Raw genomic sequence first — 71,884 nt, 5'->3', positions numbered from 1 at the left:
CCCACTCAAGTACGAATTTCAATAGAATCGCTGAAGAATTTCAAGCGTCCTTCATCTCAACGCCTACATCTGTCCAACTAACGTGACACGCGTTCAGTTGCACTCGAGTGCATTTCAAATTTAAAAGCTAAAAATACTGGGAATATTTTTCGCGTCCTGTAGTTTATTTAATCTCAATTGGGCCCAAAATCTTGAGTTCAGCCCAGGCCTAGCTTGTCCAATTAATCTCAGCTCTCCACTAGGACCGAGTCCAAGCTGACAACGTTCTTACCCCGGAAGAATCAGTCTTTACCCGACCTTCTCGTCTCCTCTAGCTCGAGTCTTCACGCATATAGCTACTTGACGGCCTCCAGCGCGACCATGTGTCTTTCAGATGGACGACCGGGATGAATTGACCTTTTAGCTATAAATATACCTAATTTAATTATAAAGAGGATCATTATCATTCATTATTATAGCTACTATTGTCAAGTTTGTACTCAACATCTCGCTTGAGCTCGTCCTTTTTCAGTGAGATGAGCTCGACCTCAATTGTACTCTGTCTGTTTCTTCTTTATTATTGTGCTATGAATTAGTTTTATTCAATTTTATACGACGAACTCTTGAGATCAACATAAATATAAATTAATCGGAACACCATAGTATATAGTTTTTCTCTCGTTAAGAAATCGAATCTGACATCAACAATCAATACCAACCCAAACACGAAATAAGAATTCGATAGATGATTAAATCATGTTTAGAACATAGAAATCACCATAATATGGTGAAAAAATGCATCAAAGATAAAAAAAAACTTAATGCAAAAGATAACTAGACTAATCAAAACCTCAAACATCAAGTGTAAAACACAATTTAAAGAAATTAAAATTATTATTTAATCATAAAACTAACATCATCACTAAAAAATCAACCAAGAAAACACACGGCGAATCACTGCGGAATGGGCCACAAAGCCCATTTTCCACTAATATAAGACGCATGACATGAAAATCATTTTTAGACGAAGAAGAATGCCGATTCTAAAGAATATATATATATATCTCTCGATAGTTCCCGTGAAAATTTGGGCCTTATCTTTAAATACTTTGTATTTATAGCGTCTTTGACGAAAAAACATAGATCAACACACGCCCTCCAACAATTTTGTGGATCTTTATTGGAAAACAACAATATAACAATTAACACCATACGTAAGATAATTGAAGCCAATTTTGTCATGTATGCTCTAAGCATCAATTCATAAATGAAATTAACACTCTAAAATTAAGAATAATAAATATTGATATTTCAATTTTTTTTAACATTTAAGAAACATTATTATCCAGTATTCCATGTGAATCAATATTATGTACCAAACTCATTAAATTATTATTTACATAGAAGTTTGTATACAAGTGTAACTTTCAATATGTACTAAAATTTATAGGCTGTTTTTACAAGTTAAATAAATAAATGTCTGTTCTCTATTCTCATAAAGTCTAAAAAAAATTGTATAATTCGTGGTGTAGATCTCTATTTTTTATAATTAATTTGGTAGCAGTATGAATATTTCGACGAGACTATTATATGTTTGACAAGATTATTTTCAATACGTGTAATATTTTATATTAGTTATGGTTAATAATAGATTCACTGACTTTTAAAAGCAAAATAAATTAGAATTTTGCCTACCTAACTCTATTTTTATTATTTATATTAGTATGGGCTCACTGCGTACATGTGTTACATAACATTTTCAAGGTCTGATTCATTAAATTATTCACATGTGTTATTATATTTTATGTGAGATATTATTTTGTAATATTGTAACTTCGTGGCAACAATTGTAGAGCTTTAAAACTTTAGTATGCCTGTTTTAGATAATTATAAACTTCAGGGATGGTTTTAGAAATATCAAACTCTCGTAACAAACTTCTCCCCGTCGATCCATTTCCCGCCCAATATAAAAGGCAAACTCCCTCTCTTTCTTCCTTCACAAACGCATATCTCAATTTGGCAGAGAATTTTGAAAAAGAAATTTTGAATTTGAATTTGTATTCGATTTGAGGAAAATGATCGCCTCTCTGAAGTAAGTCTATTATCTGATATCAGAGCTCATTCTCGATGTTCTGATTTTGATATCTCATATCTTTCGGAGCAAAAATCTAAATCTTCATTTGCGAATTTTTCTGTCATGGCGACCAGAGCCGAAGAGCACAGTCAATTGCAGCTCGTTGAGCGAGAAGACATTGAAGATGAAGAAGACCTCTTCGAAGCGATCGACAAATGTGCGTTAGTTTCTTACGAAGATTTCTAGCTTCTAGTATCAGCTTTCAACTTCGATTTCGTAGATCATGCAAATTCGTTCGTTTTTAACTTCTGATTTATATATTATTTGTTTCTATTTGTTTTGATCTTCTTCTAAAGTTCTAGAGCAATTGTTTGGTTTCTCGACCATCTAAATCTAGTTCAGTTTTCACTCTTACCTTCATCAGCGAGAAAAGTCTATTTCTAATCGCAAATCTTGTTCTGTGCAGTGATTGCTCAGGGAATCAATGCTGGAGATGTGAAGAAGCTTCAAGATGCTGGGATCTACACTTGCAATGGCTTGATGATGCACACTAAGAAGGTACGATGGTCTTTGGACAAAATCATTTTACTAATGCCTAATTTGATTTCGATTTTTTGCTTTTGCTAAGTTATTGCTTTAATCTTTCAGAATTTGACTGGAATCAAAGGTCTGTCTGAGGCTAAAGTCGATAAGATATGTGAAGCTGCAGAGAAAATAGTGGTCAGTAGTACAATCATAAGCTGACTTGAGAGAGTCTATGCAATTAGTTTCACCATTTACTATAATGTCAAAAATAATTTAAATTCCTATTTCTATGTTTCAGAATTTCGGTTATATTACAGGAAGTGACGCTCTACTCAGAGTAAGTTTGCTGTTCTTTATAAAGAAAAAAAGATATCTCATAAGTTGAATAACTTAATTTCGGTCTGTAGCTCTGCACTAATTTCTTAATAGTCCAAATCGTAGATACTGACTTCATTAACAGATTACTCAATTGACAGTTTGACAAATCTCATTTTGTGTATCCTTGTAGAGGAAATCAGTGGTTCGTATTACAACTGGAAGTCAAGCTCTGGATGAACTGTTAGGAGGTGATCTTGCTTTATTTTCACTTGAATAAACTTGTAACTCGTCTTAAAGCGAATCAAGACTTTCGGTTTGCAAAAATACAAATCAGTGAATTATTATTATTATTATTTTTTTTTTTATTATTTTTTTTTTTTCTGTTTGAAATGGTGAAAAGGTGGGATTGAAACGATGGCGATAACAGAAGCCTTCGGCGAATTCAGGTGAGAGGATGTCACATTGTTCGGTCATGAATAATTATTTTCTCTTGTTCACACAGAGATTCATTACCTTTTACTTGCATCTCTGCTATTGGTACAGGTCTGGGAAAACACAGCTTGCACATACTCTCTGCGTCTCTACACAGGTATCTTGCTCATCCTACTCTCATCTTCTATCAAACATCGATATGCATGGTTTTCCACTGCAAATCTAGATTTACAGTTCCAGCAATAACAAGTTATCTAAGATTTTTCTATTTCATTAATCTGATGTGAGATTCAGTTTCAAAATGATACTCAACACGCCTTTAGGTTCACATATTTCAAGCCTACATGCTCGTTTTAAGCCGTAATGCACGGCTGAACTCTTTCAATTTGATCTTTTGTAATTTGAATTTGAAACACACTGTCAAGGGACTCTGGAATTTAAACCTAACACTTACGTTAACAATTTATGATACCACAAGTGAAATTTCACGCCTGGCTGATTATTCTAGTGGATTATCTTTGCAGCTTCCTACAAATATGCATGGTGGAAATGGAAAAGTTGCATATATCGACACTGAAGGAACTTTGTATCCTATTTTAAGTTTCACGTACTGATTCAGTTAAAATGTTAGTTCACTACTAAAGCCAGGAGTTTTGTATGTTTTCTTCTCAACTAATTTCTATTTCAGCCGACCTGATCGGATTATTCCTATAGCTGAAAGATTTGGGATGGATCCAGGAGCTGTTCTTGACAATGTAAGCTTCAATCCAATATATTATCATCCTAGGAGAGTAATACGTACAACTGATCATCTAAAATTTCTCTCTTATAAAGATCATCTACGCTCGTGCATACACTTATGAGCATCAGTACAATCTGCTTCTGGGCCTCGCTGCTAAAATGTCTGAAGAACCATTCAGACTTCTGGTGAGCCCCATCACTGACTAAACCCTTTTACGTACTACACATTTCCACTTCTGACAATGACGAAATTTATGCTTTCAGATTGTCGATTCGGTCATTGCTCTTTTTCGAGTGGACTTTACCGGAAGAGGAGAGCTTGCAGATCGCCAGGTTAGACTTAACACCCATATATCGTTATGTAACATACCAATTGCTAGCATGTTGATTTATAATTTCTATTCCCATTGAATTGCAGCAAAAACTGGCCCAGATGCTGTCCCGTCTGATAAAGATAGCCGAGGAATTCAATGTTGCAGTGTACATGACCAACCAAGGTTTGGCTTCTTATTTTTCTTAATTCTGTTTTCTTCATGACCAAACAAGTTTATGCTAATTTGACATGTGTGATATGGGACGCTGATGAATTAACATTGATCATCATGTTTGCAGTTATAGCAGACCCAGGTGGAGGAGTGTTCATATCGGATCCAAAGAAACCCGCAGGAGGGCACGTTCTTGCCCATGCAGCGACTATCAGGCTAATGTTCAGGAAAGGAAAAGGCGAGCAACGTGTCTGCAAGGTTTTCGACGCTCCAAACCTGCCCGAGGCTGAAGCTATATCCTTTGCTGCTACTAGTGATTTATTTCATTATAGATCACCATAAAATACTCGGCTAACATCCACACACCAATATCAAACAATTTATAGTTCATTCAACCCGAGATTTTTCTTGACGAAAAGATACATATTTCAGATAACACCAGGAGGCATTGCAGATGCAAAGGATTGAAGCCACACAAGTACTGCTGTTTAATTAGTCTAATTCTGTTTAATTAGTCTCGAATGTTAAGCCATATGTACTGGTGTTTAAAAAATGACTCGCCTCGAGTCCAAATTCGTCTCTCCTTTGTTGAACTCCGTAGTTATTTCCCATACAAAAGAAAAAAAGGAAAAATTCAACCAAATTCAGATGAACATTTATCAGTATGGGAGGGTTTAAGCAAGGCGTTGTATTATTGAAGATATTACAAACCCAGAAACTCATTCTCTGGTTTTGGTAACTGAGGTTCTGACATACAAATGCAATCACGACTCTCGTGTCAAATACAGAGCCAATCAAAGAAGGCAAGAAAAACTACCTCTTTCAAAGCAGAGTAAAGAAAGTCATATCAAGAAAACGAAAAAAAAAGCCCAACTTAAAGAAATCGAAGGGATCAGCGCTCAGAAGTGATGAGCGGACCAATTGGCGGCGCTGCCGACTCTGGGCATCCCACTGGTCTCCTTGCGAGCCGCTTGGTCCACCTTGAAGTTGGCACCGCACATCTCTCCCGAGCTGTCAACCCTCGGCACCGCCTTAACCTCGTGAAGCGGGTGCTCGAAACTGCTCAAACCTTTCGGGCTCAAGAAGAAGCAACCTGATGGTAAAAAAAATTAAATTTTTTAAGGATTATGATTCTGTGTTTGATTATTTCGTAGTAGTATCATTGTTTTCCTTTAATCACCTTTGGGAAACGGCGCAAAAGATTTTCCACAGCCCGTCTTGACGATCTCCGGGTCGTCGGAGAGGACGAGATGGCCTTCGGAGTCCGTCCCCCAGAAGAACGGAACACCACCATCAGCATCCTGGAATCATATAATTAATCGGTAGATATTTAGCAAATTGGATATAAAATAGTTGAGAGTTTTTAGTCTATAAACAAGAGCGATTTACGGTAGAAAGAAAGGCTCGCTGATCGTGCTAGATTTGTGGGAAAGAAAGAAATTTCGGCAACTATCTTTGTACTGTTTAAGTGGAGTTCTTGACATACACACATGTATATTTTTTTAAATAGGACATACACACATGTATATAGATTAAAGAATACTTAGATTTGTGGTAGTCTGGTAGATGAAGAAATTTTGCAACTATCTTTGTTCTGTTTATCTTTTTTTTTTTTTTTTACTAATTAATTGAGTGAGGTTCTTGACATACACAGATATACAAATACATACATCACGGCATTGTATACGATTAGGAAGATCGATGAACTTACGGCAGCGAAGAAGACAGCTTTCTTGGCGCTGTCGTAAACGACGAAGGTGAACTTTCCATGGATGTCTCTGACGACCTGGTCGGGGGAGAAAGGGCCTCGGTCCCTTAGGGTTCTGTAAGCCTCGATGACGATGCTCGCCTCGTTCCCGGTTTTACCCAGTCCGTACTGTTGCTTAAGAGTCGGGATGTTCTCTATGTGCCCCTGGAACAAGCAGAAAATATCGTCCACCACTGCAAACAGCCTGGCAACGAACAAAATTCAATCGTTTTATTGCGTGACACAAGAAGGAAAATAAAAAAAATCAATCGTTTACGATAGTGGTTCAGAGTTCAACCAAGAAAGCATGGAACCAATTGCTCCTCGATGATCACATACCGTTTATCAATCGCAAATTCAAGATTTTAATTATATTAATATACTCAAAAGTTACTTTCATATAGCAATTTTTTTTAACATGGTAGTTCATTACATACGACAAGAGGCTAACATATCAATCGCAAGTTCAAGATTTTAGTCATAATAATACTCATAGTTACTTTCATATAGCAATTTTTTTTTCAACATGGTAAAAGAGGCTAACATATCAAATCGGTAGTATCGATTCAAAAAAAAAAAAAGAGTATAATAATTACTCAAAACAGGTAAAAGAAGAATAGGATATAGATCATACAAATTTGGAAAAGAAAAAGAAAAATCAAACTCTCACAACAATCACTATAAAAAGAAACCCTACTTTGTGAATCTATGACCTTTGTGGAGTACAAATACAAATGAACTAATTCGATTCCGATCTCTTTCTCTCTCAAGAAACGAAATCACCAAAAAAGAAAAAAAAAAGAAAAAAGAAGCAGAGAAACTAATTTCAAGATCGAATCGGATACCTTGGGAGAAGAGGATTCTGTCTTTCGAGAGAGTAAGCCATGAAACCCGATGATCCGAGATTGACTGTGACAGAGGAAGGGTTCACGGACGAGAAATGTTGCGCCAAAAGCCCGTCTTTCAGAGCCGAAACGGCGTCGGAGTGAGGGCTCTGGAGACCTTCAGGGCTCTGAGCCACCGTCTTCTCGAACACAGCCAACATTCTTGCTTTCGAGATCGACGGTGATCGGAATTCGGAAGTGGAAAGAAAACTAGGAGAGAGAAAGAGAGAGAACACAGAGATGAGAGAAAGCAGACAAAAGTTGAACGAGTGAGAGATTTTCTCTTTGGGACAGACAGTTGTTATTTCTATATTGGATAAATAGTTAGTTATTAAATACCGATTTTGCCCTTCATTCTTCCACGTACATTCGCGGCTTTTCAGCTTGGTTTGTAATTGTCTATCGGATATAAAGTTCAACTACTTTATATATCCACTTGTTTTTTTTTTTTTTTTTACTTTTTTGAGTTCCGATTTCGCCCCTGAGTTCTAGGAAAATTTTCGGGTATTACCTGTCATCTTATCCATAATGTCATTAAAACAGGGTTATCTAATGTCATTATTTTAGGGTTATCTTTAGATAACTTGGTCGTTATATATTATTTTCCTTTTTTCCAACTAGTTTTCAACTTGCGTGGTGAACAGAAAAACTGTTGTTTGATTATATAATAAATCCAGAACCCTTAATTTACTATAACGTATTAGTAGTTTTGTACTAATTGGTAACTAATGTGTAGATTGTGATAATGCAATGCCATCACGTCTTGAAAATTTCAAGAAGTACTAATTCTAAATAATATTTTGTAGTTGAGATTCACTAAACGAGGACTGAGTTGTTTCCACTAACTTATATTATAATAGGGGATGGTATATATTAGTATATACTATGCAGAATCATGAGACATACATATTTTATTTATCAACCAAAGAGTCAGTGCTAGAATCCAAGTCCCATATGATGTTTGTGCTTTGATGCTTAGGACGAAGTAGATTTAATTTATCAACGAAAGAGTCGGTGCTAGAATCCAAGTCCCATATGATGTTTGTGCTTTGATGCCTAGGACGAAGTAGATTTACAAACACTACTACTACGTACTGAAACTTCAGACACAAAATATTTCAGACGCGACAAGTCGCATCTGTTAACAATAAGACCCAAAAGGTCTATGCCCAAACTCTACTCAAACCCTTTCACGTCATCGATCCGCAACACCAACATAATATCCATTGTGAATGACAAATGAATGTCGACACTCTTGTACCTATCAATCCTACCGTTACCCGCCTGGTCCAATAACATCAGAGATGCTTTTCATTCCTCTACCTGATTGGTCATGTCTTCTTACAGATGTTGTCATTGTCTGCATTTTTCCTTGTTATTCTCACTGCCAATATTTATGTATATATACACGTTATTGCTTTGTAATCAATGAGCCATTTTAATATATCAGTAAAGAACTTTATATACTTTCCCATATTTGTTTATGGTATCAGAGCCATTGGCTCATTAATATAGTCCATTAAAATGGAAAACCCAGAAGTTGTTCAAAATGAAGAACCTATACCTATTCTGACCGAAATTCTTCCTCCCCTTCCCATTCCAGTCATTCAACCACAAAATCAAGCAATCTCTCTTAGACTCATAGAAGCCAACTACCTTATTTGGCGTCAACAAATCCTCGCTGCCGCTTTAGGATACGGCCTGGAAATTTTCTCTCCGGCACAGAAATCCCACAACCACAAACATTACCTGCTCCCAACCCATAAAACACCATCCATGCTCCTACCATTCCTAATCCAAATTTTCTCTCATGGCAGCGTCAAGACTAACTCCTAATGGCATGGCTTCTCACCGCCATCTCCGAACCTATCCTTGTGGCTGTGGTTGGAAATGAAACTTCTCACGCTGTTTGGGATACTCTTGAGCGTACCTATGCTACCCAATCCAAAGCCAAAATCATGCATTACAAACTACAAATCCAAACCCTAAAAATGGAAACATGACCATTCGAGAATACCTAACTAAAATGAAATCCTACACTGATATTCTTGCCTCTACTGGCTACCCTATCATTGAGGAAGACCAGATCCTTCATATCTTGTTCGGCCTCAGACACGAATATGATCATGTCATTGTAACTCTGACCTCTCAGCCTGATGCCTACTCACTCCAAGACCTAGGTGCGCTTTTGCAAAGCTTCGAGATGCGCCTCGAGCCCATCATCTCGACCGCTCCAGTCAACTCTGATGGCTCTGCCTCGATGGCCAACCTGGCCTTTCAACCAAAAAAATCGTTCTCTACCAGTAACAACTACAACTCCACCAACACCGGCTACGACCGAGGATCTCGAGGCTCGAACCGAGCGACCGCCGGCAGAGCCAGAGGCGGTCGCACACGAGGTCAAGCGTCCAGGGAACCAAAACCTACTCCGGAGGCTCAGCTAATGGCGGTTACCAAAACAACCAAGCATACAGAAGCGGTTCTCTTCAATCCAACCACATAGACTCCATTAACGGTCATATAACCGCCATGATGGCTACACCAGACAACACTCTTGACGGTAATTGGTTCCCGAACCCCGGTGTCACGAACCACGTTACTCATAACCTCAACAACCTCAATATGGGGTCAGAGTACACAGGTACAAGTCGCCTTCACATGGGCAATGGTGCAGGTTTAATCATCTTCCACCTTGGCTCTTCCTCTTTCAAAACTCAAAACCAAACCTTTTCTCTTTAAAACCTTTTAATGTTCCTTATATCACTCGTAACTTACTCAGTGTCTCTCAATTTGCCATTGACAACTCTATTTTCTTCGAGTTCCACTCACATGTCTGTTTAGTGAAGGATCAAGCAGCGGGGGCCTCCTGCTGCATGGGAGTCTTGAAGATGGACTGTACAAGTTCCACATCCACACATCTCCACAGATAAAATGATCAAAATCCACTTTATCACAACATTTTTTCAAAAGGCCACCTGTTTCGTCCATTTCTCAATATCCTATGTGTTTTCATTCAATAAAAAAATGTCACCAAAGTTTCTATCAACACATGGCACCAACGTTTGGGACATCCCTCTTTTGAAATCGTAGATCGTGTTCTTAAGACTTGTTTTAATTTGAAATCAATGAAAAACGAGTTTGATCTTTGCTCTCATTGTATTAAAGAAAAGTCTCACAAGCTGCCTTTTTCTCCTTCTCAAACGATTTACACGGAACCACTCTAACTTATACATTCTAATTTATGAGGGGCCTCACCAATAGTTTCCAGAAATGGTTTTTGTTATTTTGTGAGCTTTGTTGATGAATTTTCAAAATTTACATGGTTATTTCTCCTAAAGCTTAAATCAGATGTTCATGATGTTTTCATACACTTTCAAAAACTCGTAGAAAAACTAAATAGGCAAAAAAAAAAAAAACAAAAACCATACAGTCTGATTGGGGAGGCGAATTTCAAGCTTTACAACACCATCTTAAAATTTCAGGCATTCACCACATGACGTCATGCACTCACACACCAAAACAAAATGGTGTTGCTGAGTGCAAACATGGTCACATAGTCGAAACAGTCCTGAGATCCATACAAAGAACACGTATCGGCGCTTCTACTTTCAACCATCGCCCTCGATTCCACTGCTACCTCAACCACCGACAACCACTAAAAAAACTTGTGTCGCTGATCCACCACAAGAGCATGCCCCTGCCTCGATCCCAGAACATGCTCCTACCCTTATAGAAAGCGTCTTGGACTCTGATACGGCATCTCTCGATGCTGCTGACCCTTCCCAAGACACAAGCGAGGAGAACAGCCTCGCTCAACCATCTATGTCTCATCCACCAACATCTAGCAACACCCATCCCGTGATCACCCACTCCAAAGACGGTGTTTACAAGCCTAAAATTTTCTAGCAATCAGTGATGTCCACCAACGTGAACCACACAGTGACTTTGAGGCCCTTCAATCACCGCATTGGGTCGATTCATGAAGGAGTTACAAGCTCTCCAAAAAAATCACACGTGGTCTATCACCACTTTATCGGCTAAACGCACATTCGTCGGTTGCAAATGGATCTTCAAAATAAAACGGAGAGCCGATGGTTCCATCGCCTGCTATAAGGCCCGCTTCGTGGCCAAAGGTTTCCATCAAACTTCTAGCTTCGACTTCGACGAGACATTCAACCCGATTGTCAAACAAGCCACAATCCGAACTGTCCTCACCATTGCGTTAGCCCATCGGTGGACCATTCAACAACTTGTGTAGATAATGCATTTCTCCATGGAGTCTTAAATGAGGAGGTTTATCTCCAACAACCACCCGGGTTCTCGACTCTACATCAGCCTCCTCTTGTTTGTCGTCTCCACAAGACACTTTATGGGTTTTAAGGAAGCACCTCGGACTTGGTTTGCTCGCCTTAGCACGTCACTTCTCGGTCTTGGCTTCACACCCTCAAAGGCCAATACATCCTTGTTCTTCCGGTTCCGGGAAGCGTCAACCACCTCCATCCTTGTCTACGTCGATGACATCATCATTACCGGAAACATCAACGATGAGATTGAGGCTCTCAAAGACCTCAGTGAACTCAATTACTTTCGTAATATACAAGATGTCCGCCATGGCTCCGACTTGATCCTCTATCAAGAACAATACATCTCCATTCTTTTAGCTCATGCCGATATGAGCAAAGCCAATAGCGTCTCCACACCGATGGTCACCGGTTTTACTCTCTCCAAATCTCGCGGTGACCTCATCGACAACATCACTGCTCATCGCAGCTTGGTTGGAGGCCTCCAATACGTCACGATCACCCGGCCCGACATTGCTTTTAGCCTGAACAAGGTTAGCCAATTCATGCACAACCCATTGACCACTCATTGGAATGCCGTCAAACGAATTCTCTGCTACCTCGCCGGTACTCGCCATCTCGGCCTACATTTTTATCGGTCCTCTCATCTCAACCTCACTGCCTTCTCCGACTTTGAGTGGGTCACTTACCCGGATGATCGCCGCTCTACCTCCGACTTTTATGTTTACCTCAGGCAGACTCTCCTTACTTGGTGCTCTAAAAAGCAACCAACCGCTTCTCGATCAAGCACATAGGCAAAATATCGGAGCCTTGCTCACACGATAGATGAGATCCTTTGGTTATGGTCTCTTCTTCAACAATTACGAATCTGCCCATCACGACCCCCGATCGTTTGGGTGGATAACCTCAGTGCTGTCTCCTTATCTGCCAATCCCTTCCTTCATTCTCGAACCAAACACATGGTGTTAGACCTCCACTTTGTTCGAGAAAAAGTCCTCGCCAAGGAGCTGCTGGTTCAACACGTCATGTGACGGATCAAAACGCCGACATTCTCACTGAGCCCTTCGGTGGTCAATTCTTCTCTTACCTACGAAATAAAATCAATGTCGTTTCCTTGCAGCAACTTGAATTAAGGGGGGATGTTAACAATCAAGCCCAAAAGGCCCATGCCCAAACTCTACTCAAGCCTTTCCACGTCATCGATCCGCAACACCAACATAGGATCCCTTGTGAATGATAAATGAATGTCGACACTCATGTTTCTGCCAATCCTACTGTGACCCGCCTGGTCCAATAACATCAGAGATGCTTTTCATTCCTCTACCTGATTGGTCATGTCATCTTGCAGATGTTGTCATTGTCTGCATTTTTCCTTGTTATTCTCACTGCCAATATTTATGTTTACATACACATTATTGCTATGTAGCCATTTTAATATATCAGTAAAGGCCTTTATATAATTTCCCATATTTGTTTATGGTATCAGAGTCATTGGCTCATTAATATAGTCCATTAAAATGGAAAACCCCGAAGTTGTTCAAAATGAAGAACCTATACCTATTCTGGCCGAAATTCTTCCTCCCATTCCCATTCCAGTCATTCAACCACAAAATCAAGCAATCTCTCTTAGCCTCATAGAAGCCAACTACCTCCTTTGGCGTCAACAAATCCTCGCTGCCGCTCGAGGATACGGCCTGGAAAATTTTCTCTCCGGCACGAAAACCCCACCACCACAAACACTACTTGCTCCAAACCCAGAAAACACCATCCATGCTCCTACCATTCCCAATCCAAAATTTCTCTCATGGCAGCGTCGAGACAACCTCTTAATGGCCTTGCTTCTCACCTCCACATGACCATTCGAGAATACCTAACCAAAATGAAATCCTACATTGATATTCTTGCCTCTATTGGCTACCCTCTCACTGAGGAAGATCAGATCCTTCATATCTTGTTTGGCCTCGGACACGAATATGATCTTGTCATTGCAACTCTGACCTCTCAGCCTGACATGTACACGCTCCAAGACCTAGGTGCGCTTTTTCAAAGCTTCAAGATGCGCCTCGAGCCCATCATCTCGATCGCTCCAGTCAACTCTGATGGCTCTGCCCCGATGGCTAACCTGGCCTTTCAACCAAAAAAATCGTTCTCTACCAGGAACTATAACTCCACCAACACCGGCTACAACCGAGGATCTCGAGGCTCGAACCGAGCCACCGGCGACAGAACTAGAGGCGGTTGCACATGAGGTTGAAGCGTGACGTGTCAGCTCTGTGGACGTCAGGAGCATATCGTTCAACGATATTTCTACCGGTTCGAAGCTTCCAGGGAACCAACTCCGGAGGCTCAGCTAATGGCTATGTAATCAATGAGCCATTTTAATATATCAGTAAATGCCTTTATACACTTTCCCATATTTGTTCAGCGTCTTTGTAGTCGCAACTTTTAGTATTAGAGACGCGACAAGTCACGTTTGGTACAAAATTTCACCAAAATTTTGAGACATTTATCCCACTTTTTATTAATTTTGTTTGGTAACAGACGCGACATGTCGCGTCAAAAACAAAAAGTCGCGTCTATAAAAAATTAGGGGAAATAAAAGGGAAAAATTTGCCTCTATATTTTTTTACGCTAAAGATATAGACGCAACTAATTGCGTTTGTAGGGTATAGTCGTGTCTGTAGGTTGAAAAAAAAGACACAACTAATTACAACTAATTAATGAGTTTATGGTTCGAGAAAAAAGAAAATATTAATGAGTTTATGGCTTTATAAATAAAAACTCATAACCCAAATTTAAACCTTCCACGCACATTAACCATCTCTGCTCCGCCTTGGTTTGTGTTGAGTGTCTCTCTCGCTCGTTTTCTCTACCTCTGTCACTCTCTCACGCCCTCGTTTTTCAAACCCAGGTTTCACTCCCAACCCAGGTCCGACGATTCCCAAAAATCCAAAATTGTCTTCTTTGCGCGATTCCGGTCACTGCTCGTTGAGGTAAGTCGATCTCTCTCCTTCTATCTGTGTCGATCACTCCCTCACTCTCTCATTCTGTCTCAGAAGTTGACCGCGCGATTCCCAGAAGTCTCAAATTTTCCATCGGGTCCACCGGCATCCATTCCGCCGCTCGAGAAATCTGCCAATCGATCCCCTATCTGTCGTTCTCTCATAACCCGCCCAGAAATCAACCGCTATTCCGCCGCTCTGGTGTCTCTCTCTCATTCTCTCTGTCCAGATGAAGAGTGTTGTTTTTTTTGTATGATTGCATTATTTTTATTTGTTGAATTTGATGAGTATTGCCTGGTTGATCGCCCATAAATCCTCTTTATTGAATTTGATGAGTGTTGCTTGGTTTATTTTTTTGTATGATCGCCCAGAAACCCTCTTTCTTATTTGATTTAATTTAATTTTTTTTTGTGCGTTTTTGCTTCTTGTTTTTATTCTATGAGATTCTTCTTTGTATCAGGGTTTGGAGAAATATACAAAATTCTGGTATTTACAAAATCAAAACTTTGTATTTATTGACCTTGCACCTAATCTATCTGATCTTCATAGTGATTATTGACCTTGGAGTGTTAGTAGGTTGCGTGTTTTCTACGTCTAAAGATTGGGTTATCAATGTAACACGGTTCAGACTCCTTGATCTCTAGGGTTGTTGATATTGTTGTTTTTATTCACATTTTGTAGCTACCAAAGCTTTCAGATATGCAAACATGAAGAGCTAATCATTACCCATTTGTTTCAACCTTTGTGCCTACAGGTTACGATAAATACATAGTTTTTTTTTTTTTTTTTTTTTTTTTTTTTTTTTTTTTTTTGTGAGGTTCTTCTCTATTGCAGATTAGTGTTCGTCATTCATTGTTGTCGTATGTAGTTATTAATTTTCGTACGTAGTTGTCACGAGATACTCAATACTGCCTCAAGACACTCGATCCTCCTATTTTGGTAAGTAAGATTTTTTTTAGAAAGTTAAATTGTTGGTGATTTTTTTAGCTTTAATTTGATTTAATAATTAAATTATATATTAAATTGTGTTAGGTTTACGAAATAAGTAATTAGGAATTTAAATTGGATAATTGTTTAATAATTAAATTGTTGAAACTTGTTGAGCTGTTTTGACCGAGCCACAGAGACTCGATTTATCTAGTTAGTACTTAACGATTGTTATTTATGATTAAATAATGAAATTTGTAGGTTTTGGTTTATCAATAATATAGCAGAAACCATGTCAAATTTTCGGTAGAATTAATTACATTCTAATTTCTAGTTGAAAAAAAATAACTATCTTTGAATTTTTAATTAGCGATATGTCAAATCTAAATCGTGAATGAATTTATGAGAATAATCGTATAAGTTTTGAGTTTCGAAATGGTGTAGCAGGGTTTATTCGACTTGCACTCTAGAAAGTGATAAATGGAAAAGTCAAGTGTGCATGGAAAACTTGCGACATTGTGAAGTATTAGACCACCGACGATGTTGAAACCGACTTGCACATCCAGGGGTTTTCACCGAACTACAAATAGTGGTTTCATCACGAGGAACCAATAATTCTAGAGGTCATAGAAGACAACGAGAGCATTGATGAAAGTGACGATGAAGGGTTGAATGACTCTTTACATGACATCATAGATCATGATGAATACAACCTAGAGTATGATCTGACCCCTAGAGAAGAACGAGAACAAGAGCAATTGGAGGACCTGTTCGCCGAGCTTGAAGTAGAGTTATACCCTGGGTGCAAAGAGTTTTCGTCTTTTTCATTTTTGGTGTCGTTGATGCACATCAAAGTCACGAACAGTGGACAAACAAGTCGTTCACTCAGCTTCTTCAGCTATTGAGGAAGTCTCATCCGACCAGAAATCGAATTCCAAAAAGCACTACGAGACCAAGGCGAAACTGAAACATTTTGGCATGGGCTACGAGATGATCGATGTTTGCGTCAATGGTTGTGCCTTATTTTGGAAAGGCGAGGAAAAGGCCGACTATTTTCCCGTTTGCAAAGAAAGTAGGTGGAAGGTCAAAGTGACCGGAAAGAAGATTCTGCATAAGATATTACAGTATTTTCCTTTAAAGGATTGACTGAAGCGATTGTACGCATGTCGACATACAACCTAGGAAATGATTTGGCATGAGAAAGAACGTGTCGAGGAGCAAGATGTACTTAGGCATCCTGGTGATGGTTTGGCATGGAAAGAGTTTGATAATAAGTATCCTGATTTTGCAGCGGAGCCGAGAAACGTTCGTCTTCGGCTTGCTACTGATGGGTTCAATCCGTTTGGGGAAAAAAGCTTATCGTATAATATGTGGCATGTGGTTTTGACTGCATATAACTTGCCCCCTTGGTTGTGTTGGAATTGATCTAGGGTTAAGAAAAGATTTAACGCTTCAAGCAAGCAGCGGAAAATAAAAATTTTCTTTTAAAAAAGTAAAACGATTTTACTAACCTAGACAAAGAGCAAGCACATGTTATTATTAAAACTATCTAAAAGCGATTACACGTTTACTAATCTTTATGAATCTTGATCTTTGAGAAGCTTGTGGAGGTTGAATCGCTCGTCTCCCCACGTAGCTCGTCTTTCTTCGTTCTTCGGGAACTCGAGTAACCATGAAAGTTTCTATCACATAAATCACTCGAGGTAAGAAGGAATTAGTGTGTGGGCACGTTTAAACACAACGACTCACGAGCAAGTCTTAGAGTCGAAGAGCTAAAACAAACGTTAGGTCAAATGTGGACCTAGGTGCCAAAACAAAAATGAAAGGAGCTAGAGAGAGAGAGAGGATGGGCGGCCAATATGTGTAAAGAGAGAAGCTCTCAATCTCTAACTTATGTTAAAGGAGGAAACAATGAGAATGATGCCTCTATTTATAGGAGAGGGATTACCTTCATAAATGTAGTTTCTTCTTCTATAGAATATCTCATATTCATGAGCAAATATTTGCCTCTCCTTCTCTTAGTTGGACATCCAAGGCAAGCTTCTAGAAGCCCTTGGATTTGTTTCCTCTTTTGCTCTCTCTTGGTTGCCGCCCATTATAGTTTCCTCATAGAGGAAATTTGTTTCCTCTTTTTCTTTTGGCAAGTATCTTCATACATCAATGCACAAAATAAACTCTTATTCTCTCTTAGGTTGGACGAAATTTGAGGCTTCTAGAAGGACCTTCTAGATGTTTCTTCATTTTTTCATGATAACATAAGAAAAGCCCATTAAGAATTTTCAAGTAAAATTCCATGAAATGAAATTAATCCTCAAGGCCCAAAAATCTCATCATGGCCGAGTATTTCATTTTTCATCAAATGACAATGTCAAAAAAATTTATTGACATTCATTTCGTCCTATGTCCAAAAAGACAAAAATACCCTTTAGACAATTTTCGTAAAACTTGTCTCGTTCTTGTTTTTGACTTAGCTTCTAGTTTAACTAATCCTACTCGATATGACTTGTGACAGTGACCTCATGGATCCAAACGAACAAAGCTTGATCTAACATACTTGGACTCAAAAGTTCACAAACCTTTTCCAAGTTTAGCTTAATGTCAACTGACTCAACTAAAGAGTTGACACTGAGAATCTCTCAGTTCAAATGAATTTATTTTCTACTCAAGAATTCAACTTAATTGTGATGAGTGGATCCATTGAATATTATCTATGTTTACCCTTCATGAATATCATCAGCTAGACGGGATTTACTAAATTACCATTTTACCATTCTAGCTGTTATTTCATAAACTCCTTTGTCGCTTGTGAATAAGTTAGAAGCAATGTATTGACGAGGAGCTAACAAGTTACATTGATTCATCCAAAAGAGTCATGACTCAATTCGGACACTGGTCAGTTCATTTATTCACATTCCAAGGAACAAAGCATGAGGTGATATACATTGCATTTCAGCAATCTTGTTCAGGAATTCCATATCTATGAGATCTTCACAAAGTTACTCATGACATCTTCATAACTTAGTACTTCACCAATAGGTCCTGTTCAGAATCACATAGTAAATCCGAACTCTGACTTTCTCAAATGAGAATACGCAAACTATAAAATGACATGTCTCATTTAAGGATTGAGGTAAGCATGATGCAATTCATACGTAGTGACTTCGAGACATAAGAGGTTAAATGGTTTGTTCTAATTCTGTCTCTAGAAGTGCACTGATCAATTCAGTACCTTTAGAAGATACCTAGAAGAACTATAGAGTCTCCAACTCTCTATGCCCCATAAGCAGACATCATAGATTCTCCTAACAATCGTACTGAGATCAATAGTCCTTCGATCCTTAGATTGCGAATATATTGTTTTAAGCAAACAATGAAGAGTTTGTTCATGCAAATCTACATTTGGCTCTTCATATTTTGTTAGGTTTGTTTAAGAACTAAAGACTATATATTATCATAAAGCTTCAATAGACTAAGAAGAATGAATAAACGTTTCAACTTTTATTAATGATTCAGCAATTACAAGCACGAGTCTTCGTGATTCTTTATTACATCGAATGTACATAAGTGAAGACTACTACTCTTCTTGTGGGCACCATTGACAACAGGTTGTGCATGAAGTCCGAATACATGATGTTGATGATGTTCATTCCTGGGCGCAAGTCACCGGGAAAATGATGGAATTGATCTAGGGATAAGAAAAGATTAAACGCTTCGAGCAAGCGGCGGAAAATAAAAATTTTCTTTTAAACACGTAAAACGATTTTACTAACCTAGACAACGAGCAAGAACATGTTTATATTTAAATTAAAACTATTAAAGAGCATTACTCGGTTACTAACTTTTGTGAAGCTTGAACGTTGAGAAGCCTTAGGAAGGTTGAAACGTTTGTCTCCCCACGCAACTCGTCTTTCCTCGTTCTTCGGGAACTCGAGTAACCACGAAAGTTTCTATCACATGAATCACTCGAGAAAAGAAGGAATTAGTGTGTGGCCACTTTTAAATACGATGACTCAAGAAGAAGTCTAAGAGCTAAAACACCAGGTCGAATGTGGACCTAGGTGCCAAAACAAAAATGAAAGGAACTAGAGAGAGAGAAGGAGATGGGCGGCCACAATGTCTAGAGAGAGAAGCTCTCAATCTCTAACTTATGTGGGATGAGAAACAATGAGAATGAGGGCCCTATTTATAGGAGAGGAATTACCTTCAACAAGGTAGTTTCCTCTTCTATAGAATATTACATATTCATGAGAAAATATTGGGTTTCCTCTTTTCCTTTTGGATGTCCAAGGCATGTCATGCAATCCCTTGGATTTGTTTCCTCTTTTGTTCTCTCTTAGTTGGCCGAATTCTTTTATGCTTCTAGAAGCAAATTTGTTTCCACTTTTTCATTTGGCAAGTATCTTCATACTTCAAGGCAAAATAATCTCTTTCACATTATGGCATGCACGAAATTTAGTCTCTCTTTTCCTTGGGTTGGACGTGCAAGGCTTCTAGAAGGAGCTTCTAGATTTTTCTTCATTTGTTCATGACAACATAAGAAAAGCCCATTAAGAATTTTCAAGTAAAATTCCATGAAATGAAATTAATCCTCAAGGCCCAAAAATCTCATCATGGCCGAGTGATACATTTCATTCGTCATCATATGACAATGTCAAAAAATTTATTGAATTCATTTCGTCCTATGTCCAAAAAGACAAAAATACCCTTTAGACAATTTTCGTAAAACTTGTCCAGTTCTTGTTTTGACTTAGCTTCTAGTTTAACTAATCCTACTCGATATGATTTGTGACAATGGCCTCATGGATCCAAATGAACAAAGCTTGAGCTAACATACTTGAACTCAAAAGTTCACAAACATTTTCCAAGTTTAGCTTAATGTCAACTGACTCCACTAAGAGTTGACACTGAGAATCTCTCAGTTCAAATGAATTTATTTTCTACTCAAGAATTCAACTTAATTGTGATGTTTGGATCCACTGAATATTATCTATGTTTACCCTTCATGAATATCATCAGCTAGACGGGATTTACTAAATTACCATTTTACCATTCTAGCTGTTATTTCATCAACTCCTTTGTCGCTTGTGAATAAGTTAGAAGCAATGTATTGACGAGAAGCTAACAAGTCACATTGATTCATCCAAAAGAGTCATGACTCAATTTGGACACTGGGAAATTCATTTATTCATATTCCAAGGAACAAAGCATGAGGTGATATACATTGCATTTCAGCAATCTTGTACATGAATTCCATATCTATGAGATCTTCACAAAGTTACTCATGACATCTTCATAACTTAGTACTTCACCAATAGGTCCTGTTCAGAATCACATAGTGAATCCGAACTCCGACTTTCTCAAATAAGAATACGTAAGCTATGAAATGACATGTCTCATTTCAGGATTGAGGTAAGCATGATGCAATTCATACGTAGTGACTTCGAGACATAAGAGGTTAAATGGTTTGTTTTTATTCTGTCTCTAGAAGTGCACTGATCAATTCAATACCTTCAGAAGATACCTAGAAGAACTATAGAGTCTCCAACTCTCAATGTCCCATAACCAGAAATCATAGATTCTCCTAACAATCGTACTGAGATCAATAGTCCTTTGATCCTTAGATTGCGAATATATTGTTTTAAGCAAACCATGAAGAGTTTGTTGATGCAAATCTACATTTGTCTCTTCATGTGTTGTTAGGTTTGTTTTAAGGACTAAAGACTATAGATTATCATATAGCTTCAACTAGACAAGGAAGAATGAATAAACGTTTCAACTTTTATTAATGATTTAGCAGTTACTAGCAAGAGTCTTCGTAAGACTATATTACATCAAATGTAAATAAATAGACACTACTACTCTTCTTGTGGGCACCATTGACAACAAACTCTCACTTGACTCAAAGAAGATGTGAGTAGTTCTTCATGCCTAATCCCTCCCGATGCTGGTCGAAGACCTTGTTTGCTAGGGCCTTCGTGAATGGATCTGCCAGGTTGTCCACCGTTGAGATCTTCTTCACCTCCACGTCTCCGCGCTGCACGATCTCTCGAATCAAATGGTATTTCCTCTCAATATGTTTAGAGCGCTTATGGATTTGAGGTTCCTTTGAGTTAGCGATAGCCCCACTATTATCACAATATAGGGTCATGGGTTTCGTCGACGTTTGGAACGACTTTCAAATACTTAAGAAATTTTTTAAGCCATACAGCCTCCTTAGATGCTTCACAAGCAGCCACATATTCTGCTTCCATTGTGGAGTCAGCAATGCAAGATTGCTTAATATTCCTCCACACAAGAGCTCCACCATTAAGGATGAACACAGATCCCGAAGTGGATTTCCTGGAATCCTTATCCGCTTGAAAATCGGAGTCAGTATATCCCGTCATAGTCAGGTCAGTACCTGAATATGTAAGCATCAAGTTCCTAGTTCCTCGAAGATACTTAAGAACATGCTTAACATCAATCTAGTTCTCGGGTCCAGGGTTGGATTGAAAACGGCTAACTACGCCAACTGCGAAGCAGATATCTAGTCTAGTGCAAAGCATAGCATACATGAGACTTCGTACGACTGAGGCGTAAGGAATTTTTCTCATGTCCTCAATCTCTTGTGCAGTCTTGGGAGACTGGTCCTTAGAGAGTAAGACTCCATGCCTAAAGGGTGTTTGGCCCTTCTTGGAGTCTTGCATCGAAAAGCGATCCATCACCTTATCAATATAAGATGGTTTGAGAGAGCGACAGAGTCCGATTTTTGCGATCTCGAAAGATTTGGATCCCCAGAATGTTCGTGGCTATTCCTAGATCCTTCATATCGAATTGCTTTGCTAGCCAGACCTTAACCTTAGATAACTTACCCACATCATTACCTATGAGTAATATATCATCGACATACAGTACCATAAACCTTGCCTTCGTGTATTAACTTGTAAACACACGGCTCATCTATTGACTGCTCAAAATCGAAGCTCTTCACAGTTTCATCGAATCTAATATTCCATGACTTAGATGCTTGCTTTAATCCATAGATGGACTTCAGCAACTCACAAACCTTGGTCTCTTGACCTTCTTCCACGAAACCATCCTGTTGAGCCATATAAATGCGCTCGTCAAGATTGCCATTCAGGAAGGCAGTCTTGACATCCATTTGCCAGATCTCATAATCGAGAGCTGCAGCTACGGATAGAAGTATGCGGATGGATTCCCTTCTTTTTGGGTATAACCCTTAGCCACTAGTCGTGCTTTGAACGTCTCGACGTTCTCATCCGGAACCATTTTCTTCTTGTATATCCACTTACACCCTACAGGTTTAATCCCTTCAGAAAGGTCTACAAGTTTCCAGACTTTGTTGACATACATCGAGTGCATTTCAACTTCCATGGCGTCAAGCCAAAGGTTTGATTCAGAACAAGCCATCGCTTGGCTATAGGAAACAGGATCATCAATGTCAGAGATGGCTACGAGAGTGTCTCCATAAGACATGTACCTATCAGGCTTTTGAGTAGCCCTCCCACTACGTCGAAGTACTAATTAACGAGGTTCTGATGAGTTAGGTTGTGTTTCAATTGGGGTAAGAACAGTTCTTACAGATGAGGTAGAAGCTTCCTCACCCAACTTTTCTTCAAGCACAATTTTGCTTCTAGGTTTTACATCTTTCATAAAGTCCTCCTCAAGGAAACGAGCATTCGTGCTAACAAAAGTCTTGTCGTCCTCGAGACTATAGAATGTGAAACCTTTGGTTTCCTTTGGATATTCAACGAACAGACACAATTCTGACCTACTAGCCAACTTGCTAGTCTTTTGCCTCAGCACGTGTACAGGGCAATCCCAAATTTTGATGCGGCCTAGATTTACTTTACGGCCAGTCCATCGTTCATAAGGAGTACCAGGAACCGTTTTAGTTGGAACTTGGTTCAAAATGTAAGTGGCTGTTTTAAGGGCATATCCCCAAAAGGAAAAAGGGAGTGATGAGTAGCTCATCATTGATCTAACCATCTCCATAAGAGTTCGGTTTCTTCTCTCTGACAATTCGTTTTGTTGAGGAGTGCCAGGTACGGTAAGCTGAGAAGCAATACCTTCTTCTTCAAGAAAGTCATCGAACTCTCCAGACATATACTCACCACCTCGATCGGGTCGAAGGGTTTTGATCTGTTTGCCAGTTTTGTTTTCCACTAAAGCCCTTAAATACGTTAAAGGTCTCGGATTTGTGTTTGAGCAAATAGACAAAACCGTATCTTGAGTAATCATCGGTGAAGGTAACAAAGTATTCGTATCCTCTCCGTGCCTGTGTAATGAGCGGACCACATACATCAGAATGTACTAGTTCCAGCAACTCAGTGGCTCTTTCACCCTTATCGGAGAAAGGTCGCTTAGTCATTTTTTACGTCTATGTAAGATTCACAACTAGGTAGTGAACCTATTGCAGAGGCTTGGAGTGGACCGTCCATCACAAGGTCTCTTAATCCTGTCTAGATTGATATGACCAAATCTTAAGTGCCAGAGATATGTTGATTTTATCAGATCGGAGGATTCAGAAAGTTTGATCCTCTTTGGCTCCCTAACTAAATCATTATCTATTTTAGTGTCTAAAAGATAAGGCTGCGTGGGATAAATGTAGAAAAGAGCATTCTTCATACATGCATCAGTGACAAAAGAATTATCAGGAAACGAAATATGAATTCCAATCTTAATGAACTTTAAACAATAATCTTGCTCACGAAGACGAGAAAAAGATATTAAGTTCTTCCCAAAGGAAGGAACGAAATAAACATTAATCAAGTTTAAAGTGCGGTCTTCAAAAGATAGCATCACAGATCCCACAGCCTTCGTAGACACCAGGCTCCCATCACCCCATTTGGAAGTCGCCATCCTCTAAGCTTTTAGTTTTCTTGAAACCAGTCAAGGAACATCAAATATGGTTAGTAGCAGCGGAGTCAAGAATCCACGTTGATGCATTATCATCTACTAAGCATGCTTTGGTAATTAGTACAATACTATGTTCCTTTGCTTTGAGATAGGCAGGACAATTCTTCTTCTCGTCCTTGTGAGGTATCTTCTTAGATCCAGAGGTGGAGGCTTTGTTCTCAGTAGCATGTGCCTCTTCATGATTCCTCTTTCTCTTAGTGAGACCTTCAGTAGTGTGAAGCTCCTTCATAAGCTACGTAACAGTGTACTCTAGCTTGTTCATGGAGTAGCTCAGCTTGAAGGTATCAAGAGACTCATGGAGAGTTTCTAAGATCATATCTATGATATTCTTCCCATCAATCTCAGATCTTAGGATTTCTATTTCATTCAGATAATTAATGATCAGTATCATAAGGTCTCTGACAAGAGTCCCAGCCTTCATGCGACAGTTCATAAACTGTCGGACTGCTTGTTGCCTTGTTTGATGCCTTTACCCTCCAAAAATCTCATGGAGATTGTAGAGCATGTCGGCGACAGCCTCGATATCACGATGTTGTTGCAACACATTGTTCATTGATGCTAAGATATAGCATCTCGCAATCTCATTAGATCGAAGCTAGGCTGTTAAGGCGTCTTTGTCCTCTTGAGTCGAATCATCATTCGTCAGAGGAGGACAAGGGGTGGTGAGTACCCATTTGTGCTTGTTAACGGTAAGTATTATATCGAGGTTACATTTCCAATCTACATAGTTCTCGCTTTCAAATTTATTTGAGTAAATGATGATTCAGAGAGGGTGGAGAGACATTATGCTGAAGAGTTAAAACAAGTTTGTGATTAGTCCATGGTTTATGATTTAAGTTTTTAAGATTTTGATAAAATCCAAAGGTGTTATAAACGAAATGACAATCTACTCCCTCAAGAGAAGGCAAAAAATCTCCTTTTATAAGTAAATGACACATCATTAATGCTTAACCAAGATGTCAATACACCAATTTTGACTAGCCACCTTTTAAATTGGTTTGATCACTCACATCCTTTCGCAGAGTCTCAAGAGAGGATTACTAGGGATTGAGTCTAAGTGTGCAACCAACCACTTACTCCAAAAGGTCAACTTTGAAAAAATAATCCCCCAAGATGAGGCCTTGTCTTCATCGTCTCATTCTCGAACGTAGCTCATTGAGCAATGATCGAAGCAAAAACGCCATAGAGTACTCTCATTGAAGAGAGGGCCACAAGAGTGACTCTTAGTCTAACGTTTAATTTCTTCTTTCATTAGGGTTAGGGATCGTGGGTTACAAACAACAAGTGTAACCCTCCCACTTAGTTTTTAGAGTTGGCACATCGTCTCTTATAAGTTCGGAAACAAATTTCCTAGTTACAGAGCGATATAGTGGACTTCTAGAAAGGAATCCTAGATCTTCATGTTCAAGGAAGAGCAGTGTTAGTGCATAAAGGCACAAGGTACATACTCGGACATTTTCCTATTTTCTATTCAAGAAAGTGCGTGAGGGAAGTGTGAACTTCAACTCACTCGAACACTTGAAAGTTTGAGATTACACATCTTTTATTTTTTGGCTTGTCTACGAGGAGACCTCCCACTCAAATTTTCAAGAGCATATAGATTGAAAATATGTGATATAGATATAGTTTTGAAAATATTTTGAAAACTTATTTGATTTGGATGAAAAAATATTTTTCAAGTTAGAAAGTGAAAACAGTTTTTCTAAATTCAAACTAGTTTTTGTAAAAGTTCAATTCAAGTAAATTTTTCAAAAATCAAAACATTTTAATCTTTCAAATTATGTTTATTATCTTATGAAAAATAAATTTTCTCAAGGATATTTTCTCATTAGAGTTCTATAACTCATGGAGTGGGATCGAAAATCCGGAATTCTAAAAAACTGGACTTTCGGAACAGCCGCACACCTCGGAGTAAAATCACCATAAGTGGTGGCTCCGATGTCCTTTTGACATAAAACTAATTGCATTGGAAAGAGGAAAAATAGACCTTTGATATGATTCAATAATTATTAAATTTCAAATTCTAAGCTGAGAGTTATCCCACTTTTACTGCGGGTTTTTCTCGAGCTCGAAGAAAACTGGAAATAATTAAAGTTTGGACTTGAGTGCAAAAGAATCGAGTGTAACGGAACGTTTTAGAGAATTTATAAAGATTTTATATGTGTTTTATTAACATGGTATCAAAGTAAATAACGACAAACATAAAACGAAAACGAGTAAATAAACGAAACTAGCAAGACAAAATAACTAGTCACAAAATTACTTGAAATTTCTCAAACTTTAAAAACACGTTTTTCATAATAAAAAATTAAAACCTTTTAGAAATGATTCTAATGTGTTTTAATAACATCCCAAAGTCATAGAAAATCAACATGATTTTTAATTTAAAGGTATGAGCAATAAATTAAAAAAAAATCTAAGAAAACAATTCTAACTTGTAAAAAAAATGAGTAATGTTTTGAAAACGATTTTCAAGCTCATAGTTTTAATCACATGCACATGCTTATCTTTGACCATAGCTTTGATACTATTTGTTGGAATTGATCTAGGGTAAAGAAAAGATTTAACGCTTCGAGCAAGCGGCGGTAAATAAAAATTTTCTTTTAAACAAGTAAAATGATTTTACTAACCTAGACAAAGAGCAAGCACATGTTTATATTTAAATTAGAACTATTAAAGAGCATTACTCATTTACTAACCTTTGTGAAGCTTGAACGTTGAGAAACCTTAAGAAGGTTGAAACGTTCGTCTCCCCACACAGCTCGTCTTTCCTCGTTCTTCGGGAACTCGAGTAACCACGAAAGCATGAATCACTCGAGAAAAGAAGGAATTAGTGTGTGGGCACTTTTAAACACGACGACTCAAGTACAACTCTAAGAGTCGGTGAGCTAAATCACTAGGTCAAATGTGGACCTAGGTACCACAACAAATACGAAAGGAAATAGAGAGAGAGAGAGAGAGAGAGAGAGAGGGAGATGGGCGGCCACAATGTCTAGAGAGAGAATCTCTCAATCTCTAACTTATGTGGGTGAGAAACAATGAGAATGAGGGCCCTATTTATAGGAGAGGAATTACCTTCAACAAGGTAGTTTCCTCTTCTATAGAATATTACATATTCATGAGAAAATATTGGGTTTCCTCTTTTCCTTTTGGACGTCCAAGGCATGTCATGCAAGCCCTTGGATTTGTTTCCTCTTTTGTTCTCTCTTAGTTGGCCGAATTCTTTTATGCTTCTAGAAGCAAATTTGTTTCCTCTTTTTCTTTTGGCAATTATCTTCATACTTCAAGGAAAAATAATCTCTTTCACATTATCGCATGCACGAAATTTAGTCTCTCTTTTCCTTGGGTTTGACGTGCAAGGCTTCTAGAAGGAGCTTCTAGATTTTTCTTCATTTGTTCATGACAACATAAGAAAAGCCCATTAAGAATTTTCAAGTAAAATTCCATGAAATGAAATTAATCCTCAAGGCCCAAAAAATCTCCTCATGGCCGAGTGATACATTTCATTCTTCATCATATGACAATGTCAAAAAATTTATTGACATTCATTTCGTCCTATGTCCAAAAAGACAAAAATATCCTTTAGACAATTTTCGTAAAACTTGTCCAGTTCTTGTTTTGACTTAGTTTCTAGTTTAACTAATCCTACTCGATATGATTTGTGACAGTGACCTCATGGATCCAAATGAACAAAGCTTGAGCTAACATACTTGGACTCAAAAGTTCACAAACCTTTTCCAAGTTTAGCTTAATGTCAACTGACTCCACTAAAGAGTTGACACTAAGAATCTCTCGGTTCAAATGAATTTATTTTCTACATAAAAATTCAACTTAATTATGATGTTTGGATCCACTGAATATTATCTATGTTTACCCTTCATGAATATCATCAGCTAGTCGGAATTTACAAAATTACCATTTTACCCTTCTAGCTGTTATTTCCTCAACTCCTTTTTCGCTTGTGAATAAGTTAGAAAAAATGTGTTGATGAAGAGCTAACAAGTCACATTGATTCATCCAAAAGAGTCATGACTCAATTTGGACAGTGGCCAATTCATTTATTCACATTCCAATGAACAAAGCATGAGGTGATATACATTGCATTTCAGCAATCTTGTACATGAATTCCATATCTATGAGATCTTCACAAAGTTACTCATGACATCTTCATAACTTAGCACTTCACCAATAGGTCCTGTTCAGATTCACATAGTGAATCCGAACTTTGACTTTCTGAAATGAACATACGTAACTATGAAATGACATGTCTCAAGGTAAGCATGATACAATTCATACGTAGTGACTTCGAGAGATAAGATGTTAAATGATTTATTCTTATTCTATCTCTAGAAGTGCGCTGGTCAATTCAGTACCTTCAGAAGATACCTAGAAGAACTATAGAGTCTCCAACTCTCAATGTCCCATAACCAGAAATCATAGATTCTCCTAACAATCATACTGAGATCAATAGTCCTTTGATCCTTAGATTGAGTTGTTTTAAGAAGACCATGAAGAGTTTGTTCATGCAAATATGTCTCTTCATGTGTTGTTAGGTTTGTTTTAAGGAATAAAGACTATAGATTATCATAAAGCTTCAAATAGACAAGGAAATAATGAATGAACGTTTCAACTTTCATTAATGATTCAGCAGTTACAAGAAAGAGTCTTCGTAAGACTATATTACATCAAATGTACATAAATAGACACGCCTACTCTTCTTGTGGGCACCATTGACAATAGAAAAGACATGGACGTTTTCCTCCAAACGCTTGTTGAAGAGCTAAACGAGTTGTGGCAAGGTGTCAGATTGCGAGATGGGGCCACCAGTATGGTATTCACAATGCACTCCGCAATACTTTGGACAATTAACGATTTCCCAGCACGAAGTAGTTTGTCGGGATGGAGTGGACAAGGGTATTTAGCTTGCCCCACGTGCAATAAAGACATGCCAGCACTTCGTGTTAGAAGCAAGATTATCTATTATGAACACCGTTGATACCTGCCACAAAAGCACTCGATGAGAAAGAGCGAACACTACCAAATCCGCAACGAGAAAGGAAAGCCGCCGAAGAAGTTAAGCGCAAGTAACATACTCGAGCAGTTTTTATACGTTCCTCGGACAATACCGGACAAGCACCCTGAGTTTGGAGGAAAAAAGTGCATACGCTCACCGAACCAGTTGAATTGGAGTAAAAACAGTATTTTTACGAGTTGCCATATTGGTCAGAATTGCAATTGTAGCACAACCTAAACGTGATGCGCATCGAGAATAATGTTTGTGAGAATCTTTTGGGAACTCTGCTCAATATAGATGGGAAAAATAAAGAAACTGTGAAATCAAGAATGGATTTGACGGACTTTAAGATACAGAGTGATTTGCACTTGAAGAAAGTAGGAGATCGTTGGGTCAAGCCGCCGGCGTCATTCAAGCTAACAGAAGACGAGAGAAAGCATTTTACAAGTTTCCTTAAGTCTGTAAAGTTCCTCGATGGATATGCTTCAAACTTCGCAAAAAATGTGACCTTAGACGAAAAATTGACAGGTTTGAAATCTCATGATAGTCGTGTCATCATGTAACGATTGTTGGATCTTGGTATTCGTCTATTTTTGTCGAAGCCTGTGCGAGAGACTATTGCCAAACTTTGCAAATTATTAAACTCATGAGCGACAGAACATTGCAAGTTTCTGCTATTGAGAAAGCGCAAGATAACATTATAGTGATCTTCTATAAGTTGGAACGCATATTCCCTCCCGCGTTTTTTTAGATCATGGGCACTTGGCAATACATCTATTTGAAGAAGCTTTGAATGGAGGCCCTGTGCATATGAGGTGGATGTATCCCTTTGAGAGATATCTTGGAACGCTAAAGCACTTTGTGAGAAATAGATCGAAGCACGATGGCTCTATTGTTGAAGCGTATGTTGTAGAAGAAGCTTTGACATTTTGTTCAAGGTATCTAATAGATGTCAATGCTCGTCTTGGCTGAACGGATGTGGAAGCAGAACGTGAGCTTATAATTTTTTAGTCGCATAAGTGTCGTCCTTATGGAAAGATGACTGCGAAGCGATTGGATGAGAAGACTAGCGAGCAAATAGAGTGGTACATCTTGAACAATTGTCTTGAAGTGGATTAGTATATTATGTAAGTAATATTTTCAAATAGTGTAACTGGCTTTTGTACCACATTTAACATTTGATGGAATTATCAGCGAACACGAAGAACTGATGAAAGCAGAAGGTCGACATGAGGCTAATAGAAAAGAATTCAAAAACTGGTTTCGAAAAAGGGTATTTGTTCTTGTATAATACTACATCATTCTGTCAATAATTTTTCCTAATTAGTATGTTATTTCATGTGTCAGATTTTTGAACTTAGAGACATAGGCTCTCACGTGTCAGATGAGTTGTACACATTAGCTATGATACCACATTTCAGAGCTCAAATATATTCAAATTGTGAGGTCAATGGGATTAAGTTTGTGACGTGTCTTCGCGATGACAGTCGGACAATTCAAAACAACGGCGGCAGAGTACCATCAGCTGACGGTCATGATTTTTACGGAAAAATGGAAGATGTCATCGTGATGAAGTATACTAATAGTTTTCGTGTCATACTGTTCAAATGTCAATGGGTTGGAGATAATGATCCTAAGAAACGAATACATAAAGATGAGATTTTTGGAACTACAAGTGTTTATGTGGCAAAAAAATGGTACCAAGACGAGCCATTCATATTGACGAATCAAGCCCGACAAGTTTTTTTTTTTAATCTTAAAGACTCGCATAATGATTCGCAATGGGAAGTCGTTGAGGAAAGTAATCATCGTCATGTGTGGGATGTTCCCGATAATGAAGATCGATCCATGTCTCAATTATTGGTTCAACCAACAGATTTAGAGCAACTGTCTATATGCCATGACACAGCTTTGCCAGAATTAGTGATCGATGATGTTATAATAGAGGAAGACATCATTGTAGAGGACTACGATTTTATAGATGACGAAGAACTTGACCAAGATGTTTTCGTTGATCGCGATGTTGATCGTATTGATGATGTTGATGATGATTTAGACTTGGATGAAATAGAATATATGCTGACGATGAGTGAGTAATTATGTTTTCAAACTTAAATCATTGTAATTTTATTGTTACTAACATTTTGTTTAGTTTCTAAATGCATAGATATGTCGAATGCTATGTGAGTGGGAGGTAGCGGTGGAGATGATCTATCCCATCGCCGCGACGATAGTGGCCGTGACGAAAGGATGCCACCGACCAAGACGCGCGGAACCACGACTAGCGTGACCTCTGAGAGAGCCAAGATGGGCAAGCCAAAAGAGTTGGTGCACTATTACCTGCACACGACGCTTTTCTGCAGCCGGATAAGGATGAAGAAACCGATTACACGATGTTCACGAATTTCTTAGGCGGTGTGGTTCGCGAGGTCATTCTTCTGTATACAATTTCTTGGAAGGAGGTAACACCAGCGCAGAAAAAACGATCATTGGAGTTGATCCACAAGCAGTATCTTCTCAGACGATTCCTGAGCCACCATTAGTGACACGTCCGACTTAGACTACTCTTGAACCACCATCAGTGACACGTCCCGCTCAGAAGGGTAAATGGAAAACAACAACAAAAAGGAGCTCGAATGTCAAAGGACCAAGAGCACGGAATGGAGCGAGACCTGGAGAAGGGCGACCAAGAGGATCCGCGACGTAGATGTGCATCTTATAGATGTGACATTATGATATTTGTATTATTTTATTATGTATATCAGATGAATATCGTATGACATATGTATGGCGTTTATATTAGTTTTTATGAGTTATTTACAACTTTTATGATATCATATTTATTAATTTATATGTACTTTTTGAGTAATTTAAATTAATTCAAAAAATAATATATACAAATTAATTTAAAATAAAAACGGAGATTTAGACGCGATTAATCGCGTCCCAAACAATTCCCGCTTTCTAGCGGGAACTTTTTTAGACGCAACTAATCGTGTCTGTAAAATTTCACCAACCTCTACAGACGCAAGAAGTCGCGTCTGTATACCTCCCGCCAAAAGGCGAATATTATTTGTTTAAACGGAAAATGGACATACAATTTGTAAGTCGCGTCTACAATCAGACGCGACTTGTCGTGTCTGTTTAGCAACAGACGCGAACATACAGACGCGACCATGGTCGCTTCTGAAGTCGCGTCTAGTACTAAAATAGACGCGACTTTGGGAGCTTTAGACATGACTTTCCTCGCGTCTAAAGCCCCACTGTCCTAGTGAAACTTCTCTCGGGAAATGAATGATTTACCTTATAATGTAAGAAAGATTGGACTATTAAAATCAATGTCGAGCCGTATCACGGAACATCTCCGGCGAGGCTCAAGACCCAGGTAAAAGGTTATGAAGGACTCGTCTTGGTGAACATGGGGTCGAGACTGTTTCATTGTATCAAATAGACCAAGTTGACTTATCGAGAAGATTCGAAAGATTTATTAGGTCAAGGCTTATATCCAATATATGCTACGCAATAGTCAAACTTCTGATGCAAATACAAACCTAGATTTTGGATCAGTCAATGATTGTTCCATGAGTAGATATCGAGCTAAGCCTCGTTAAAGATCCCAAATCATATCATAACTCTTGGCGTTAATACTTCATTTCTTGTGTGCATTTCTTATTATACTCTTATTTCAAGCTTTCGACTTTCCTTCATTTTTATTTTGAGGATACAACATTCTTATTTTTTGGCGACAATAGACGAAATGGAGTACTCGCAAAAATGAATCGGAGTTTATATAGGTATTAGTTGTAATCTTATGACATTTCTCTCCAAATGCTTGGCTTGTGAAGTATGCGAGAAAGGATTTCAAACAAGAGGCAATTCTCATTCGAGGTACTTACATGATTTCCCCTAATATATAGATTTGAAATGAAAAATAAATACATAACATTCAGGTATATCTCCGAATCATGCTCAAATTTCGTCCAATGTTAAATCTCTACCAAATTCTATGAAATAGGATTTCGGAAAAGGTAACGAGTCTCAGATCCCTTGTGAAAGACCCCAATCAAACACAAAGACACAACGCCTTGAACACACTAGTTTTATGCAGATAAATCAAAGTTGAAAGCTTTCGCCGAGAATCTCCAACCAAGAAGCATTTTGATACGCTGCAGCATATCCCCAAATTTATGGTGTTCATTTTGTACAAATATATTCAACTCTATTTTTTTTTTTTTATCTATCCTAAAGGTGGATATATCAAGTAAACAATGACACAATTCAAGCCTTGTTTCACTGTGATCCTCTCAGAAGAAATCCTGCTTTTAGTTCCTAGCTTTCCAGCATAAAAACCAACCAGAGAGAGATAGAGCAAGAAGAGAGAAAAGAAGAAGATTCTTTGATGTAAATAAAATTAGCAAATGAAGAAAATAAGTAGAAGTCATGTTGTGTAATTTGTATGCATAACATGGCACAATAAAATTATGAAGAGAATCAATCTACAAGGCTCTCAATCCTGTGACTAAAACAAAAGACTAACATCGGTGATATTATCCGAAAGAAGCTCAAACACGGTTGTACGCGACAGACTTGCTGAAGAGATTGCGGATATACGCAATTTGCAGTGCACTTGCTACTATCAGCAATAAATACTCTCCCGCCGTGTAGTATATCACCCGCTTCCTTGTGCTCTCGTTCGCTGACACGCAATAAAGAAAAGATCCCCATCAATGCAATAATAATAATAATAATAATAATAAAGATAGTAGCTTGGTGAAGAATATGCCAGCGAGTAAAAACGTGAAACACATTAATATTCAGAGAAAACACTATGAAAGCCCTGATAGTATGTAAATGTAGCTCGTTGTTCAAACTATTTGGAGATCCTAGATCTTCGTTGTAGGTCTATTGATTCAAACGTTATACTTAAGAGATAAAGAAAGACAAAAAAGAAAAAATGAGAAAATTTCACAGTACTTTCGTTTGAAAAATGAGCACGACTGAGAACACCTAACTAGTTCTATGTTGACCCTCGAGCTGAGTAACTGTGAAACACGAAATGTAGTACAAAGAAACCGATCTAAACATAGATTTTGTACTACGTTGACCTTGCCTGACTTCAGGGATTCAATTTATAATTGGCTGCTAATCTTCTGTTGAACTGAGTTAGAATATTTAATAGTTATTTTTTCCTTCAAAAGATGTGTGCTTTCCATCTCTTAAATAGAAATGGATGCAAGACGGTTTAAAGTTTTTCAAAGAAGGGTCAAGTCATACAAAATTAGATTTTATTATTATTTATTTATTTATAACAAGAGCCAAAGATTGCGAAATTGAGTGATTGCCGAAACAGATATCAGAACTTATGAAGTTCTTGACTTGGAGACAATTGAACTTCACCCTTTAATTAACCTTAGAGTCCATAAATTACGGATTATCAATGGAAGTCATTTATTCTAAACAGACAATCAAGTTGATTTCAGAACTTACTATGACGGTGACGAGTATCACGTGCTTTCAAATACTTTTGCTCAGCCGTGACAGATTCCAAAGCCTCCCTCAGTTCAGCAATTTTAACATTAACAGGGTTCAGATGCTCTGCAAATAACAGGAGAAAAGTGTGAAACTAAAGACTTGGTGAAAAAACGGCAGCTAAATTCTATATAAGTGGCGATAAAAATATTCAAAAAACGACAAGAACAAACCATCTTTAGCAAGGTCGTGATCGTTGGGAATGTGACCAACGTGAATGTAGAAGGAAACTGTCTCCGGGGCCGAGTGAGGATTGTGGAAACAGAATTTGTACATGCCACTTCGCGGAGCCTTGAACTCAAACTTGTCTCCGGACGTACCCTTCATAGTACTCACCACATTACCGCCCGGTGATTCTGCCTGTAAAAACAGCCCCAAACTCGAGACACTTAATTTTCTCTTCAATTTGAAAGAAAAAAAAAATATGATAAAGATAGCCAATCTTGTTGAACTAGAAACTTAATAATGTGATATTGTCATCAGAATTCTTCATTCAAGAGAAAAAAAAATGTAACTTTATCAATCCAAATCCCTTTTCCACCACATTATCCCCAGTTCCTATAGAGATCTATAATCAAACTTTTTTGCATTCCACATCCTAATTTTCAACGACTCAGAATTCTTCTTTGTGCTTCTCTTCTCAGCTTTCGCCATATCTAAAGTCTCTACCTTTATCCCCAAAATTCCTAATTGCATTTTGAAAAAATAAATTTCTTAAGCCGTCTCAAATTTATGTTCCATACGATTTCAATCAATTGTTTACATGCAATTAAATCCCAGATCAGGCAACGATTTAACGACAATTCAAACCCGGCTAGATCAAATCCTTCAATTCAAAACCCTAGAAATTTTTTAACGCAATAAACATAAAAACGGAAAAAGAAAAGAGGATCACTGACCGTGAAATCGATCCCTGGGTGATCGGAGTTCCAAAAGATATCGTGATCGACGACGACGAAATTCCCAGAGACCGTATCGCCTTCGTACAAGACGTACTCGTACACACACTCGACATCGCTGACAGTGACCGAAAGTGACGAGATTTTTCCGACGAAGCTCGTCAGAACAAGGACAGCCATCAAAATCGGAGCCATCATCGTCTGATTTCTCGACTTTCGCTCCATATTTATTTCTTACAATAATTACTATAGTTAATTTTATTTTCTTTTGTATCTCTGGTTAAGTATCAGCGATTTGGAAACCAAGAAGAAGAAGAAGAAGAAGAAGAACGACGAAGAAAAGGCAAGTTCCTGAATAAAAAATTGTATGGCGTTTCTGACAAATGGGATAAAGAAACGTCGTCGTTCAATGACCATTTGGGATTAGATGGGCTTTAATTGGGCCGATTGGGGTTGCTATTGGGTTAGAGTTTGATGATATCCGACGCGTCGGTTTCTAATTGGTGCTGACACGTAATGTTTGACAAATAAAATTTTAAGATAAATATAGGTATAGAAGTCAACTATAGATATAATATATTTTATTCTTTGTTTGTATGGAAAGTTGGCATAATAATTTGATTACCAACTTACCGCGCTGCATTAATTATACATGTTATGTTAAAATGATTTTTTTTTTTTATCATTAGCTTAGAGCCTGTAAGTTTTTTTTTTTTGTATTGTTTTAGCAGAAACGACATTTTTATTTTAGACCCAAGTCAGCCAAAATGACTCTCCGGACAGAGGCCGGGACCTCTTCAATCGAGCAAAAATCAAACTCAAAGCAACCTAAAGCAATCTGGATATCGACTCAAAATACAAAAAAAAAAAAAAAAAAAAAAAGGAACACGAGAGCCATAACTGAGTCAAAAATCAGTTTGGACAGTCTTTCCGACAAACCAGACTATGAAGAATGTTATTATTATCTTCTTCAATGCAAATCCATTTCGGAATTTGGCTAATAGAAGAGCCAAATGAATCGCTCGCAACTCTGCCTCCGTTGCACTTGCTGATGTAACACGGCCTATCCACATCCATAACATTGTACCTTCCTCGTCGCGCGTGATAATGCCTACTGCTGCAACACCTTCCTTGAAGCTCATATTAATCACGTAACTGATTAACATAGAATATCTTCATGATACTTTTAATAAATAACATCATTAATATATTATTTATTTATCACAACAATAATAGATACTATTCTATAAATAGAACAATAGAGAATATATTCATGATACTCACAATAAATAACATAATTAATATACTATTTGTTTATCACAATAAGATATACTATTCCAGTTAAGGATGCTTCCACTCAATCAATGTACTATCAATACTAACTTGGTTTTGTGTCTCTTTATTACCTCATACTCGTACAAATCATTGTCGATGTTTAAGTTAATAAATATTTAGACGCAACCATTGCTCTAAATAGCTCTTAACTTTAATTATAAAGTCACATTCAACATAAGAAATAAAAAAAGCAACAAATGCTAATTAAATTTCTAACATAGATTTATTACTTAGAAAATATAAATCGTGCTTTTGATAACTTATGAACGGACATTTGTTGATGTCGATTTCCGAATCGATCAACAATCACAAATAATAATACGTATATATTTTATTTTTATTAAATGAAGGTCTCAGAAGACATCGTATAAGAAACAATTTAGAAATGGAAAGGTTGTAATAAAAGTAGTCGAAGAATAAACTTTATTGATTACGAAATTGGATTACAAAGGGGCGAAGTGCCGAGCTCTAACAGGCGAACTCAACACTGAAAGCAATGTAAGTATGAGAATAATAGTTGAGAAATATATGGTAAGCTTGCGTGTGTGAAAATCGACGTCTGATCTTCTGTTTATAAACGAGGCGGAGCTTCTTCGCTGAAGACACGTGCTGATGGATCCGTCCTCCTCGTCGGGGCTGAAGTCGTCTCAGATCCGGTCTTCGCGGCGAGGTCGCCTCTTTGACTGTGACCGATTCTTCTGGCCAGGTGGACGTGGTCGAGATGGACTCCTTCGAAGAGCTGGAAAGTGTGATTGGGCTTGGGCCGATCTGTCGAGTGTTGTCAATGGTGCCCACAAGAAGAGTTGTAATCTTTATATTGTACATTTGATGTAATAAAGTCTCATGAAGACTCTTGCTTGTAATTGCTTATTCATTAATAAAAAGTTGAAACGTTCATTCATTCTTACTTGTCTGTTTGAAGCTTTATGATAAAACATTAGTCTTTAGTCCATAAACAAACTAAACAACTTACGAAGAGACAAATGTAGATTTGCATGAACAAACTCTTTGTAGTTTGCTTAAAACGATATATTCGCAATCTAAGGGTCAAAGGACTATTGACCTCAGTATGATTGTTAGAAGAATCTATGATGTCTGGTTATGGGGCATTGAGAGTTGGAGACTCTATAGTTCTTCTAGGTATCTTCCGAAGGTACTGAATTGACCAGTGCACTTCTAGAGACAAAATAAGAACAAACCATTTAACCTCTTATGTCTCGAAGTCACTACGTATGAAGCATCGTGCTTACCTTAATCCTGAAATGAGACATGCCATTTCACAACTTACGTATTCTCATTTGAGAAAGTCAGAGTTCGGACTCACTATGTGATTCCGAACAGGGCCTATTGGTGAAGTACTAAGTTGTGAGAATGTCATGAGTAACTTTGTGAAGTTCTCATAGATATGGAATTCATGTACAAGATTGCTGAAATGCAATGCATATCACCTCATGCTTTGTTCCTTGGAGCGTGAATAAATGAACTGGCCAGTGTCCAAATTGAGTCTTGACTCTTTTGGATGAAACAATGTGACTTGTTAGCTCCTCGTCAATACATTGTTTCTAACTTATTCAGAAGCGACAAAGGAGTTGAGGAAATAACAACTAGAAGGGTAAAATGGTAATTTTGTAAATCCCGACTAGCTGATGATATTCATGAAGGGTAATATTCTGTGGATCCACTCATTACAATTAGGTTGAATTCTTGAGTAGAAAATAAATTCATTTGAACCGAGAGATTTTCAGTGTCAACTCTTTAGTGGAGTCAGTTGACATTAAGCTAAACTTGGAAAAAGTTTGTGAACTTTTGAGTCCAAGTGTTTAGCTCAAGATTTGTTCATTTGGATCCATGAGGTCACTGTCACGAATCACATCGAGTAGGAATAGTTAAACTAGAAGCTAAGCCAAAACAAAAACGAGACAAGTTTTTTCGAAAATTGTCAAAATGGTATTTTTGTCTTTTGAGACATAGGATGAAATGAATGTCAATAAATATTTTGACATGGTCATTTGATGACAAGTAACACTCGGCCAAAATTAGATTTATTGGGTCTTGTGGATTAATTTCATTTCATAAGAATTTTATTGAAAATTCTTAATGGGCCTTTTCCATGTTGTCATGAACAAATGGAAGAGCTTCTAGAAGGCCTTTCTAGAGTGTAATAGGCGCCCAACATACCCAAAGGAAGAGAGAATATTTTGTGCATCAATGTATGAAGATACTTGCCAAAAGAAAAAGAGGAAGCAAATTTCCCCTAAGAGGAATCAAAGTGGGCGCCCAAGGCAAGGTCAAGGCAAGCAAAATAGGAAACAAATCTTGTTTCTAGAAGGCTGGCACACGTCCAAGTAGAGAATGAGAAATAAGGGATTTTTGCTCATGAATATGTGATATTCTATAGAAGAGGAAACTACCTTATTGAAGGTGAGACCTCTCCTATAAATAGGAGCCTCATTCTTCTCACATTTCATTCATTCCACATAAGTTAGAGATTGAGAGCTTCTCTCTCTAGACCTTGTGGTGGCCGATCCTCTCTCTCTCTCTAGTTAGTTTTCGATTTTTTGTTTTTGCACCTAGGTCCTCATTTGACCTAGTATTTAGTTCTGCGACTTCATGACTCGTTCTTAAGTCGTAGTGTTTAAAAGTGCCCACACACTAATTCCTTTTCTCTCAGGTGATTTAGTGATAGAAACTTTCGTGGTTGCTCGAGTTGCCGAGGAAGGAAGAGAGACGTGCTGCGAGGGGAGACGAACATTGCAACCTTTTCCAAAAGCTTCTCAACGTTCAAGCTTCTAAAAAGGTTAGTAATCTTTTATGCTCATATTAGTTTTTATTTACATGAGCTTGCTCTTTGTCTAGGTTAGTAAAAACTGTTTTACTTGTAAAAGAAAATTTTTAAAATTCCGCCGCTTAACGAAGCGTTAAACTTTTTCTTAAACCCTAGATCGATTCCAACAAATGGTATCAGAGCTATGGTCAAAGATATGCATGTACATGTATTTAAAAATATGAGCTTGAAAATCGTTTTCGAAAGTTTACTAATTTTGCGACAAGTTAGAATTGTTTTCTTAGATTTTTTTTAAATTTATTGCTCATGCCTTTAAATTAAAAATCATGTTGATTTTCTATGATTTTGGGATGTTATTAAAACACATTAGAATTAGTTCTAAAAGTTTTTAATTTTTTATATTGAAAAACGTGTTTTAAAAGTTTGAGAAAATTTCGAGTAAATTTTGTGATTAGTTTTCTTGTCTTACTAGTTTCTTTTATTTACTTGAATCGTTTTATGCTTGTTGTTATTTCTTTTATATCATGTTATTACCTTGCTAGTAAAACACAAATAAAAGCTTTAACAACCTCCTAAAACGTTCCGTTACACTCGATTCTTTTTCGCACCTAAAAAGACCGAACTTTAATTATTTCTTTTTCTTTGAGCTGGAGTAAAACCCGCAGTAAAAGTGGCATAACTCTCTGCTCAGAAATCGAAATTTAATGATTCTTGAATCAAATTAAAGCTCTGTCTCTCCTCTTTCCAATGGCGATTTTACTCCGAGGTGCGCGGCTGTTCCGAAAGTCCAGTTTTTTAGGATTCCGGATTTTTAGCCCCACTACCATGAGTTATAGAACTCTAATGAGAAAAATTTCTTGAGCAAAAATGTTTTCCATAAGATTATAAACATGATGTGTAAGATTAAAATGTTTTGATTTTTGAAAGTTTAATGGAAATTGAATTTTTTTACAAAACTAGTTTGAATCTTGAAAAACCGTTTTCGTTTTCAAACTTGAAAATATTTTGTCATCCAAATCAAATAAGTTTTCAAAATATTTTCAAAACTATATCTATATCACATATGTTCAAAATCTATATGCTCTTGAAAATTTGAGTGGGAGGTCTCCTTGTAGACAAGCCGAAAAATAAAAAGATGTGTAATCTCAAACTTTCAAGTGTTCGAGTAAGTTGAAGTTCACACTTCCCTCATGCACTTTCTCGAAATAGAAAATAGAAAAAAGATCCGAGTATGTCCCTTGTGCCTTTATGCACTAACACTGCTCTGAATATGAAGATCTAGGATTCTCTTCTAGTTGTCCACTCTGTCGCTCTCTAACTAGGAAATCTGTTTCCGAACTTATAAGAGTCGATGAACCAACTCCAAAAACTAAGTGGAAGGGTTATATTTGTTGTTTATAACCCACGATCCCCAACACTAATGAAAGAAGCAATTAACGTGGGACTAAGAGCCGCTCTTGCGACCCTCTCTTAAATGGGAGTACTCCAAGGCGTTTTTGCTTCGATCATTGCTCAATGAGCTACGTCCGAGAGTGAGACGATGATGATAAGGCCTCCCCTTGGGGGATTGTTTTTCAAAGTTGATCTTTTGGACTAAGTGGTTGGTTGCACCCTTAGGCTCAATCCCTAGTAATCTTCCCTTGAGGCTCTGCGAAAGGATGTGAGTGATCAAACCAATTTAAAAGGTGGCTAGTCAAAATTGATGTATTGACATCTTGGCTAAGCATTAATGATGTGTCATTTACTTATAAATGGAGATTTTTTGCGGCCTTCTCTTGAAGGAGTAAATTATCATTTGGTTTATAACACCTTTGGATTTTATCAAGTCTTAAATAAAACTTAAATCCTAAACCAAAGACTAATCATAAACTTGTTTCAACTTATATAGGCAATATGTCTCTCAACCTTCTCTCGATCATCCTTTCCTCGAACAAACTCGAAAAAAAACTACGTAGATTCGAAACATAACCTCGACATAATAGTTACCGTTAACAAGCACAAATGGGTACTCACCACCCCGTGTCCTCCTCTGACGAATGATGATTCGACTCAAGAGGACAATGACGCCTTAGCGGCCTGGCTTCGATCCGATGAGATTGTGAGGTGCTATATCTTAGCATCTATGAACAATATGCTGGAAAAGCAACATCGTGACATCAAGATACCCGCCGACATGCTCTACAATCTCCTTGAGATGCTTGGAGGGCAAAGGCGTCAAACAAGTCTACAAGCAGTCTGACAGTTTATGAACTGTCACATGGAGGCTAGGACTCTTATTGGAGACTTTATGATACTGATCATTAGTTATCTAAATAAAATTAAAATCCTAGGATCTGAGATTGATGGGAAGAATGTCATAGATATGATCTTAGAAACTCTCTCCGTATCTCTTGATACCTCCAAGATGAACTACTCCATAAACACACTAGAGTACACTGTTACTAAGCTTATGAAGGAACTTCACACTGCTGTAGGTCTCACTAAAAGAAAGAGAAATCAAGGAGAGGCACATGCTACTGAGCAAAAAGCCTCCGCCTCTGGAACTGTGAAGAGACCTCACAAGGCCGATAAAAAGAACTGTCCTGCCTATCTCAAAGTAAAGGAACATAGTATTGTACTAGTTACCGAAGCATGCTTAGTAGCTGATAATGTATCAACGTGGATTCTTGACTCCGCTGCTACTAACCATATTTGTTGTTCCTTGAATGGTTTCAAGAAAACCAAAAGCTCAGAGGAAGGCGAGTTCTGTTTTAAATGGGGTGATGGGAGTCTGGTGTCTGCCAAGGCTGTGGGATCCGTGACGCTGTCTTTTGAAGACCGCAATTTAAACTTGAATAATGTTTATTTTGTTCCTACCTTTGGGAAGAACTTAATATCCGTTGCTCGTCTTCTTGAGCAAGATTATTGTTTAAAGTTCATCAAGAATGGAATTCGTATTTCGTTTCCTGATAATTCCTTTGTCACTGATGCATGTATGAAGAATGCTCTTTTCTACATCTATCCCACTCAACCTTCCCTTGTAGACACCGAAATAGATGATGATCTAATTAGGGAGCCAAAGAGGATCAAATTTTCTGAATCCTCCGATCTAACAAAATCAACATACCTATGACACTTAAGACTTGGTCATATCAGTCAAGACATGATTAAGAGACTTGTGAGGGACGGTCCACTCCAAGCCTCTGCAATAGGTTCACTACCTACTTGTGAATCCTGCATAGAAGGAAAAATGACTGAGCGACCTTTCTCCGATAAGGGTCGAAGAGCCACTGAGTTGCTGGAACTAGTACATTCTGATGTATGTGGTCCGCTCAGCCAACAGGCACGTGGAGGATACGAATACTTCGTTACCTTCACCGATGATTACTCGCGATATGGTTTTGTCTATTTGCTCAAACACAAATCCGAGACCTTTAACGTATTTAAGGTCTTTAGGGCTTTGGTGGAAAAGCAAACTGGCAAAGTGATCAAAACCCTTCGATCTGATCGAGGTGGTGAGTATATGTTTGGAGAGTTCGATGACTTTCTTAAAGAAGAAGGTATTGCTTCTCAACTTACCGCACCTGGCACACCTCAACAAAACGGAGTGTCAGAGAGAAGAAACCGAACTCTTATGGAGATGGTTAGATCAATGATGAGTTACTCATCACTCCCTCTTTTCTTTTGGGGATATGCCCTCGAAACAGCCGCTTATATTCTGAACCGAGTTCCGTCCAAAACGGTTCCTGGTACTCCTTATGAACGATGGACTGGCCGTAAAGTGAATCATGGCCGCATCATAATTTGGGGTTGCCCTGCACACGTGCTAAGGAAAAAGACTAGCAAGTTGGCTAGTAGGTCAGAATTGTGGCTGTTCCTTGGATATCCAAAGGAAACCAAAGGTTTTACTTTCTATAGTCCCGAGGACGATAAGACTTTTGTTAGCACGAATGCCGGAGTCTCCTCTTCGACCACCATACCATCAGGTCCTTCGCAGGAGCCCAAAGTTGTGATCACTGGGGTCCGAAACCCCAGCGACATCCCGATCGTCGACGTTGAAGACAACGCAGTCTCGGTGACGGGGAACGCCGAGGTTGCCCAGGGCGGTCAAGCCCCCGAGTCTGCTCCGACCGCACCGACTGGAGAGACGGACAAACCGGCTTAGCCCTATGGGGGACTCAAGAAGAGGAAGGATCCGGCTCGTCGAAATGACAGCCAAGAAGGAGAAGAAGAAGGCGAACTGCCTGGTGAGGAGGGAGCCAAGAGGAAGAGGAAAAAGAAAATAAGAACGGAGATGGGAAAGGCGCGGTCGGAGAGGCTGCGAAGAATGGGGATGGGGTGTCTACACCGGCATCCGCGAACCTTGCGAAGCCCAGTGTCGGGGTGACCAAATCGGCGCCCGCGACTGGTGCGGCCAAGGGAAAGTCCTCGACCACGGCGGCCCGGGCGGTCCAAGAAAAGAGAAAGCTAATACTGGGTGAGGGGAGTCTGGTGGAGACTCATTTGAGGGGGCGACCACGGCGAAGTCCGTGAATAAATGGGGTTCTTCTTCAAAACCGAAGAAGAAGTACAACATCCACTTCAAATATAACCGTGACACCCTGCTCTACGACGATTTGTATTCGTCTGCCGGGCTTATCAGGTAGCTCACTATCGACATCTTGCCGCTGCCCAAGGTGCCCCTGCTCGTCGAGGCAGACTGGTATCATCTCATGGCCGAACAGATCACCTCGGTAAGTTTGTGAATGGCTTTAGAATAGGCGGACTGAAAAACTTGGGGATTTTTGTTTAGATTTTGATTTTACTTTTGTGTTTGCAGCTCTCTCACCAGTTCAACCGTGGTATGTTCCGTTAGGAAGAACACATCAAGAGAGCTCGGGCCGTAGTGGCCAACTCCGAAGAGGCGAAGAAGAAGACGGACTCCTTCTGCGCCGAGCTTAAAGGAATGAGGGAGAAGGTGACCGAGCTCTAGGAGGATGTCCAGGCTAAGGACACCCTTCTGGCGAGGTCGAAGATGGTGCATGCCACCTCAGAGGCGAGGATTAGGGAGCTCGAGACCCAAGTCGAGAATGACAAAAAGGCCATCGACAAATGGGGCGTCCACTCGACCGCACTCTCCAAGGAGCTCGCGGGGGCCAAAACTCGGGTAAACAACATGGACAGGGATCTCGCCAGCACCAAGGAGGAAATCGCCAAGTTGAAGAGAACGGCCAAGGTCGAGAAGGAAAGGGCGGTCCTGGCGGCGAGGAAGGCGACATCAATGAAGTATCGGGAGCAGATACTGAAGTATCGTGATCAGCGGGAAAAGACGTAAGAGGCAATCGTGATCTTGAAGAAATTGGAGCAGTGTCGGGGTAACAAGGAGCTGATCACCGAAGTCATCCGTAACTCAGCCCCCGACTAGTCGAGCGAGCTAGCGGATACCAAAGTAGCTATCGCCGACTACGAGAAAGATTACATCGCCGTTGTCATTCCGGAGGTCGAGGACATCCCCTATACCCCGTACAACGAGAGCTCACCCTACGAGGCTCCGACCGACCCTGAGGTTCGCCCCGAACAGCCTGCTTTTAACGAGCGCGGCTCGATGTTGGGTTTGACCGAAGAGGTCATCGCCACCATCCCAGAGGCCCGCGAGAATTCACCCTTCACCCCGACCCCAGAGCTCACCGAGCGAGAAGCCCCGGCCCCCGGCCAGACCTAAGTCCGAGCTCGCCATCTTCAAGAAGTTATCATTTTTTGCTATCTTTTATTTCGTCTTTTTTTATGCTCATTATCGGGCCCGTTTGTTTTGGGCAAAACCTTTTTAATATTTTTTGAACAATTATAGGGGGCTTCGGTACCCCTATTATTATTATGCTTTATTTTATTTATCTTTGAACTTCATTCCATGCTTTTATTCTTCCATATTTTTGCTAAGTATATTACCTCGCCTAAAACTTATGAATGCATGAATGTTCGTAAAACTACTAAGTCATTCAGGTCGCCTAACTATACTTTAGGATACTCCAAAATAACATTCGATCGCGGTCTGAAATGACTTAGGATCCATCTAAATTTTGTCAAGTCTTTTAGATCGTCGGTATCTAAAATGTTTCCCTTACAAATTTAGGCCGAAATCACTTGATTATGTTTATCTTTGAAATTCGCTAAGTCTTTTAGATCGTCAAAATCTAAAATGTTTCCCTTAGGCCGAAACATTGTGATATTTGCTAAGTCTTTTAGGTTGCCAAAGGTCTAAAATGTTTCACTTAGGCTCGAGTAATCAACCGAACTTTATCCTTGCATAGTCAAGTCTCTTAGATGGCCGAGATCTATAGATGTTTCACTTAGAACGACTTGGGCGAGGTCGGCCTTATCGAGGGATGACCTCTTATTTGGGCGTGACGTGGAATGACGAGGTTAGGTTTCAGACCTCACCTAAGTCATGAAGGGATCCACTGCAGGCTCAGTCCGGGGTCCGGATTCTGAGACGAAGTGTATGTTTTCATTGTGTGGGGAAAGTGCTTTTCTGTACCATTGTACAGGGATCAAATCGGTCGTTGTTCGATTCTTATTGCTTTAAGCAATAGTATTTCTTGAGGTTTGAGACGTTCCATGATCTCAAAGTCGGGACACCGTCTAGCGTTCAAGTTCATAGACTCCGGGACGCACAACCTTGGTGACCCTGTAAGGGCGTTCTTAATTGGCGCCTAGTTTCCCGACGTTAGCCTCAGCGGTGTTTCGGAAGACTTTTCGGAGTACCAAGTCCCCTTCATCAAATCTTCTCGCGTTAACACCTTTATTGTAGAATCTGGCAATGGATTGCCTATAGTGGGATAGCCGTACCAGGGCTGAATCCCACTTTTCATCTACAAGATCCAAGACATCGCATAGCGATTCATCATTTTTTGGCTCATCCTCAGGCGTATGCATCACCATAAGGGTTTGCACTTGGTGTTCGACTGGGATGACTGATTCGACTCTATGGACCAAGGAAAACGAAGTTTCCCCTGTCGGCCTTCACGGACTAGTTCGGTAGGAGCACACCAGGTTGCTCTTCTGCCCACCGTCCTTTCTTAGCGTCGAGCCTTTTCCTTATGGAATCTCCTATGGTCTTATTTGCTGCCTCCGCGTGTCCATTTCCTTAAGGGTATCGTGGTGTTGACATCATCACCTCAATGTTATTGTGGAAGCAAAAATTCCTGAATTTTTAGATATGAACTGTGACCCGGTGTCCGTTATGATCTCATGGGGAGTTCCATGCTGACAGATTATATTTTTCCAGATGAATGTTGTTACGTCGACATCTTTTATTAAGACGAAGGCGTTAGCTTCAAGCCATTTGGAAAAATAGTATGTTAAAAGTAGCAAGTACCTAAAACCTCCAGGGGCGATCGGCATTGGTCCCACGATGTCCATCGACCATTTCATGAATGGGTATGGAGCACATATGGATGACAACTCTTCTGCCGGTCTTCTTATATTAGGCACATGTCGTTGGCATTGATTGCAGTGACGCGAATGCGCCTCGCAATCTGCCAGCATGGTAGGCCATAAGTAACCTTGCCTCTTTATTTTAATGGTGAGTGCACGTCCACCTGCGTGATTTCCATATTCCCCCTAGTGTACGTCTTCTAGGGCTCGTTTAGACTCCTCCATTTCGACGCACTTGAGGTATGGTCCTGCGAAGCTTCTCTTAAACAGGCTTCTATCTATGATGCAAAATCTCGTGCTTCTCAGTATGATTTTGCGTTTAGCCATTTTGTCGGACGGGACCGTACCAATTGTGAAGTAATGTAATATTTCATTTCTCAAATCCCCTCTTCTATTGCTATGACTGTGGCAATGGTCATTGCTATAGAAGGTTGTTTGATTGTTTAAACCGGTATGATCCTTTTGAGGTCCGGATCCGAGGTAGATGCCAAGGCAGCCAACGCGTCTGTCGAAGTATTCTAGCCTCGAGGGATTCGCGTCAAGGAGAATTCCTTGAAATGTTTCGTAAGATTCTTTACGACTTTAAAGTAAGCTTCCATTCGCTCGTCCCTGGTCTCGTATTCCCCTGAGTATTGGTTTGCTACGAGCTGAGAATCGCAGAAAGCTTCCACTTTCTTTGATCTGACTGCTGTGGCTAACCTAAGTCCGGCGATTAGTGCCTTGTATTCGGATTCGTTGTTGGATTCAACGAATTCGAGCCTGAACGATTGTTCTATTATCTCGCCATGAGGGGATATCAGGTGTATTCCTACTCATGCCCCTTGTTTTGACGATGCCCCATCCACTTTAAGTGTTCAGGTGCCTTCAACTTCAATCACGGTGGGAACTTCCCTCGGGAGTTCGATAATGAAGTCCGCTAAAACTTGTGATTTTGCGGACGTCTTCATTCAATACTCAATATCGTATTCACTCAGTTCTATTGCCCACTTAGTCAACCTTCCAGATTGATTGAGGCTGTGTAGAAAACTTCTCAACGGATGCCTCGTCATGACTATTATGGTGTGAGATTGGAAGTATGGTCGAAGTTTTTGCGCGGCGGAAACGATGACCAAAGCCAACTTCTCCAAAACGGGGTATCGAGTTTCAGCATTGACTAATGACTTACTCGTATAGAATATTGGTCGTTGGTCCTCTTGTTCTTCTATAACGAGTACTCCGCTAACGGCCGCTTGGGAAACGGCGATGTATTGATAGAGCGGCTCTCCCGCAACGGATTTTGCCAAGATTGGGGGTGTTGATAGATACTCTTTCAATTTTTTGAATGCTTCCTCGCACTTGTCGTCCCATTCGAGCTTCTTGTTTTCTTTAAGAAGCCGGTAGAAAGGGAGACATTTGTCCGTGGATCGAGAGATGAAGCGGTTAAGGGCAGCAATGCGTCCCGTCAACCTTTGTACTTCACGCCTATTACGGGGTAAAGTCATCTCTCACAAGGCGTGTAGGTTATCCGGATTAGCCTCAATTCCTTGTTGGGTAACTAAATACCCAAGGAATTTATCGGATGAAACTCCGAATGATTATGAGCATCTTGCCTATTTATTCGAAAAAAACTTGGTGGGGTTGAGTTTCATTTGGTACTTGTTTAGTACCTCAAAACACTCCTCCAAGTGTCCTATATTATCGTTTTTCCTCAGGGATTTTACGAGCATTTCATCGATATACACTTCCATTGTTCTACCTATCTTTTATTTGAACATTTCGTTGACTAACCTTTGATAGGTTGCACCAACGGTTTTCAGTCCAAATGGCATGACCTTATAGCAGTATGTGCCTCGGTCCGTAATGAAAGCTATCTTTTCTTGATCGTCTGGATGCATCAGAATTTGGTTATATCCTGAGAACGCATCCACGAACGAAAGGATCTTATGTCCCTCGGTCGCCTCGACCAGCTGATCGATGTGAGGCAACGGGAAGCTGTCCTTGGGGCATGCTTTATTCAGATCAGTGAAATCAACGCATACCCTCCATTTTCCATTCTTTTTCTTCACGACGACGGTATTTTCCAACCAATCCTGATATTTTACTTCGCGGATTGAGTATGCACCGAGCAGTCTTTCGACTTCGTCGTTGACAACCCGTGCCCTTTCGGGACCGAGCTTTCGTCTTTTTGTTTTACGGTTTTAAAGCTAGGATCGACGTTATGTTGGTGATACGTAATGTCGATGCTAGTTCCCGGCATATCTTCGATCGTCCAGTCGAAGGTGTATTTTTTCGTTTTAAGAAACAAATCAGCTCTCGCCTGATACTTCCTTTAAGCTCGGCCCCGATCCCAACGCCCTTGGAGGGATCGGAGCCATCGAGCTGTATTTGTACTGTCATCTCAGTACTTGGAGCATCAAGGGAGTCGGACTCTTCCAGGTCAGGAACCTTCTTAGCCGACTCCACGTTCATTATTTGCTATTGCTCATCTTTAGTCACTCTAACATAATGTTTGTGACTAGTGAGATAGCAGCTACGTGAGGTCACCGGATTGCCTCGGATCTCTTTTACCCCCTCGGGCACAGGGAAACGAATGCATTGATGAAAGGTTGAGGGCACAACCCTCATCCTATGTATCCATGGTCTTTCCAAAATGATATTGTAGGGGGAGAGAATCTCTAGCACTTGGAATTCTACTATCTTGTTAATTCCATTCGTTTTTACAGGCAACTTGATCGTTCCCAATGATGGAGTAATAGACCCATTGAAGCTTGTCAATTTGGTTTGTTCTCTTTCGATCTCGTCCTCGTTGATTCCCATCCTAGCTAGGGTATCTTTGAAGATAAGATCTACGGAGCTTCCTCCATCGATTAGGACTTTGGAGACCTCGCAATTCGACACGTCGATCGTGATCGCGAGTGCATCATCGTGCGGATCTGTTGTCTCTAAGGCTTCTTTTTCGGAGAACGAGATTTGGATGTCTTGTTCTGGTCCGATTCTGGTGATCTGGTTACTCAACTGACGTTGGTAAGCTTTGATTGAGTTAATCGAGCTGTTGCAAAATTTTGAACCGCCCATTATGAAGTCAACTCTATGTTTTGCAACGGTCGGCTGGGAATCTGGTTCCCATTCATCGGCAGGTCTCGATCTCTTAGGGGAAGGGTTGCCCCTTCTTCTGTTATTGTTGTTAAAGACCTTCTTTTTTGGCGGGGGTCCTAGGTCAACGTCCTTTAGTTCCTCATTTGCATATTTTTCTGCTAAGGCTCTGCGCATGGTCTCGCAATTAACCGTGTCATGGTCGTTAGTCTTATGGAAATTGCAATACGCGTTGGGGTCCCGTGTCCACTTCTTTGCCTGGGGACCTCCCTCCTTACTGTCTTCACCGATGTTGAAGGTGTAGTTAGGAGGGACGTGTTTCTTTCTGGCATGAGATATAGTGTCATGGGGATTGGCCCTGCTGGGGTTGCCCTCAGCATTGACAGGTCGCACCCAAGTATTGGAGGGCGGTTTCTTCTCAGTCGCACGTTGCCTTTCATAGGAAGCGAATTCCTCTTCGGCTTTTGCGTAATTCGCGGCTTTGTGAATCGCGTCTTCCAACGTAGGGGGATGATTAACATTCATCTCTAGTTTCAGCTTTGATTCGTGCCTTGACCCGTTTCTTAGAGAGGTTATGGCAGATTCGTGGCATACATTAGAGATTTAGAGAGCACATCCTTGTAACGGACCATGAAGTCCTTCAAGGATTCGTTCTCTTTCTCTTGAATCCCCCATAAATCTGCTATGGTCAGATCGTCCTCCACAAACATTGAATAATTAATTGGGTTTTAAGTAATTGGGCATTGCACAAAATGAGGTGCACGAATTTTAGGAGATTTTGGCACATGATTTGCGCAAATCCGTCTTGGCCGAGAGGTAGAAATTCGTCCATGCCATTATTGGTACTTAGCAATATTTTTTCTTCAGTTGTTTAAATGAAGGAGAGAAAAAATATTTAAAATGAAATAAGATATTGTCCTTTATTCTCTCTCATGAATATTAGGATAGAATAATATTTAAAAAGAAATAAGATATTGTCATTTATTCTCTCTCAAGAATATTGTGGGGGTTAAAAATCTACTCTCAAAAATATTATCTCATATTGGGCTTCAATTCAGACCAAGCCCATTACCATTTTTGCAGGACAGACCGCATATCAGTCTTGGGCCCAGTTCGACTTCGACAAGTCGGCCCAAGATCAGATATGTTCCAGATAGGCCCCGACCTAGTCACACCTTCCAGTTCGACCACGTCATCCTGACCAGAAGAATCGGTCAGTCAAAGGGAAATCGCGCCACGAAGACCAGGTCTAGGACCAATTCAACCCCGACAGTGTGAAACGGATCAGGCAACACGTGTCTTCAACGAAAGAGTCTCGCCTCGTCTATACATAGGGGATCAGATGTGTATTTGCGGGAAGTTCAGAATTTATCTCCCAATCATTTTTTCAGTATTATTGTTCTCAGTGTTGAATTCGCCTATAAGACTTCGTCACTTCGCCCTATTGTAATTCGTTGTCGTGATCAATAAAGCCTATTAATAATTTCCTTTTAGTATTGCCATTCATCTTTAAATAGTTTCTTATACGACGTCTTTCGGAACCCCGATAAAATATATATCATATATTAGCATTTTAATATCTGTGATTGTTGATCGATCCAAAAATCGACATCAACAGTTTGGCGCCGTCTGTGGGAAGATTCAGAAAGACCAACTTCGAAAGAAACGGTTCGTAAAAAAAAATCTCGTCATGTCTTCCACTCCGACTCACTACGAATCTGGAGAGGAGATCCCTCCGGGGATCAGGGCAATCCTGGATATGTTGACCAAAAAAATAGACTAGCAAACAGAGACCAACCGGGCTCTTAATGACCGGTTGAATACTCTGTCTACTCCTCAACACACTCCGGACCCTCAGACGGGATCCGGAGATACGACCGCCTCGGAATCTGCTCGTCAAGCGGCCTCGGCAGCTCAGGCAAGCCGAACTCTCCCTCCCGGAGTCCATCTGGATTTCTCTGGGATCCAGGTCACTCAAGGAACAGACCAGTCTCCCGGTACAAGCTTCCAGCTTGGGGGGGCTGCCACCGAAGTCGCGACATAAGTCACGATCGACCCTTCCGGTCTCCATCCACCTCCCCCGGGGGGAGTACCATCCGGGTCTTTCCCGACTAATGTGGGATCTTGCCCTTCGGCGACCTATCGAATGTTCACTTCCCAACGTTTTGGTGGAATGAATCGGACCCATCATAGCCCGATCGAGGCCACCACGGTCGCACCTATACGTTCGGGACCTCGTCTCGTTCACGAGGGCGAACCCAACATGACCGAACTAGAACAATTTAAGGAGTCGGTAACGGCCGAGCTGAGAGCTGTTCGTTCAGAATTTCATTCTGCAACCAGCTCGGCCCCAAAAATAGATCGCCTCGTTGAAGAAACAAGGATGACTCCTTTTGCCAGAAATATTACCGAAGTGCAACTGGGGGATACCGGAAAGGTTCGCCTTCCGCGATATAGTGGCACTTCAAGTCCGAAAGCTTTTATCTTGTCATTCAGAGTCGCAATGGGATGGGTTATGCTCGCAGAGAGAGAATTAGAGGCAGGTTATTGCCAGTTATTCGCAGAGAGAGAATTAGAGGCAGGTTATTGCCAATTATTCGCAGAACGCTTGTCCGGGTCCGTTTTAGAGTGGTTCTCCAAACTCGAGCCGAACTCTATCAATAGTTTTGATAAACTATCGGCTGCATTCCTGAAACACTATTCGATGTTCATGGAAGACGACCTGACCATAGCAGATTTATGGGGAATTCAACAAAAAGAGAACGAGTCCTTGAAGGATTTCATGATCCGTTACAAGGACATGCTCTCAAAAATCTCTAACGTATGTCACGAATCTGCCATAACCTCTCTGAGAAACGGGTTAAGGCACGACTCGAAGCTGAAACTAGAGATGACAGTTAACCGTCCCCTCACGTTGGAAGATGCGATTCACAAAGCCGCAAATTACGCGAAAGCCAAAGAGGAATTCGCTTACTATGAGAGGCAACGTGCCGCAGAGAAGAAACCGTCCTCCAACACTTGGGTCAGACCTGTAAATGCTGGGAGCAACCCCCGCAGGGTCAACCCCCACGACGCTACACCTCATGTCAGAAAACCACATACCCCTCCTAACTACGCCTTCAACATCAGTGAAGACATTAGGGAGGGAGGCCCCCCGGCAAAAAAATGGACGCGGGATCCCAACGCGTATTGCAGTTTCCATAAAGCTAACGGCCACGACACGGTTAATTGTGAGACCATGCGCAAGGCTCTAGCAGAAAAATACGCAAAAAGGGAGTTGAAAAACGTTGATCTGGGACCCCCGCCCAAAAAGAAGGTCTTCAATAACAACAACAAAGGAAGAGGTAACCCCTCCCCCAAGAGATCAAGACCTGTTGAAGAAGGGGAACCAAGTTCCCCACCAACCTTCGCAAAACATAGAGTTGACTTCATAATGGGCGGCTCGAAGTTTTGCAACGGAGCGGTCAACTCAATTAAAACACATCAACGACGGTTAAGTAACCAAACCAATAAAATCATATCAGAACAAGATATCCAAATCTCGTTCTCCGAAAAAGAAGCGATAGAGACAACCGAACCGCACGATGACGCACTCGTAATCACGATCGACGTGTCTAACTGCGAGGTCGCTAGAGTCCTAATCGACGGAGGTAGCTCCGTAGATCTTATCTTCAAAGATACCCTGGCCAGGATGGGAATCAACGAAGACGAGATTGAAAGGGAACAAACCCATTTGACAGGTTTCAATGGGTCCACTACCCCGTCCTTAGGAACGATCAGGCTGCCCATAAAAATGCATGGAATCAACAAAGTAGTGGAATTCCAAATACTAGACTTTCTCTCCCCATACAATATTATCTTGGGAAGACCATGGATACATAGGATGAGGGCTGTGCCTTCAACCTTTCATCAATGTATTCGTTTCCCTACGCCTGAGGGGATAAAAGAGATCCGAGGTAATCAGGCGACCTCCCGCAGTTGTTATCTCACTAGCCATAAGCATCACGCTAAAGCAACCAAAAAAGAGCAATAGCAATTAATGAGTGTGGAGTCGGCCGGGAGTGTTCTCACACCAGAAGATCCCGACTCCCTCGATGCGCCAAGCACCGAGTTAACAGCCCAAGTGCAGCTCGATGGCTCCGATCCTTCCAAGTGTGTCGGAATCGGAACTAAGCTTAAAGGTGGCATCAGGCGAGAGCTGATCTGTTTCTTAAAACGAAACAAATCCACCTTCGCCTGGTCGACCGAAGATATGCCAGGAATAAGCATCGACGTTACATCTCACCAACTTAACGTCGATCCCAGTTTTAAACCTGTAAAACAAAAAAGACGAAAGCTCGGCCCCGACAGGGCACGAGTAGTCAACGACGAAGTCGAAAGATTGCTCAGTGCAGATTCAATCCGCGAAGTAAAATACCCGGATTGGCTGGCAAACACTGTCGTCGTAAAGAAAAAAATGGGAAATGGAAAGTATGCATTGATTTTACCGATCTAAATAAAGCATGCCCTAAAGACAGCTTCCCGCTGTCTCACATCGACCAGCTAGTCGAAGCAACCGCGGGGCATAAAATCCTCTCATTCATGGACGCATTCTCAGGATATAATCAAATCCTGATGTATCCGGATGACCAAGAAAAAACAGCTTTCATCACCGACCGATGCACGTATTGCTATAAGGTCATGCCCTTTGGACTAAAGAACGCTGGCACCACCTATCAAAGGTTAGTCAATGAAATGTTCAAAGAAAAAATAGGGAAGACGATGGAAGTGTATATCGACGACATGCTGGTAAAATCCTTAAGGGAGAACGACCACATATGGCATTTGGAGGAATGTTTCGAGGTACTAAATAAATATAAAATGAAACTCAATCCCACCAAATGTTCGTTCGGAGTATCATCCGGCAAGTTCCTTGGATATTTAGTTACCCAACGAGGAATTGAGGCTAACCCGGATCAATTACACGCCTTGTGAGAGATGCATTCACCGCGCAATAGGCGGTGAAGTTCAAAGGTTGACGGGACGCATCCCCGCCATCAACCGCTTCATCTCCCGGTCTACAGACAAATGTCTTCCTTTCTATCAGCTCCTTAAAGGAAATAAGAAGCTCGAATGGGACGACAAATGCGAAGAGGCATTCAAAAAATTGAAAAAGTATCTATCGACACCCGCAATCTTGGCAAAACCCGTTGCGGGGGAGCCACTCTATCTATACGTCGTAGTGTCTCAAGCGGCAGTTAGTGGAGTACTCGTCAGAGAAGAACAAGGGGACCAACGACCAATCTTTTATACAAGCAAGTCGTTAGTCGATGCCGAAACTCGATATCCTATTATGGAGAAACTGGCCTTGGCCGTCGTTTCCGCCGCGCGGAAACTGCGGCCATACTTCCAGTCACACACCATAATAGTAATGACATCACATCCGCTCAGAAGTTTCCTACATAGCCCTAATCAATCAGGAAGATTAACCAAGTGAGCCGTGGAGCTGAGCGAATACGATATCGAGTACCGAGTGAAGACATCCGCAAAATCGCAAGTTTTAGCGGATTTCATCATCGGACTCCCAAGGGAAAGTCCCACCGTGACCGAGGTCGAAGGCACCTGGACACTTAAAGTGGACGGGGCGTCATCAAAGCAAGGGGCTGGAGTAGGGATACACCTGACCTCCCCTCACGGTGAGACTATAGAACAGTCATTTAGGCTCGACTTCGTCGCATCAAACAACGAAGCCGAGTACGAAGCACTAATCGTCGGACTTAGGTTGGCCACTGCAGTCGGATAAAAAAAAGTGGAAGCTTTCTGCGACTCCCAACTTGTAGCAAACCAATACTCCGGAGAATACGAGACTAGGGATGAGAGGATTGAAGCTTACCTAAAAGTCATAAAAGAACTAACGAAAAACTTCGAAGAATTCTCCCTGACAAGGATCCCTCGAGGCGAGAATACTTCGGCCGACGCATTGGCTACCCTGGCATCTACCTCGGATCCGGGCCTCAAAACGGTCATACCAGTCGAAACAATCAAACAACCTTCTATTGCCATGACCGTCGCCGCAGTCATAACAATAGAAGAGGGGGATTGGAGGGATGAAATACTACATTACATCACGACTGGTACGGTCCCATCCGATAAGATGGCAAAACGTAAGCTCGTGCTGAGAAGCACGAGATTTTGCATCATAGACGGAAGCCTGTTTAAAAGAAGCTTTGCAGGACCCTACCTCAAGTGCGTCGGGATGGGGGAGTCTAAACGAATTCTAGAAGACGTGCACGAAGGAGAATACGGAAATCACGCAGGCGGGCGAGCGCTCGCCGTCAAAATAAAAAGGCAAGGCTACTTTTGGCCGACCATGTTGGCAGACTGCGAAGCGCACTCACGCCGCTGCAACCAATGCCAACGTCATGCCCCTAACATAAAAAGACCCGCGGAAGAATTGTCCTCCATCTCAGCGCCATACCCTTTCATGAAATGGTCTATGGACATTGTGGGACCAATGCCGATCGCCCCTGGCGGACTAAGATTCCTACTCATCCTGACAGATTATTTTTCAAAATGGGTGGAAGCAGGCGCCTTCGTCCTAATAAAAGATGTTGATGTCACAGCATTCATCTGGAAAAATATAATCTGTCGACACGGAACTCCCCACGAGATCATAACGGACAACGGGTCACAGTTCATATAAAAAAAATTCAGAAACTTTTGCTTCCACAATAACATCGAATTAAGGATGTCAACACCACGATATCCTCAAGGGAATGGACACGCGGAAGCTACAAATAAAACCATATTAGATTCCATAAGGAAAAGGCTCGATACGAAAAAAGGACGGTGGGCGGAAGAGCTACCAAGCGTGCTCTGGGCTCACCGAACTAGTCCACGAAGGCCTACAGGGGAAACTCCATTTTCCCTGGTCCACGGAGTCGAATCAGTCATCCCGATCGAGCACCAAGTACAGACCCTTAGGGTAGTGCATGCGCCGGGGGATGAATTCAAAAATAACGAATCGCTATGCGATGCTTTGGACCTCGTAGAAGAAAAGCAGGACTTAGCCCTGATACGGATATCCCACTATAGGCAATCCATCGCTAGATTCTATAATAAAGGAGTTAACGAAAGAAGATTTGATGAAGGAGATTTGGTGCTCCGGAAGACCTTCCAAAACACCACCGAGGCTAACACCGGGAAATTAGGAGCTAACTGGGAAGGCCCATACAGGGTCACCAAGGTTGTGCGTCTCGGAGTCTATGAACTCGAAACTCTGGACGGCGTTCCGATTTTGAGATCATGGAACGTCTCGAACCTAAAGAAATACTATTGCTAAAAACAATAAGAATCGAACTACGACTGACTTGATCCCTGTATAAGGGTACGTAGGCAGCCCCTGAAAAAGGCACAGTCTCCTTACAGCGAAAGCATACACTTCGCCAAAGACCTTGGACTCCGGATCGAACTCGCAGTGAACCCCATCTCGACTCCAGTAAGGCCCGAAAAATTCCCTCAATTTACCAGGTAACACCCTGTCGCGAGGTCGCCCCCTCGATAAAGTCGACCTCGACAATTTCGTCCCAAGGGAAACATCTATAGACCTCGCCCGTCTAAGAGACTTGATTACGGAAGGGTGATTACTCAAGCCTAAGTGAAACGTTTTTAGATGTCAATCGACCTAAAAGACTTAGCAAATATCACAACGCTCTGACTAAGGGAAACATTTTAGATTTGAACAATCTAAAAGACTTGGTGAAGTAAAAACATACTACAAGATCATCGAACCTCGCCCTAGATTTGCAAAGGGAAACATTTTAGACATCGACAATCTAAAAGACTTAACCGAATTTAGGGGAATCTTAAGTCAGTTCGAACCGCGATCAACTGTCAATTCAGAGTATCCTGAAACACACAGTTGGACGAGCTGAATGACTTGGCAACTTTACGAACAATCAAACATGCACAAGTTTCAGACCAAATAATATAAGAATAATCAATATGAAGAAAACAAGGCGTAATAAAGATAGAGGTACCGAAGCCCTCCATAATTGTTTGAAATAAATAACAGGAATAAAACACGGCGAAATGAAGGTAGAGGTACCGAAGCCCTCCACAATTGTTCAAAATACTAAGAAGGTTTCGCCCAAAACAAGCGGGCCCAAATGAAAGAAACGCAACAACGAAATAAAAATAACAAAATCATAAAATTCTTGAGCTAAATGTGTTGGAATCGATCTAGGGTTTAAGAAAAAGTTTAACGCTTCACAAAGCGGCAGAATTTTAAAAATTTTCTTTTCAAGTAAAAACGGTTTTTACTAACCTAGACAAAGAGCAAGTACATGTAATTAAAAACTATTATGAGCTAAGAAGTTTACTAACCTTTCTTGAAGCTTGAACTTTGAGAAGCTTTTGGAAAGTTGCAACGCTCGTCTCCCTCGTAGCACGTCTCTCTTTCTTTCCTCGGCACCTCAAGCAACCACGATAGTTTCTATCACTAAATCATTCGAAATAAAAGGAATCAGTGAGTGGGCACTTTTAAACACTACGACTTAAGAACGAGTCTTGAAGTTGCAGAGCTAAACTCTAGGTCAAATGAGGACCTAGGCGCCAAAACAATAAAACGAAATTGACTAGAGAGAGAGAGGAGAGGGGCGGCCACAAGCTCTAGAGAGAGAGACTCTCAATCTCTAACTTATGTGGAATGTGAAAACAATGAGAATGAGGGCCCTATTTATAGGAGAAGGGTTAGCCTTAGAAATGGGAGTTTCCTCTTTTTTCCAAGCATTCATGATTGCCCATTCTCTCCATATGCGCCCAACATTGCCATTTCCTTGAGGGATTTGTTTCCTAATTTGTTTCCTCTTCTTTGCTTGTCTTGGCCGCCCATATACTTTCCCACATTGGGAAATTTGTTTCCTCTTTTTCTTTTGGCAAGTATCATGATACATTTATGCACAAAATATTCTCTCTTTCTTTGGGTATTATGGGCGCCCAAGTGGCTTTCTAGAAGGGGCTCCTAGAAGCTTCTTCATTTGTTCATGACAACATGAAAAATGCCCATTAAGAATTTTCAATAAAATTCTTATGAAATGAAATTAATCCACAAGGCCAAATTAATCATATTATGGCCGAGTGTTACTTGTCATCAAATGACCATGTCAAAAAATTTATTGACATTCATTTCATCATATGTCTCAAAAGACAAAAATAACCTTTTGACAATTTTCGTTCTTATTTTGACTTAGCTTCCAGTTTAACTATTCCTACTCGATGTGATTCGTGACAGTGACCTCATGGACCCAAATGAACAAAGCTTGAGCTAAACACTTGGACTCAAAGGTTCACAAACCTTTTCCAAGTTTAGCTTAATGCCAACTGACTCCACTAAAGAGTTGACACTGAAAATCTCTCGGTTCAAATGAATTTATTTTCTACTCAAGAATTCAACCTAATTATGATGAGCGGATCCACTGAATATTATCTATGTTTACCCTTCATGAATGTCATCAGCTAGTCGGGATTTACTAAATTACCATTTTACCCTTCTAGCTGTTATTTCCTCAACTCCTTTGTCGCTTGTGAATAAGTTAGAAACAATGTATTGACGAGGAGCTAACAAGTCACATTGTTTCATCCAAAAGAGTCAGGACTCAATTTGGACACTGGCCAGTTCATTTATTCACACTCCAAGGAACAAAGCATGAGGTGACATACATTGCATTTCAGCAATCTTGTACATGAATTCCATATCTATGGGAACTTCACAAAGTTACTCATGACATTCTCACAACTTAGTATTTCACCAATAGGCCCTGTTCGGAATCACATAGTGAGTCCGAACTCTGACTTTCTCAAATGAGAATACTAAGCTTTGAAATGACACGTCTCATTTCAGGATTAAGGTAAGCATGATGCAATTCATACGTAGTGACTTCGAGACATAAGAGGTTAAATGGTTTGTTCTTATCTTGTCTCTAGAAGTGCAGTGGTCAATTCAGTACCTTTGGAAGATACCTAGAAGAACTATAGAGTCTCCAACTCTCAATGCCTCATAACCAGACATCATAGATTCTTCTAACAATCGTACTGAGGTCAATAGTCCTTTGACCCTAAGATTGCGAATATATCGTTTTAAGCAAACTACGAAGAGTTTGTTCATGCAAATCTACATTTGTCTCGTCGTAAGTTGTTAAGTTTGTTTATGGACTAAAAGACTAAGGTTTTATCATAAAGCTTCAAACAAAGAAAGAATGAATGAACGTTTCAACTTTATTATTAAATGAATAGGCAATTACAAGCAAGAGTCTTCATGAGACTTTATTACATCAAATGTACAAAATAAAGACTACAATTCTTCTTGTGGGCACCATTGACAACAAACTCCCACTTGACTCAAAGAAGATGTGTGTAGTCTTTCATGCCTAATCCCTCACGATGTTGGTCGAAGACCTTGTTCGCTAGGGCCTTGGTGAATGGATCTGCGAGGTTGTCCACCGTTGAGATCTTCTTCATTTCCACGTCTCCGCGCTGCACGATCTCTCGAATCAAATGGTATTTCCTCTCAATATGCTTAGAGCGCTTATGGCTTCTAGGTTACTTTGAGTTAGCGACAGCCCAACTATTATCACAATAAAGGGTCATGGGCTCGTCGACGTTTGGAACAACTTCCAAATACTTAAGGAATTTTCTAAGCCATACAGCCTTTTGGATGCTTCACAAGCAGCCACATATTCTGCTTCCATTGTGGAGTCAGAAATGCAAGATTGCTTAATACTTCTCCACACAACAGCTCCACCATTAAGGATGAACACAGATCCCGAAGTGGATTTCCTGGAATCCTTATCCGCTTGAAAATCGGAGTCGGTATATCCCGTCATAGTCAGGTCAGTACCTGAGTATGTAAGCATCAAGTTCCTAGTTCTTCGAAGATACTTAAGAACATGCTTAACAGCAATCCAGTGCTCGGGTCAAGGGTTGGATTGGTAACGGCTAACTACGCCAACGGCGAAACAGATGTCAGGTCTAGTGCAAAGCATAACATACATGAGGCTTCCTACGGCAGAGGCACAAGGAATTTTCCTCATGTCTTCAATCTCTTGTGCAGTCTTGGGAGACTGGTCCTCAGAGAGTGAAACTCCATGCCTAAAGGGTGTTTGACCCTTCTTGGAGTCTTGCATCGAGAAGCGATCCATCACCTTATCAATATAAGATGCTTGAGAGAGCGACAGGGTCCGGTTTTTCTTATCTCGAAAGATTTGGATCCCCAGAATGTACGCGGCTTCTCCTAGATCCTTCATATCGAATTGCTTTGCCAGCCAGACCTTAACCTCAGATAACTTACCCACGTCATTACCAATGAGTAGTATATCATCGACATATAGTACCAGAAACACAACTTTGCCTTCGTGTATTAACTTGTAAACACAAGGCTCATCTATTGACTGTTCAAAGCCAAAGCTCTTTACAGTTTCATCGAATCTAATATTCCATGACCTAGATGCTTGCTTTAATCCATAAATGGACTTAAGCAACTCACAAACCTTGGTCTCTTGACCTTCTTCCACGAAACCGTCTGGCTGAGCCATGTAAATGCGCTCGTCAAGATTGCCATTCAGAAAGGCTGTCTTGACATCCATTTGCCAGATCTCATAGTCGAGAGCTGCAGCTATGGATAGGAGTATGCGGCTGGCTTTGAACGTCTCGACGTTCCCATCAGGACCCCTTTTCTTCTTGTATATCCACTTACACCCTACGGGTTTAATCCCTTCAGGAAGGTCTACAAGTTTCCAGACTTTGTTGACATACATCGAGTGCATCTCAACTTTCATGGCGTCAAGCCAAAGGTTTGATTCAGAACAAGCCATTGCTTGGCTATAGGAAACAGGATCATCCATGTCAGAGACAGCTACGAGAGAGTCTCCATAAGACATGTACCTGTCAGGCTTTTGAGTAGCCCTTCCACTACGTCGAAGTACTACTTGACGAGATTCTGATGAGTCAGGTTCTGTTTCAGTTGGGGTAAGAACAGTTCTTACAGATGAGGTAGAAGCTTCCTCACCCAACTTTCCTTCAAGCACAATTTTGCTTCTAGGTTTCGCATCCTTCATAAAGTCCTCCTCAAGGAAACGAGCATTCGTGCTAACGAAAGTCTTATCGTCCTGGGGACTATAGAAAGTAAAACCTTTGGTTTCCTTTGGATATCCCACAAACAAGCACAATTCTGACCTACTAGCCAACTTGCTAGTCTTTTGCCTTAGCACGTGTGCAGGGCAACTCCAAATTTTGATGCGGCCAAGATTCACTTTACGGCCAGTCCATCGTTCATAAGGAGTACCAGGAACCGTTTTGGACGAAACTTGGTTCAGAATATAAGCGGTTATTTCGAGGGCATATCCCCAAAAGGAAAGAGGGAGTGATGAGTAACTCATCATTGATCTAACCATTTCCATAAGAGTTCGGTTCCTTCTCTCTGACACTCCGTTTTGTTGAGGTGTGCCAGGTGCGGTAAGCTAAGAAGCGATACCTTCTTCTTTAAGAAAGTCATCGAACTCTCCAGACATATACTCACCACCTCGATCAGATCGAAGGGTTTTGATTACTTTGCCAGTTTGCTTTTCCACTAAAGCCCTAAAGACCTTAAATACATTAAAGGTCTCAGATTTGTGTTTGAGCAAATAGACAAACCCATATCGTGAGTAATAATCGGTGAATGTAACGAAGTATTCGTATCCACCACGTGCCTGTTGACTGAGCGGACCACATACATCAGAATGTACTAGTTCCAGCAGCTCAGTGGCTCTTCGACCCTTATCAAAGAAAGGTCGCTTAGTCATTTTTCCTTCTATGCAGGATTCACAAGTAGGCAGTGAACCTATTGCAGAGGCTTGGAGTGGACCATCCCTCACAAGTCTCTTAATCCTATCTAGACTGATATGACCAAGTCTCAAGTGCCAGAGGTATGTTGATTTTGTTAGATCGGAGGATTCAGAAAGTTTGGTCCTCTTTGGCTCCCTAATTAGATCGTTATCTATTTCGGTGTCTAAAAGAGAAGGTTAAGTGGGATAGATGTAAAAAAGACCATTCTTCATACATGCAGCAGTGACAAAAGAATTAGAAAAAGAAATACGAATTCCATTCTTTATAAACTTTAAATAATAATTTTGCTCTAAAAGTTGAGCAACAGATATTAAGTTTTTCCCAAAGGAAGGAACATAATAAACATTATTCAAATTTAAAGTGCGATCTTCAAAAGATAGCGTCACGGATCCCACAGCCTTCGCAGACACCACGCTCCCATCACCCCATTTGAAACAAAACTCGCATTCCTCTAAGCTTTTGGTTTTCTTGAAACCATTCAAGGAACATCAAATATGTTAGTAGCAGCGGAGTCAAGAATCCACTTTGATACATTATCAGCTACTAAGCATGCTTCGGTAACTAGTACAATACTATGTTCCTTTGCTTTGAGATAGGCAGGACAGTTCTTTTTATCGAACTTGTAAGGTCCCTTCTCAGTTCTAGAGGCGGAGGCTTTGTGCTCAGTAGCATGTGCCTCTCCTTGATTCCTCTTTCTCTTAGTGAGACCTACAGCAGTGTGAAGTTCCTCCATAAGCTTGGTAACAGTGTACTCTAGCTTGTTAATGGAGTAGTTCATCTTGGAGGTATCAAGAGATGCGGAGAGAGTTTCTAAGATCACATCTATGACATTCTTCCCATCAATCTCAGATCCTAGGATTTCCATTTTACTCAGATGACTAATGATCAATATCATAAACTCTCCAACAGGAGTCCTAGCCTTCATGCGACAGGTCATAAACTGTCGGACTGCTTTTTGCCTTGTTTGACGCCTTTGCCCTCCAAACATCTCATGGAGATAGGTGAGCATGTCGGCGGCGGTCTCGATGTCACGATGTTGTTGTTGCAACACATTGTTCATTGATGCTAAGATGTAGCACCTCACAATCTCATCGGAGTAGAGCCAGGCCGCCAAGGCGTCTTTGTCCTCTTGAGTTGAATCATTATTCGTCAGAGGAGGACACGGGGTGGTGAGTACCCATTTGTGCTTGGTAAGGATTTTGTCGAGGTTATGTTTCGAATCTACATAGTTTTTGTTTTCGAGTTTGTTCGTGGAAAGGATGATTGAGGGATGTTTGCGAGACATGTTGCTTAATTAAGTTGAAACAAGTTTATGATTAGTCTTTGGTTTAGGATTTAAGTTTTAATTAAAGACTTTGATAAAATCCAAAGGTGTTATAAACCAAACAATAATTCACTCCCTCAAGAGAAGGCCGCAAAAAATCTCCATTTATAAGTAAATGACACATCATTAATGCTTAGCCAAGATGTCAATACATCAATTTTGACCAGCCACCTTTTAAATTGGTTTGATCACTCACATCCTTTTGCAGAGCTTCAAGGGAGGATTACTAGGGATTGAGCCTAAGTGTGCATCAACCACTTAGTCCAAAAGATCAACTTTGAAAAACAATCCCCCAAGGGGAGGCCTTGTCATCATCGTCTCACTCTCGGACGTAGCTCATTGAGCAATGATCGAAGCAAGAACGCCTTGGAGTACTCCCATTTAAGTGAGGGTCGCAAGAGCGGCTCTTAGTCCCCTGTTAATTGCTTCTTTCATTAGTGTTGGGGATCGCGGGTTACAAACAACAAATATAACCCTCCCACTTAGTTTTTGGAGTTGGTTCATCGACTCTTATAAGTTCGAAAACAGATTTCCTAGTTAGAGAGCGACAGAGCGGACAACTAGAAGAGAATCCTAGATCGACATGTTCAGAGCAGTATTAGTGTATAAAGGCACAAGGTACATACTCGATCTTTTCCTATTTTCTATTTCGGGAAAGTGCATGAGGGAAGTGTGAACTTCAACTCACTCGAACACTTGAAAGTTTGAGATTACACATCTTTTTATTTTTCGGCTTGTCTACAAGGAGACCTCCCACTCAAATTTTTCAAGAGCATATAGATTTTGAACATATGTGATATAGATATAGTTTTGAAAACATTTTGAAAACTTATTTGATTTGGATGACAAAATATTTTCAAGTTTGAAAGTGAAAACGGTTTTTCAAAATTCAAACTAGTTTTGTAAAAACTCAATTTCAATTAATCTTTCAAAAAACAAAACTTTGTAATCTTACACATCATGTTTATAATCTTATAAAAAAAAATTTTGCTCAAGAAAATTTTCTCATTAGAGTTCTATAACTCATGGTAGTGGGGCTGAAAATCCGGAATTCTAAAAAACTGGAGTTTCGGAACAGCCGCGCACCTCGGAGTAAAATCGCCATAACTGGCGGCGCCGATGTTCTTTTGACCTGAAACCGGTGGCATTGGATAGAGGACAGACAGAGTTATGCCACTTTTAATGCGGGTTTACTCCAGCTCGAAGAAAAAGAAATAATTAAAGCTTGGTCCTTTTTAGGTGCGAAAAAGAATCGAGTGTAACAGAACGTTTTAGGATGTTGTTAAAGCTTTTATTTGTGTTTTATTAGCAAGGTAATAAAATGATATAAAAGAAATAACAACAAGCATAAAACGATTCAAGTAAAAATAAGAAACTAGTAAAACAAGAAAACTAGTCAAAAAATTTTACTTGAAATTTCTCAAACCTTTAAAACACGTTTTTCAATATAAAAAATTAAAAACTTTTAGAACTGATTCTAATGTGTTTAATATCATCCCAAACTCATAGAAAAATCAACATGATATTTAATTTAAAGGCAAGAGCAATAAATTAAAAAAAATCTAAGATAACAATTCTAACTTGTCACAAAATTAGTAAACTTTCGAAAACGATTTTCAAGCTCATATTTTTAAATACATGTACATGATAATCTTTGACCATAGCTTTGATACCATTTGTTGGAATCGATCTAGGGTTTAAGAAAAAATTTAACGCTTCGCAAAGTGGCGGAATTTTAAAAATTTTCTTTTCAAGTAAAAACGGTTTTTACTAACCTAGACAAAGAGCAAGTACATGTAATTAAAAACTTTTATGAGCTAAGAAGTTTACTAACCTTTCTTGAAGCTTGAACTTTGAGAAGCTTTTGGAAAGTTGCAACGCTCGTCTCCCTCGCAGCACATCTCTCTTTCTTTCCTCGGCACCTCGAGCAACCACGATAGTTTCTATCACTAAATCACTCGAAATAAAAGGAATCAGTGAGTGGGCACTTTTAAACACTACGACTTAAGAACGAGTCTTGAAGTCGCAGAGCTAAACTCTAGGTCAAATGAGGACCTAGGTGCCAAAACAATAAAATGAAATTGACTAGAGAGAGAGAGGAGAGGGGCGGCCACAAGTTCTAGAGAGAGAGACTCTCAATCTCTAACTTATGTGGAATGAGAAAACAATGAGAATGAGGGCCCTATTTATAGGAGAAGGGTTAGCCTTAGAAATGGGAGTTTCCTCTTTTTTCCAAGCATTCATGATTGCCCATTCTCTCCATATGCGCCCAACATTGCCATTCCCTTGAGGGATTTGTTTCCTAATTTGTTTCCTCTTCTTCGCTTGTCTTGACCGTCCATACACATTGGGAAATTAGTTTCCTCTTTTTCTTTTGGCAAGTATCATGATACATTTATGCACAAAATATTCTCTCTTTCTTTGGGTATTATGGGCGCCCAAGTGGCTTTCTAGAAGGGGCTTCTAGAAGCTTCTTCATTTGTTCATGACAACATGAAAAAGGCCCATTAAGAATTTTCAATAAAATTCTTATGAAATGAAATTAATCCACAAGGCCAAATTAATCATATTATGGCCGAGTGTTACTTGTCATCAAATGACCATGTCAAAAAATTTATTGACATTCATTTCATCATATGTCTCAAAAGACAAAAATACCATTTTGACAATTTTCGTTCTTGTTTTGACTTAGCTTCCAGTTTAACTATTCCTACTCGATGTGATTCGTGACAGTGACCTCATGGACCCAAATGAACAAAGCTTGAGCTAAACACTTGGACTCAAAGGTTCACAAACCTTTTCCAAGTTTAGCTTAATGCCAACTGACTCCACTAAAGAGTTGACACTGAAAATCTCTCGGTTCAAATGAATTTATTTTCTACTCAAGAATTCAACCTAATTATGATGAGCGGATCCACTGAATACTATCTATGTTTACCCTTCATGAATGTCATCAGCTAGTCGGGATTTACTAAATTACCATTTTACCCTTCTAGCTGTTATTTCCTCAACTCCTTTGTCGCTTGTGAATAAGTTAGAAACAATGTATTGACGAGGAGCTAACAAGTCACATTGTTTCATCCAAAAGAGTCAGGACTCAATTTGGACACTGACCAGTTCATTTATTCACACTCCAAGGAACAAAGCATGAGGTGACATACATTGCATTTCAGCAATCTTGTACATGAATTCCATATCTATGAGAACTTCACAAAGTTACTCATGACATTCTCACAACTTAGTATTTCACCAATAGGCCCTGTTCGGAATCACATAGTGAGTCCGAACTCTGACTTTCTCAAATGAGAATACTAAGCTTTGAAATGGCGTGTCTCATTTCAGGATTAAGGTAAGCATGATGCAATTCATACGTAGTGACTTCGAGACATAAGAGGTTAAATGGTTTGTTCTTATCTTGTCTCTAGAAGTGCACTGGTCAATCCAGTACCTTCGGAAGATACCTAGAAGAACTATAGAGTCTCCAACTCTCAATGCCTCATAACCAGACATCATAGATTCTTCTAACAATCGTACTGAGGTCAATAGTCCTTTGACCCTAAGATTGCGAATATATCGTTTTAAGCAAACTACGAAGAGTTTGTTCATGCAAATCTACATTTGTCTCTTCGTAAGTTGTTAAGTTTGTTTATGGACTAAAAGACTAAGGTTTTATCATAAAGCTTCAAACAAAGAAAGAATGAATGAACGTTTCAACTTTATTATTAAATGAATAGGCAATTACAAGCAAGAGTCTTCATGAGACTTTATTACATCAAATGTACAAAATAAAGACTACAACTCTTCTTGTGGGCACCATTGACAACAAAATGAAGGTGGGGGCAGACTCAGGTCTGGCCGGGAGCGTCTTGCTCAGTTCGCTGAGAGCTTGGAACCTCGCCTCCAGCACGCTCCGGGGTCGGAGTAAAGGGTTGATCCTCTCGAGACTCCGGGATGGTGGCGAGAACCTCCTCGGTCAAGCCAAACATCGAGCCATGCTCATCAAAGGCAGGAACCTCGGAGTCGGCTAGAGCACCGGTTGGCGAACTATCATTATAAGGAGTAAAGGGGATATCCTCTACCTCTAGAATGGTGATGGCGGCGAGCTCCTTCTCGTAACCACGTCCTCAGCGTCCTCCGGAACCACGTCGCCCTCAACATCGACGACTGGGATATCACTGGGATTTCCAGTCCCGATGATCTCGACTTTGGGTTCCTGAGAAGGAACCGGCGGCGTGGTGGACGAGGAAGAGACCCCGGCAACAGATTTCTTTTGACGCCTGGCGTCGCGAGCAGAAACGTTGGAGTTCATGTTATCTCCGACAACTATTTCAGAAAAAAAAAGATAAATAAATAATAAAATATACATATAAACATAAAAATGATAAAGAACACGAACCTTCAAAGGTTGCAGAGGAGGTCGGCCAAAGTCCAGCCGAAGTGAATCTCTCTCCAGTAAAAGAAGGCCACTCACCGCGTCCGTCTTGCAGAAGCTCGAGCTTTTCGACGAACTGAGGACTCGATGGTGCCCTGATTTTTCCTGAGAAACGATTATAGAAAAATATCATGAACAAGTAAATCACTTCGATCCCTGTAAGCGAATAAAGACAGTTGCGAAATTAATTGGCCTACTCGGAGAGCTCGCCCATCTCGACCTGAATCGAGGAGCTCGGTCCCCGAGAGAGTGCTCATTGACGGTAAAGTAAAAATATCGACGACCCCAATACTTGTCCTTCGAAGGAAGGGCCGAGATCACCCCTTTGCCCGCCGCCTTCGAAAGATAGAAGCATTTCGGGTCATGCTTAGAGTTCGCCTTCACGACGCATAAACGGACTAGGTCCATCACGTCGAGATCAACACCTTGCTCGTGGGCCACGACCATCAAACCCAGAACCATCCGGACGAAGTTCGGACACATCTTAGGAAGCGTCAGTCCCAGGGCTTAGACATAGTAAAAAAGAAGAGCGGGGATCGGGAACCGGAGTCCACACTGATCCAACCAAACTTCGTACATGCAACATCGATCGTCAAGGATGGTCTTCGCTTTCGCATAAGGGGGAGGAAAAATAAGCCCTATCTCGGACGGAATCTGATATTTTCGGCAAAAAAGGGCGAGATCGGAACTCTTGACAGATGATGGCAGACATATATCTTCAACATTCGAAGGGTTGGATCCCGACGGAGGAATTTCCGAAGAAGACATTTTTTCGTCTTTTTTTTTAGAAAAATGTTGGAAGAACTTCAAAAGATTTGAGGATAATAAAGATTGCAAGGCAAACTGGAAGAAAAAACCTTGAGTTCGTCTAACAAATCGAAGCTAAGTCAAAGAAAATAGAAGGAAATGTAGAGTTCGACAGTCGAACTGAAATGCCAAAAGTCGAAGTCTTTAAAAGAGTTTAAAACTTTAGAGAGAAAATTAATCTTTTGTGCGAAGGGAGAGAAAATAAAAGTTACCTTTCTATGCCGAGTTCGCTGAAAGTTATAAGTAAATAAGAAGTCTTTTCGAATTTCACTTATTTATAAACTTTTATATTAAACCGAATTCCGAGAAAAGAGGAATAAATACGAATAAAATAATATAACCGCTTTCCCAACCCTTCGACTACGTCTTGCGTGGACAAACGGTAACATGCCACGCGTCCGCAGTATTCGTCAAAATCGCTGATTTTCCGTAACCCTAGAATAACTTCGCTCCAATATTTCGAAAAAATTCGGAATATTTTCAAAATATTCGGGGGCTAACTGTGGGGGTTAAAAATCTACTCTAAAAAATATTATCTCATATTGGGCTTCAATTCAGACCAAGCTCATTACCATTTTTGCAGGACAGACCGCATATCAGTCTTGGGCCCAGTTCGACTTCAACAAGTCGGCCCAAGATCAGATATGTTCCAGATCGGCCCCGACCTAGTCACACCTTCCAGTTCGACCACGTCATCCTGACCAGAAGAATCGGTCAGTCAAAGGGAAATCGCGCCACGAAGACCGGGTCTAGGACCAATTCAACCCCGACAGTGTGAAACGGATCAGGCAACACGTGTCTTCAACGAAGAAGTCTCGCCTCGTCTATAAATAAGGGATCGGATGTGTATTTGCGAGAAGTTCAGAATTTATCTCCCAATCATTTTTTCAGTATTATTGTTCTCAGTGTTGAATTCGCCTATAAGACTTCGTCACTTCGCCCTATTGTAATTCGTTGTCATGATCAATAAAGCCTATTAATAATTTCCTTTTAGTATTGTCATTCATCTTTAAATAGTTTCTTATACGACGTCTTTCGGAACTCCGATAAAATATATATCATATATTAGCATTTTAATATCTGTGATTGTTGATCGATCCAAAAATCGACATCAACAAATATTATGAGAGAATAATATTTAAAAGGAAATAAGATATTGTCCTTTATTCTCTCTCATGAATATTAATGAGAGAATAATACTTAAAAGGAAATAAATATTTCATTTATTCTCTCATTAATAAATATTCTCTATTTAAATAGGAAATGAAATCTCATAGATATTGATCTGATAGCTAAGAGAGAAAGTAGGATTCATGGGATAAGATCTAATGGCCAAGCTTAGATTCACTAGTGTGAACATAATAAAAGGAAACAATATATTTTGAAAACTACCAAAAATATATCATTTCCACTACTATATATAGGGGTTCATGAGAAGGCAACAAACACATTTATGTGCATCAGAAATTTCGACCAAGTGCTTTCCCTCTCTTTCTTGGCCGACGCCCCTCTTCCCCTCCGGGAACTCCGTGATTCCGATCCCATAAACACGGTGTGATCTAAACACCTCGTTGTAGATCGTAGTGAGATAAAGATTGTACCAACACATCTTTCTTATTCTCTCGGAGATTATGTTTCAGAATATTTCGGTGTCATCACAGACGAGTTCAGAGCATCGAGGAGATAAAGCTTGAAGAAAGAGCTAAAAGCTTGAAGATAGTCTTTTAAGACTGAAGACGGATGAGTCAAAGCTTGAAGATTCAGTAGCTAATCCAAAACATGTAAGTATTACTGAATCTCCGAACCTAGCTCTTATTGGTTGCTGGACATTGCTTTCATGAATAATTAATAAGTAAATCTATATCTTGTTAGATAACCATAATATTAATTCGCTCTTGTTAGTGTAATTAATCTTTTCCGCAGTTAATATGGTTATCAAGGTGCAATAATCATCAACAAAAATATCCCACTCTACAATTTCTTAGGACCTTTAGGTGTATCATTTAATTTTTTTTTCTTCTCAAACATTGGATCGGATTGTTTAATAAGTAAAAAACGAAAAACCAAATAAAACAGTTTACAGTGAGGAATTTGCATAAA

General features: G+C 40.0%; 5 protein-coding genes across 5 annotated transcripts; 3 read left to right on the top strand and 2 right to left on the bottom strand.

Annotated features, from left to right (window-relative positions):
• Positions 1–1,976: 1,976 nt before the first annotated feature.
• Positions 1,977–5,034, top strand: DMC1 (DNA repair (Rad51) family protein). Its single transcript, XM_089616979.1, has 15 exons — positions 1,977–2,071; positions 2,188–2,270; positions 2,520–2,611; positions 2,702–2,773; positions 2,877–2,915; positions 3,087–3,144; positions 3,297–3,342; positions 3,440–3,485; positions 3,853–3,914; positions 4,017–4,083; positions 4,163–4,255; positions 4,334–4,402; positions 4,488–4,566; positions 4,682–4,852; positions 4,982–5,034. Exons 1-15 carry the CDS (start codon positions 2,055–2,057, stop codon positions 5,020–5,022), a joined length of 1,035 nt encoding a protein of 344 aa, XP_089473105.1. The 5' UTR covers positions 1,977–2,054; the 3' UTR covers positions 5,023–5,034.
• Positions 5,035–5,187: 153 nt separating this feature from the next.
• On the bottom strand, positions 5,188–7,494 carry LOC149393184 (stem-specific protein TSJT1-like). The gene is made up of 4 exons (XM_089616980.1): positions 7,147–7,494; positions 6,266–6,506; positions 5,735–5,855; positions 5,188–5,647 (listed from the first exon to the last, which is right to left on the bottom strand). The coding sequence occupies exons 1-4, from the start codon at positions 7,344–7,346 to the stop codon at positions 5,454–5,456; spliced, it is 756 nt and encodes a 251-aa protein (XP_089473106.1). The 5' UTR covers positions 7,347–7,494; the 3' UTR covers positions 5,188–5,453.
• A 26,158-nt stretch (positions 7,495–33,652) lies between these two features.
• LOC149393183 (emp24/gp25L/p24 family/GOLD family protein) lies at positions 33,653–36,111 on the bottom strand. The gene is made up of 4 exons (XM_089618388.1): positions 35,777–36,111; positions 35,051–35,237; positions 34,836–34,943; positions 33,653–34,044 (listed from the first exon to the last, which is right to left on the bottom strand). Exons 1-4 carry the CDS (start codon positions 35,999–36,001, stop codon positions 33,911–33,913), a joined length of 654 nt encoding a protein of 217 aa, XP_089474514.1. The 5' UTR covers positions 36,002–36,111; the 3' UTR covers positions 33,653–33,910.
• A 16,512-nt stretch (positions 36,112–52,623) lies between these two features.
• Positions 52,624–54,393, top strand: LOC149393182 (uncharacterized). Its single transcript, XM_089617931.1, has one exon. The coding sequence runs from the start codon at positions 52,624–52,626 to the stop codon at positions 54,391–54,393; it is 1,770 nt and encodes a 589-aa protein (XP_089474057.1).
• A 2,694-nt stretch (positions 54,394–57,087) lies between these two features.
• Positions 57,088–57,681, top strand: LOC149393181 (uncharacterized). Its single transcript, XM_089617930.1, has one exon. It carries the CDS (start codon positions 57,088–57,090, stop codon positions 57,679–57,681), a length of 594 nt encoding a protein of 197 aa, XP_089474056.1.
• The last annotated feature ends 14,203 nt before the right edge of the window (positions 57,682–71,884 follow it).

Source organism: Urtica dioica, chromosome 6 (genome assembly GCF_054948205.1).
Source record: "Urtica dioica subsp. dioica isolate 48M chromosome 6, U.dioica_male_clone48M_v1_H2, whole genome shotgun sequence".
Taxonomy (NCBI): Eukaryota; Viridiplantae; Streptophyta; class Magnoliopsida; order Rosales; family Urticaceae; genus Urtica; species Urtica dioica.
This window is presented reverse-complemented; position numbering and strand designations above follow the sequence as displayed.

What these genes read in the sequence shown, in the direction of transcription:
- LOC149393183 (XM_089618388.1), bottom strand. Translation starts at nt 36,001, where the DNA reads ATGGAGCGAAAGTCGAGAAATCAGACGATGATGGCTCCGATTTTGATG. An exon ending in ACCCAGGGATCGATTTCACG is followed by an intron (nt 35,238 to 35,776) that starts GTCAGTGATCCT and finishes CTGTTTTTACAG; the next exon opens with GCAGAATCACCGGGCGGTAA. An exon ending in TGATACTCGTCACCGTCATA is followed by an intron (nt 34,045 to 34,835) that starts GTAAGTTCTGAA and finishes ATTGCGTGTCAG; the next exon opens with CGAACGAGAGCACAAGGAAG.
- LOC149393184 (XM_089616980.1), bottom strand. Translation starts at nt 7,346, where the DNA reads ATGTTGGCTGTGTTCGAGAAGACGGTGGCTCAGAGCCCTGAAGGTCTC. An exon ending in AAGCTGTCTTCTTCGCTGCC is followed by an intron (nt 5,856 to 6,265) that starts GTAAGTTCATCG and finishes ATATGATTCCAG; the next exon opens with GATGCTGATGGTGGTGTTCC. An exon ending in TTTTGCGCCGTTTCCCAAAG is followed by an intron (nt 5,648 to 5,734) that starts GTGATTAAAGGA and finishes TTTTACCATCAG; the next exon opens with GTTGCTTCTTCTTGAGCCCG.
- LOC149393182 (XM_089617931.1), top strand. Translation starts at nt 52,624, where the DNA reads ATGACCGAACTAGAACAATTTAAGGAGTCGGTAACGGCCGAGCTGAGA.
- DMC1 (XM_089616979.1), top strand. An exon ending in ATCGACACTGAAGGAACTTT is followed by an intron (nt 3,915 to 4,016) that starts GTATCCTATTTT and finishes TTTCTATTTCAG; the next exon opens with CCGACCTGATCGGATTATTC. An exon ending in AGTGTACATGACCAACCAAG is followed by an intron (nt 4,567 to 4,681) that starts GTTTGGCTTCTT and finishes TCATGTTTGCAG; the next exon opens with TTATAGCAGACCCAGGTGGA.
- LOC149393181 (XM_089617930.1), top strand. Translation starts at nt 57,088, where the DNA reads ATGTCAACACCACGATATCCTCAAGGGAATGGACACGCGGAAGCTACA.